This window comes from Macrotis lagotis, chromosome 1 (genome assembly GCF_037893015.1).
Source record: "Macrotis lagotis isolate mMagLag1 chromosome 1, bilby.v1.9.chrom.fasta, whole genome shotgun sequence".
Lineage (NCBI taxonomy): Eukaryota > Metazoa > Chordata > Mammalia > Peramelemorphia > Peramelidae > Macrotis > Macrotis lagotis.
Window position 1 is genome coordinate 80,322,466 of NC_133658.1, and position 72,089 is coordinate 80,394,554.

Here is a 72,089-nt window from a genome sequence, read left to right on the forward strand (position 1 = left end):
GAATGGGGATAACCTTGTCCATAGCTGGTCTAATATGGTTGGCCTGGTTCTCTGAACTGCTGAGAGGACCTGCATTCAACAAGGCTGATTATCTCACAATGTTGTTGTCAATATGTACACTGTTCTCCTGGTTCTGCTCCCTTCACTCAGCATCAGATCCTGTAATTTATTCCATGCTTCACTAAAGTCTGACCATTTATGGTTTCTTATAATGTTCTTTAATATCCATGTACCATAATTTGTTTAGACATTCCCCAATTGGACATACCCTCAGTTTCCAATACTTTGCCACTACAAAAAAGCTGCTATTAATATTTTGGAACATGTGGGACATTTCCCGTTTTTTATGATTTCTTCTGGATACAGGCCTAGAATTGGAATTGCCCTCGCAATTTCAAGGTGAACGAGCAGTTGGGCATAGTTTCATATTGCTCTCCAGAAAAGTTGTATCTGTTCACAACTCCAACATCAATGCATCAATGTTCCAATCCTTTCACAACCTATCCAGCATTGATCATTTTCCCTTTTTTCTAATCTTAGCTAATCTGATACATGTGAGGTGATACCTCATGATTGTTTTAATTTGCATTTCACTAATCATTTTTTCTATTATATTTATTTTATTTTTGTACAAATGATTTTTTTATACATTACTAAAATATTCTTATTTAAGAGTAAACATAGGGTGGCTAGGTGGCGCAGTGGATAGAGCACTGAATAGCGCACTGACCCTGGATTCAGGAGTTCCTGAGTTCAAATCTGGCCTCAGACACTTAATAATTACCTAGCTGTGTGGCCTTGGGCAAGCCACTTAACCCCATTTGCCTTGCAACAACTGAAAAAAAAAAGTAAACATAATACCCCCCTCTCCCCCAAAAACATAGACTCATGGGCAATAAAGTAAAGGAAAGAGGAAAAAATTAAAAATAAAATAAAAAAATAATAATGGGGCAACCAGGTGGCACAGAGGGTAGAGTACCAACCCTGGAGTCAGGAGCACCTGGGTTCAAATCTGGCCCCAGAAACCCAACAATCACCCAGCTGTGTGACTCTGGGCAGGCTACCCCAGCCTTGTTGCCCTGCAAAAAAATTTTAAAAATAAAATAATAATAATAATAATAATAATAATAATAATAATAATAATAATAATAATAATAGAGGAAGCCAGGTGGCACAGTGGACAGAGCACCGGCCCTGGAGCCAGGAGCACCTGGACTCAAATCTGGTCTCAGACACCCAACAGTCACCCAATGGTGCAGCCCTGGGCAAGTCACCCAACTCCATTTGCCCTGCAACCCCCCCCCAATAATAATAAGAAGAAATGTGCTTCATGTTCCAACACTTCCAGCTCTGTCACAGGTGGATCACATTCTTTATGATAAGTCCATCACAAAAGCTACTTCCATATTTTTCCACTGTTTCCATTGCTGATTACAACTCCCTCCATTCATACTTTCCCACTACCATACACTATATTTTCTCTCTCCTTTCACTCTGTCCCTCTTTTTAAATGTGTATAGGGTAGCTGAGTGGCTCAGTAGACTGATCACTGGCCCTGGGGCCAAGAGATCCAGAGCCCACATACCACCCCTAAGTCCCAGCAACTACCCAGCCCCATGGTCCCAGACAGGCCATCCAATCCAAGCCCCTTGCAAGAAGTAAAAAAGAAAATGTGTTATATCTGACAACTCTGCCCCATGGTCCACCCTCTCTTCCATCACTCACAGCCCCCCCATCCCCCTGTCCCCCTTCTCTCCTTACTCTAGATGTCTAAATCCCATTCAGTATATGTTGTTTCCTCTCCAAGCCACCTCTGAGGAGAGCGAAGGTTCCCTCATTCCCCCTTACCTTCCCCCCTTCCATATCATTGCAATAGCTCATTGTAATAAAAAAATCTTATTATATGAAATATCTTAGCCTATTCCACCTCTGCTTTCTCTTACTCCCATTACATTTCCCTTTTAGCCATTGACTCCATTTTTACAATTATTATATCTTCAAATTCAGCTCTCTACTGTGCTTCATCTATGAAAGCTCCTTCTACCTGCTCTATTAAATGAGAAGGTTCATATGAATATCATCAGTAGCATTTTAAGAATACATGTAGTTTATCATCATTGAGTCCCTCATATTTTACCCTTCTCCTCCACTCTCTATGCTTCACCTGAGTCCTGTATTTGAAGATCAAACTTTCTGTTCAGCTCTGACCATTTTAACAGGAACATTTGAAATTCCCCTGGTTCACTGAAAGTCCATCTTTTTTCCCTGGAAAAGGATGTTCAGTTTTGCTGGGTTGTTGATTCTCAGTTGCTTTCCGAGCTCTTATACCTTCTGGAATATTATATTCCAAGTCCTATGAGCCTTTAACGTAGTTGCTGCTAAGTCCTGCATGATCCTGACTGCAGCTCCACGATATATGAATTGTGTCCTTGTGACTGCTTATAATATTTTCTTTTTGACTTGGGAGTTCTGGAACTTGGCTATAATATTCCTTGGGGTTGGTTTTTTTGGATCTCTTTCCGGGGGAAATCAATGGATTTTCTCAATTTCTATTTTGCCCTCTGCTTCTAGGATATCTGGGCAATTTTCCTGTAGGAATTTGTTAAAACTGATGTCAAGGCTCTTGTCCTGATCATGACTTTCAGGTATCCCAATAATTTTTAAATTATCTTTCCTGAATCTGTTTTCCAGATAAGATGTTTTCAATAAGATGTTTCACATTTTCTTCTAATTTTTCATTCTTTTGTTTTTGAAGTATTGTGTCTTGTCTTCTCAAAAAATCAGTAGCTTCCTTTAGTTCCATGCTACATGTGAAGGATTTGTTTTATCTCTTTTGCCATCTGGCCAATTCTGCTTTTTAAAGCATTCTTCTCCTCAATAATTTTTGAACTTTTTTATCCATTTGACCTATGCTGGTTTTTAACATGTTATTTTCTTCAGCATTTTTTTGGATCTCCTTGACTAAGTTGCTGACTTCTTTTTCATGTTTTTCTTGATTCTCTCTCATTTCTTTTCCCAATTTTTATCTCCCTCACTTGATTTTCAAAATCTTTTTTTGAGCTCTGGTATAGTCTGAACTCAATTTCCATTCTTCTTCTTGAAGTCTTTAGATGCAGGAACTTGTACTTCCTCATCTTCAGATTGAGTAATTTGATCCTTCTTGGGATCATAAATAATGTATTTCTCAATGATGTTCCTCTTTTTTCTCTGTTTACTCATTTCCCCAACCTGTGCCTGGTTTTGGGGTGCTTCCTGAGCTTTGGGGTATTATTGAGATACACCCCCCAACAAGGATCTCTGTGTATGAGGCTCTGTCTTCCCTCCTGGTCTGTGAATGACTACCAGCGCACCCCTCTTCAATGGGGCTGAAGTGGGAGGTGGGCCCTGCTGTTCTATGGGGGTCCTAGACTGTGATCAGGATCTGAATGTGGTCAGAGCCCCAGAATCCTGTTCCAGGTATAAAGGGCAAATCTCAGAAGTCTCTCTCCACTGCCCTACCCTTGGTATGCTGAGCACTCAAGGCTCAGTTGCCTGGGGGCTCCTGCTTACTGGCTCCACCTGCTTCTGATTCCTGGATTTGGGTTGCTGTGGCCACACTGCTAGCCAAGTGCCCTGAGGGCTGGGCTTCATGTGTTTGCTCTGGCAGAGGTCCCCCGACTGATCTTCCAAGTTGTACTCCCCGGGGTATAGGTCAGGAAGCTACCCCTGCTGCTGTAAGCCAGTTCCCAGGCACCCTGGGACCTGGGAGGCTGAAGTCCTTCACTCTGGCGGGCCACCCCTCTAACCCTGTGGAGTGGAGTGAAGGCTTTCCACTGTTTTCCAGGTTACCTTGGGCTGCAGAATTGCCTCATTGGATCCCTCTGTGGGTTCTGTCTCTTGAAAATTTAGTTGGAGTCCTTACTTTATAAATTTTGAAATATTGAAGAGAGAGAGAGCACCTAAGAGAGGCTCTTCTCCTATAGCCATCTTGGCTCTGCCCCCCCCCACTAATACTTTTTTCATAAGATTATATATAGTTTTAATTTCTTCATTTGAAAACTGTCTATTCATATCCTCTGACTATTGGGAATTACTTGTAACCTTATAAATTTGATGCAATTCTCTATATATTTTAGAAATGAGACCTTTATCAGAATTCCTAGTTTTGAAGATTGTTTCCCAACTTTCTGCTTTCCTTCTAATTTTGACAGTGCTGATTTCATTAGTGCAAAAAATTTAATTTAATTTGGTCAGATTCATTCATTTTGCAATTTATAATGTACTCTAATTTTTGTTTGGTCATACATTTGTCCCCTTTCCATAGATCTGATTAAAAAAAAAAAGTATTTTTTTGGTCAATTAATTTATCATGTCACCATTTATGTCTAAATCCTGTACCTATTTTGACCTTCTTTTGAAATAGGGTGTGAGATATGGGTCTATGCCTACTTTTTGCCATACTGTTTTTCAAGTTTCCCAACAATTTGTCAAATAGTGTGTTCTTATCCCAGAAGCTGATTTCTTTGGATTTGTCAAACAATAGATTGCTGTACTCATTTGCTGAAGTTTCTTTTGAACCTATCCTAATCCACTGATCCATTACTCTATTTCTTTTATTTTTTTAAGCATTAAAAATTATTTATTTTTGAATTTTATAATTTTTCCCCTAATCTCACTTTGCTACCCCCACTCCCCACCCCGACAGAAGGCAGTCTGTTAGTCTTTACATTGTTTCCATGCTATATCTTGATCTAAGTTGAATGTGTTGAGACACACATAAAAAAATAAAATGTAAGAGATAGCAAAATTACATAAGATAATGTTGACTTTTTTAATTAAAGGTAATAGTCTTTTGCTGTATCTGCAAAATTCCTCCTTCCTCCCAAAACTTCCTCCCCCTTCCTAGATGCAGCTGGAACTGTGAGATAGTAAACTCTACTCATCCTAAGCCTGTGGGAAGCCCCTGGGTACGTGACTCCCTATGTCACAGGAAGCATGTTAAGACATAAAGCAAAACCCTGACCCTCTTCTGTCTTTTACTGGCCTCCTATCTATACCAGGCCACATGTTTATAATAGTCTGACAAGGAAATATATCTAACTGCTATCTCTGTTTCTGTACCCTGCTTGCTCACAGTACCCCCCCCAAAAGAAAATACTATAAAATCCTTGTTCTCTAGACACTCGGTGCTGTGTGATTTGAGATGTAACTCCACACAGTCAGGTAATAAACTCCATTCCCAAATTTCATAGTTTGGTCTCTGACTCATTTCTTGGGGTACAACATACATGTTTAGTAATGATATAGCTTCCTTACCAATGGTGCCTTTTAAGTTGTAGTTTCCTTTCTTGTCCCTTTTAATGAGAATGATTTTTTCCTTTTACTTTTTCTGAGATCAGGATTGCTACCCCTGATATTTTTACATCAACTGAGGCATAATATATTTTACTCCATCTTTTACCTTTACCCTACGTGTATCTTTCTGCATCAAGTGTGTTTCTTATAAACAATATATTGTAGGATTCTGGTTTTTAATCCACTCTGCTATCTATTTCCATTTTATGGGACAGTTCATCCCATTCACATTTACAATTAAGATTACTAATTCTGTATTTCCCTCTGTGCTATCTTTCTCCATTTATATTTTTCTCTTTCCTTTCCTCCTATTCCTCCTCACTAAAGTTTTACTCCCTTTCCCCTTTTTCTTTGAAAATATAACTTTCAGTTTATTTTCACTTAAACCTTCACCTTCCCTTTTTTCAGTCCTTCATCCCTTCCCTTTCCTTTTCCCTGTCCCCCCTTTCCTGTGGATTAGGATAGATTTTTAAACCCAAATTGGAATGTATTTTATTCCCTCTCTGGGCAAAATCTATTGAATAGAATTTACTCAATGTTCACACTCTCCCTTCTTTCCCTCTAAAATTATAAATTTTCATGCCTCTTCACCTGGTTTGTTTCTCAAGCACTAATAATCAGGTATCATCAATCATAGTTTGATTATTTGATTGCTTGATAAGCTCATATTACTATCAAAAATCATCACAAATTGATCGCTTGATAAGCAGCATTGTCTCAAATTACATCAAATTATAATTATAATCATTTTTTACCTTACCCCCTTTTCAAGTACCCTCCAAGGACACACAATCCTCCTCATGAGTCAAAGTATCATCCAAAGCCAAATCATTACTTGAACTATATGTGCCCCTCCCAGCAGGGCTATTTTCCACTCACACTTTATCCTACCCCCCCACCCCCAGGGTACCTAACCCCTTGTTAAGGGAAACAAGGATTAACTCAAACCCTGATTTAATTAACTATAAGAACCTTAAAGATCTCTAAAGACTGGGAGGCGATGGAGGTCTCATCTGAGAACTTTACACATGATTGTAAGTTAAAGAGACAGTGACTCAGGACCACCCAGTTAATGATGCCCTCACCAGCACAGCAGAATTAAAGGTGGTCAAAGGATAATGAAATACTTAAGTTTAAAGCTAACACCCCTGCTTTTCATCAGGATTTTTTGTCTCAAATATAGTGAAGTCATCTTGGACCTCTTCAGTGGAGAGACAAGACCCAACTATATCCATATCTTTTAAGTCCAATCTCTTCAATCATATTTGACTCTTTAATTATCCTGAGAAGTAAAGTTCTCAAGAATTAGAAGTGTTACATCTCCTTTCAGAGTTATATACAATTTGATGATCTTGACCGACATTTGTTTTGTCTTTTCCTTCCCCTTTTCATTTACCTTTTTATGCAACTTTCGAGTCATGTATTTGACAACTGAATTCTGTGTTCAGTTCTAGTCTTTGTGTCAGGAAATTCTGGAAGCTCTTTGAGCATCCATCTTTTTCCCTGGCAGTAAATGCTAAATTTTGGAGGGTACTAAATACTGGGTTGTAATCCCAGGTCCTTTGCCCTCTGATATATTGTATTTCAGGTCTTCTAGTAAGCCTAACTGTGTTTCCTTTGTATTTGAATTGCTTTCTTTTTGCTGCTTGCAATAGTCTCTCCTTTATTTGAGAGTTCTGGAATTTGGCTATAACAACCCTTAGAGTTTTTATCCTGGGGTCTCTTTCTGGAGGGGTTCTGTGTATTCTTTCAATGGTTATATTGTTTTCTTGTTCTAGCAAATTTGGACAGTTTCTCTAATAATTTCCTGCATGATGTTTTCCAGGTTCTTTTTTTCTTTAATCTAGACTTTCTAGTAGTCTGATGATTCATTAGATTGTCTCTCCTGGATCTATTTTCCAGGTAATTTGTTTTCTATAAAAGGTTCTTTATGTTTTCTTCAATTTTTTCAGCCTTTTCATTTTATTTGATGGACTCTTGTAGTCTTTCAGTCTTGTAGTCTCATTGGTTTCTATTTGTTCAATTCTAATTTTTAGAGTTTTATTTTCTTCAATTACCTTTTATGTTTCCTTTTTAAAGGTGTTGAAATCTCTGATCAACTTTTCATAATTTTCCAGCCTGACTCTCATTTCTTTTTTTTCCATTTTTCTTCTTCCTCTCTTCTTTGGTTTTTAAATTCTTTTCTATGAGCTTTTGGATTTGATTCCCATTCATAGATTGTTTTTGAGACTTTCCCTATGAGTGATTTTTCACAGATTTATTCTTCAGTCATAGCACTGTTATTATCTTTGTAAAGTAGTTTTCTATACTGAGCGCTCTTTTAGCTTTTTTGCTCAAGCTTGTTGTTTTAACTCTGCTCCCAGGGTATAGGGAATATAGCTTTTTTTTTTGGCTGGTACTGGGGTCTGATCCTTGGCTTCTTATTGGCCAAGATGGTGCCTATGCAGTCCAGGCCTTGCCTTTGAAGAGGTTTGCTTCCTCCTTTATGTCCAGGTTTTGACTTGGCAGTGGTATGTTCTAGATTCCGATCTGTCTTTTGCCCCAGTGTTCCCAGGGTTCTGACTTTGGTTGGAGTTGGGATCCTCCCTGCTGGCTTGCTATCTAGCTGTTGGGACCTCTGTGCTTGTTAAGCTGTTGGGATCTGGATTGTACTGTGGCTAAGAGCCTTCTGCTGGCTTTTCCACTCTTTTGCCTCCTAGACATTATTCCCCCTTCCCCCCAAAGAGACAGACCTTCAATGAAGATCCTCCATGATGGCTACAGTTGAAAACTTCTTTGAATCTTCTCCTTTTCTTGGTGGGATCCATAGCTTCATTTCTCTTTGGTAGGGAAAAGCTCCAGGACACATGTCAGTTTCACTTCACCATCTTGGCTCTTCCTAGTTGCTAAATTTTTAACTTTTCTAGTTGCATAGACTATTTCATTTTAGGTGACTTTATTATTATTTTACCTAAATTATTAAATTCTTTGAATAATTTCAGACTAGCTTTAATTTTGTTTATTCTTATTTAGTGAAGTTACCTAATAAAGCAATGTTATCTATTGCCTTCTTGAAATGGAAGAGAGTAGGGGCAGCTAGGTGGTGTAGTGGATAAAGCACCAGCCCTGGAGTCAGGAGTACCTGGGTTCAAATCAGGTCTCAGACACTTAATAATTACTTAGCTGGGTGGCCTGGGGCAAGCCACTTAACCCCATTTGCCTTGAAAAAAAAAACTAAAAAAAAAAGAAATGGAAGAGAGTAAATCAGGCATTTTTGTCTGTTTCCTAATAATCTTAGCCCTAGCTTCAAATTTCCTCCAAATCCCTATTTTAGCAGTTACAAAAATGTTTAAATGATAATTTAAATTCATTATAAACTTATTAAACTTTAGCTACAAATTTAGATTCTATTAGTTTATAATGCCATAAATTTCTACAAACTAGAAAAAAAATATTTCATTTTCATGTTTATCTTTATCTCTGCAATTGTGAAGGCAGAGAAAAAGATAGAAACTTGCAGATTTTCCTCTTAATTTCCATTGAAAAAAATCTAATCAAAGAATCAATGAAAGTTAGTCCCTGATTAATATTGCACATGTTTTAGGCATGAGAGTTAGTTAATTTTCCCCCATTCTTCTATTACCCTTTCTGGACCTCTTTACAGCAGTCTTTATGAGTGACTGAATGTTCCCCTTCAAAAATCTCCAAAGTTAATAAGACTTAGTGCACATTACAGAGCTTTTTGATGTCAGTCAGTCTGCTTCACTACCTGCCTAATTCAAGTTTTTCTCTCTATATGCAGGTCATCCAAATTGAATTCATGTAAGACTAATATTGGGTAAATGGTCTATCAGAGTCAATCAGTTAATCAGAATAAGACAAGATACAGTTATCGCATAAAGGGGTCTATAAAGCAAATAATATTTTGCCCAGATGTGAATGTCCCTTAGACACAGTCAAAACAACTTGACTGAATGTAAAGTCCAAAACTGGAATTTGGACGTAATCAATGAAAACATTTAATGAATAGATTTAAAATATCATGAGTACTATATTAAATTAAATTTTTGTTGTTGAAAAGTTTTCAGAACAACAACAAAAAGTTGGGAACTACTGCTCCAAAAGATACTTGCAATGGGACTACTTTGAGGCATTGAGTGATGATGATCATTAGAAATACAAAAGACAAAGTCACAAATAAACAGAGCACAATTCATTCTCAATTTGTCATATTCAAAAGACAAAAAGCCTCTTTCAGACTCACAAAATTAAATTCATCCATGCATCTTAAAAAGAAATTGTGCTCTGAGGGAATCCTCTAGTACAAAATTAAAAAATGATAATTTATTAAGTTACAGTTCTGGAGTACACAGAACTTGTCACATTAATCTGTCCTTGTTGAATAGCCACAGGTAAGTTATTTTTTCCAAGTCTAGGGGAATAAACTTCCTCTCAGTGAGAAACCATCAACAAAAGTATTATCAGAAGCATGAAAGCCAGTCAAGGCTTACCTTGCTCGGCCCTGTCTATTACCTACTTCAAGGACATCATTCTCTTCTAATCCTGAAGTGTAGGGATATCCAGGTGAGACTAGGGCAGCTATTTGGTACAGTGGGTAGAGTATCGGCTCTCCAGTCAGGAAGACCTGAGTTCAAATCTGGCCTCAGACACTAGCTGTGTGATGTTGAACAAATCACTTAACCCTCACTGCCTTGCATCCAGGGTCATTTCCAATTGTCCTGATTCATATCTGGCCACTGGACCCAGATGACTCTAGAGGAGAAAGTGAGGCTGATAATTTAGCACAACACCCCTTCACCCAAATTCACTTCTTGTGCTTGCCATGGCATTACCCCAATTGTCATGATCTTTTTATTTTTTCTTTTTTTGGAGTTGTATGGATTTTTTTAATTATAAAGATTTTATTTATTTTAAATTTTACAATTTCCCACCAATCTTACTTCCCTTCCCCCCCCCCCAGAGAAAGCAATTTGAGAGTCTTCACATTGTTTCCATTGATCCAATTGAATGTGATGAGAGAGAAATCATATCCTTAAGGAGGAAACAAAGTATAAGAGATAGCAAGATCAGACAATAAGATATCAGGTTGTTTTTTTTTTCCTAAATTAAAGGTAATAGTCCTTGGTCTTTGTTCAAACTCCACAGTTCTTTCTCTGGATTGTTGCACTGATGGAATGAACAAGTTCATCAAGGTTGATCATCGCCCCCTTGTTCCTGTTAGGGTGTACAATGTTTTTCTGGTTCTGCTCATCTCACTCAGCATCAGTTCATGCAAATCCCTCCAAGCTTCCCTGAATTACCATCCCTCCTGGTTTCTAATAGAACTACAATGTTCCATGCCATACATATACCACAGTTTGCTAAGCCATTCCCCAACTGAAGGACATTTACTTGATTTCCAATTCTTTGCTACCACAAACAGGGCTGCTATGAATATTTTTGTACAAGTGATGTTTTTATGTCATGGTCCTTTTCAAAAATGAAGGACAACATTATCCAGGTTAAGACTAGTACCTATCATGTGAGGGCTGTTGACCCCTTTTCAGGGATTTTCTACCTTTTGTGTCCACCTGATCCACCCAGTTTTCACCTGTGACTCTAAGAGGCTGAAGAATGCTCAAACAACCACATCCAAATAAATTGTTTTGACAGAGGGACTAAATCAGGTTGAGGATAAGAAGTAATTGAATAGACAAAAGGTCTTTTTATCAAATTTCTCTAATAATGACTTGGTGTTAAATATATAATAATAACTTGGTATAATATATAATAATGACTTGGTAGAAAAAAATGGATAAAATCTGTGTTTTGTGAGTTTAGGGAAAACATCTGCACAGAAACAGTTGTCTTAGATGTCAAAGAAATAGAGCCTGGAAGACTGTATAAATAGAGACCAGACTCAGTCTATATTCCATTCTGATTCAATATCAAGAAAGCCTCCTCCATTTTAGATCTCAGGTCCCACCTAGACATTCCAATGAGAGGAACAGACCTGATCTTGGGTACCCAAGATTTACTAGTTACATCATGGTTAAGACATTATATCTTCTCCCCAAATCACTTATTATTCTAGCCTTGCCTTTTGATTTATTGACCCCCCCCCCCCCAGTTAAACTGACCATGGAAAGAATTCTGGGAGTATTTTAGGATCTCTGGGTTTGGTAATTCCCCAACAGTATCTAAGATATTCAATTAATAAATATAAATTAGAATAATAGCCATTACCTAATACATAAGTGGTCAAAAGATATGAATAAACAGTTCTCAAAAGAAAAACTGCAAAGTATCCACATCCAAATGAAAGAATGCCACAAAACACAAATCACTAAGAGAAATGCAAATCTAAAAAACTCTGAGGTTTCATTTCACCCTCTGGAAATTGACAAAAATGAATAAAAGTGACAGATGTCAATCTTGTAACTGGGGAAGAGAGGCATACTGATATATTATTGTTGGAGCTGTGGAATGGTACAATGGAATTATGCAAATAAAGTGACTTAATGTCCATATCTTTTGGCCCAGAAACTCCATTACTGTAGTTATACCCCCCGCCAAAGAAGAATAAGAAAAAAGATGCTAAATATAGCAAAATATTTATAGTAGCACTTTTTGTTTTAACAAAGAATTGGAAACGGAGTATTTATCCATAAATTGTGGAATAGTTAAACTATGGTATATGAATGTAATGTAATATTACTGTGCTATACAAAATGATGAATATAGAATGCAATGTAGCAAGGAAAGATCTAAGTAAATTGCTACAGTGAGGTACTGCAGAGCCAAGAAAACAATGTGCACAATGATTGCAACAATATAAACGAAAAGATGACCACCCAAAAAATTCAAAAGTAAATGTTATGAAGTTAAAAAATTAAAAAAAAAGTTTGACTCAAAAGAAGAGACTTCAAAGGAACATCCCAATCCATCCCTTCATAGACACCTTCAAGGGAATAGGAAATCCATGAGTGTTGCACATTGAACAGGTTTTCAATTTTTTGTATAGTATTGATTGCTTGTACTGATTTTTAATCTTTTTTGCCTTTAAAATTATATGGGATGACTCAGAGGGGAAGAGAGAGAAATATAGGGGAAAGCTGTGATGATATTGAAAGACATTAATAAAAAAATTTTTTAAAAGAAATTACATGATTTATTACTGGAACTAGAGCTAAGTAATCCCTTCCTTCTTTAAGATAATACAAGCTTTCTGTATAATTTTCTATAATAATTTAAACATGTGACCTGAGAAAAAGTGTTAAGTTCTAATCATTAACTGAAAGGCATTCAGTCTTAAAGGGGATTAAGACTGTTTGCATTTGGTCATTTTCGTTTTCTGGTGCTTGTGAGAATAGTATTTATAACAGAAAAAAGCTATGTAACGTAAGTGTTCAAAAGAATCAGAAGCTGCAGTTGCCATGCATATTATCTTATCAAATAAGAAAATCTAAAATTAATTTTTTTAAGGTTTTTGTTAGGCAATGGGATGAAGTGGCTTACCCAAGGTCACATAGCTAGGTAATTATTAAGTGTCTGAGGCTGGATTTGAACTCAGATACTCCTGACTCCAGGGCCAGTGCTAAAATTAATTTCTATAGGCTATAACTCACTTTATGCTTATTAGTGCTCTCATTTTTAAACTGTAATTTTGAACAAAATTATTTGTGTATAGACAATGTTTTGGTTTGGGGTTGGGATTATATTTTGGATTTGTTTTCTTATCCAGATCCTAATCAAAAAAGAAATTATTTCCTGGTTCCAAGAATTCTGTTTCTCTGCTGTCACTTTCTGCTTAACTGATTTCCACTGATCTACTATACACTGTTAATTACCATCTGATCATTTCAAAGATGAATCAGTTCCTTGAACCTTTGGCCAACTTTTAATATAATTTTTTAGATAACTCTTCCTTTTTATACAAAGTAACTTTTCCTCCATATTGATTAGCATTCTTAGCTCTATTTATTGTGAAATTCAAAATTTTCTCCTGTTCAAAATGCCTATATTTTAGTCTTCAGGAGACTGATCACTGTTTTTTCTATTTGTTTATACTTTTGAGGCTGTGAATAATTATGGACATTGTGAAAAGTCACTTTTTGGGCAGCTAGGTGGCGCAGTGGATAAAGCACCAGCCCTGGAGTCAGGAGTACCTGGGTTTAAATCCAGTCTCATACACTTAATAATTACCTAGCTGTGTGGCCTTGGGCAAGTCACTTAACCCCATTTGCCTTGCGAACAACCTAAAAAAAAAGGTCACTTTTCAGATGATCCAGAAGTGCAAATCCCTAGTCTCACTCTGACTTACTTATGTTGTTAGAAGTTTTATTTGGCTCTGTAGAAATGTTTTCTACAAAAGCTGTTACATAACCATTAGATCACAATTATTTTGCAGATAGAATTACAGTATGGAATATATATAAAATTCTGATTAATGTGTGAACAGTTATCTACTTTTATGGGAATAACTGAACCTCTCTGTAGAAGTACCATAAGGCCTTCATTAGTGGGGCAAGCATCAGTGGAACCTACAGTAGTGAACTGTACTTTCATTTTTGAAATTTTACTTTAACAGCTTACACTAGGCTTCAGATAGAGATATTATTAATTTATATTCACAGTTGTTCTGTTGGGCCATGTTACTTTTTTTTAAACGTAAGAGTCATGTTGGGAAAATGAGATAACCTATCTTTATGATGATGTTGAAAGGGTTGTGGGTCTAAATTTATTAAATTTATTTCTATATCAGGGATATTTGATTCTATTTGGCACCATTTTATTTCTACCTTGTTTTCTACTGGGACATGAAATAAATAGATTTGCTTATATATGGGCATGCCCTCCTTAGACTTTCAATAAAGTTGAAGATCTTAAAGAGCAAAGACAGATGATGAGGTGTAAAAGGGGAAGTCATTGCAGATATAGATGAAGTATTCCTGTCTTGGTCTTTGCCTTTTATGTTCTTACTGAATTCTAACAGGAGCAAGCAGACCCTTACACTTACTGTATTCCTACATTTGTATTAATCAGAGTTCACAACTTGCTGAGTTTTGAGGCTCCAAGTAGCTCTAAAGAAGGAAACCTGAGATTGAAACATGATAGAAATCTTCTAGAGATCATGAGTCAGGTAGGAGGACCATAGATGATAAAGGAAGAAACAACTCACAGTTGTACTATCCAAGGGAGTCAACATGGGAAAGAAAAATGCAGGATCTTTGGGAATTTATAACGGTGGGATCTGGTTGGAGGGCCACAGATCTAAGGATAGGTCTGCAGTGGAGAAACTTGATAGTAGTAGAGGGGATAGATGGCCAAAGTACTGATTCTTGGGGGTCTCAGGGGTAGCCCTGGACATCTCCAGTCTTACTATTTTGCCAATCTTTCAAATGTTTCTAATTCTCTTCGGAAGAGATTTTCCCAGGAACAGGGTGTTAGGGAAGTGAAAATATTACATTACTTTCATTAGAACATCAAAAACATCATCAAATTTTATAAAATTGAATACATAAAGGCTCTGGGGAAATAGTTCCTTTATTAAATCATTGGTGAGATTTGCATATTTTTATACATTTAGAAAATAATACAGGAATTTATGAGTCACAACAATGATCATATATACATTTCAGTTCAACGTCTCCATTAAGACCAGTGTCCCAAAACTAATGAAAAGGAAAAAAGTCCCTTCCTATATCACAGTATCGAGACCATTAATTAATGTAATATAATCATGTCATCAATATTAGCAATTTGAAAATGCTTATACAAAAAGATGCAAAGCCAAGGCGGCAATGCAAGAATTAGAAGGTCCTTCAGATGCTCCTCTTTATGGATGATATTGTTTTTATTATGTCAAGTCTCAGAACAATCCAGTCTTTTAAATGAGATATATAATTCCGCAAGATTTTGGTCTAGTTATCCAAATAGGAAAAACCAAGTGGACAAAGAATATTATGCAGGCTGTAAAATAAAATTAGATAGACAATAATCTACAACAGACACTGCTAATGAACAATCACTGATAAACCAAATTACAACAGATTCTTGAAAAGAACAAAATCATTTAATTTGTTTGTTAATTTGTAGGTTTCATTTTTACAAATACCAAAGGTTTATATTTATAATACTAAGATTTTAATATTTTAAATTACAAACAGTTTTGATGGTTAACTTTTTAAATTTTTAAGTGATTAAAAAAAAATCAGGCCTCAGGACAGTAGGCAAGAATCCTCATGCAGAATTATAGTATTTAAAGGGAGCTCAGTGACCATCTAGTCCAGGTCATACATGAACCACAGTATTCTATACAAGTCATCATCCACTTGAAGTGTCATTTTTTGTCTTTTCTGTATTATTTAATACTATAGACCATCCTTTTCTGGATGGTTATCTTTTCTCTGAGTTATCTTGACAGTGTTCTTTCTTGGTTTGCTCTTTCTTAGTCTTCCTTGTTTAGTCTTCATCCATGATATGTTCACAAATCATGGATGCATTCAAGATTTTTCTCCTGACTTTTTTTCTTTCTACCTGGCCTCTGGGTGGTAGAATGGATAGAATGCTGACCCTGGAGTTAGGAAAATTTGAATTCACAATTGGTCCTCGAACACTAAGTAGCTGAGTGACCCTGGGAAAATTAATCTCAGCATCCTCATTTGTAAAATGAGAACAATAGCATCTCCTTCATAGGGTTATGATGAAGATAAAATGAGATATTTGAAAAGCATCTTGAAAATCATTAAGTGATATGTCATCATACCATCATCATTATTATTATTATTACCTACCATCTCTGCAATGGGTAACTCATGGCCTCCCATGAATCCAAATATAATCTCTAATTTTAAAACTCCTGTATTTATAGATCCAATCTATCTGTGGAGTTTTAGTCCCACATTACACATAAGGCTGTTAAAGCTGTCAGACAATTTAAGCTGTGTCTCACATTCAAGTCAAAAACAGAATTCATCTTTTCACCCAAACACAACTCTCTGGACTTCCCTATTTCTATACAAGGTACCAGCCTTCCAAATGCTCAAGTTCAGAATCTCAGTGACATTCTTTCATTCTTATTCATTCCACATTCTCAATTCTCAAATGTTACATTTGAATTATTTCCCCTTTCTCCACTCATCTACCTTTTCTCTACTCACACGGTTCATTCAAATAGACTTTTGGACTAGCCCTTTTGATTTCCTTGAATTAAGCCTTACCTAGCTACAACACATTCTCTAGTCACCAGAATGTTTTTCTTAACTGACAGGTCTAACCATATTAGCCCACTTCTCAAAAATTCCAGTGCATCCCTTAGGAAGATACTGAAAATCACCTGGCAGAAGATACCAGACTCTGTGGACCTTTCTTGAGCTAAACTGCCTAGCATTCCAACATTACTACAGAGAGAGCAACTACGATGGGCTGGATACATTGGAATACCAGACATATACTTGCTAAAAAAAACTATTTTATGGAGAACTCACACAGGGCAAGCACCCACAAGGGGGTTGGAAGAAGTGATACTGAGACATTTATGAAGGCGTCATTGAAGAACTTTAGAATTGATTGTACAGCATGGGAGACACTGGCACAGAACCACCCAGCATGGCATGGCCCTCATCAGTAAGAGTGCTGCTTCCTCTATGAGGAAGGTAGAATTGAAGCAGCTCAAAGGAAACATGACATCTCTAAGTTTAGAGTATACACCCCAGGTGTTCATAAGGACAATTTGTGCTCAACTGTGGTGGAGCATTCTGAGCTCTTATTGGTCTGATCAGCAACAGTAGGACACACTGTAATTTATCTCAAACATGGTGATGTCATTTTGGTCTTTTGGATAATGAAGGACAAGAACCATAGTTCTCCAAACCCTTTTTATACACTATCCAAACCATCCAAGAGGAAAGGAGAATTATCAATTGAAAAGGATCTGAGCTATTTCCCTAGGGTAGGTGGTGCCCTCTGAAGAGACAAGGGCCACAAAGACGTAGGGCAACCCTGTGCAAGAAGGAAGGGCAGGAGAAGAGCTGGTCAAAAGCATCCTCTCCTTATTGGATACATTTAAGAAGGCTGGATCCTAAAAACTACTGAACCAGAAATCTTTCTCCCATTTTAGACTGACATTGAATCATGAGCAACGTGGCTTATGGGAGGTGTCAATCTTATCAGGCAGAGACAAACTCTTTGCTCTGAGAAGTAGTAAAAGCCTTTTTGCTACTTAGGGTTAGGATAAGGTTAATGTTAATGGGGATTAGGTGGAAATGGATAGTAGCCTAAGGAGAGTTGTGCAAGAAGAGTTGCCTTCTCCTTATGAGGATCAAATGATTCCCCCCCCCCCCCCAGCACAATATAGCATAATAATCCCCTGTCCAGAGTGGCAACAGAACCATTCTCCAACATCTGCCATTCTCATTATGGCTTTGATTTTGTTGACTGCTTCATCAGAAAGCATATATCCATGATCAGTACTAACATACCCCATAATCCTTCCTATTATGGGAGACATTTGCAAAATTCCTTCATAGTTACCGATGATCTTCTGAGATCCTTTTATTGTCCTGTCCCATTTTCCTAAGACCATATACACTCTTGACAAATTCATGACCACCACTGACACCACCCAGGAAGCAGTGTATAATGATGATCTTATCTGATCTCAGTGCTCTTTTACCTGCCAACCATACTATCTGCAGCACAGCTCAAGAAGCCTTAATAGAATATCCATTCTCTAGAGTTAGTGAAATCTAGCTGCATATGCCTTGCTTTTATGAAGAACCAGCCATAGCTAAAATAGGGAAAATTGCTCAGGACCTAGATCCACATTAGTAGGGAACCATCAGGGTTCAGAGGCTACAACCTGTTTGTGAAGTGCACTAAAATTCATTCTACCTTTACAAGAGAAATTTTTAATATACCATTCTGGTTTAATGATACGAAGTTTCTGAGCTTTGCCCATCTTTTTAGAAGGGTCTTTTTATATAACCCAACTCATGATAACCACCTATGAACAGAATGTTGATATGACTGAGCAGCAGCAACTAGAGCCCAGGCAAGCAAATTTTCAAAAGTGGTATACAGAACGGACACTTTGGGGAACTTTCATATATTTTCAAAAAGTGTCTACCAAAGCCTATTTAATCATGTCTTTAAGAATAGGGACTTCCAAAAGCATGGGTCCTCACAGGGTCCTAAGAGTCTAAGGAAGAAATTGCTGTACAGCTTGCTTTAGGTCTTTCAAGACAGAAGTTGTTCTGGGTTTCACTTGAAAGAGATGAGTTTGCAGGTAGCTCAGTAAAAGGAGAATGTCAGGGTAAAGGGTAAGAGGAAATCTCCAAGAATCTAATAAACCAGCTTATTATTGACATTTTCATTTCTTTGCTGAATCAAGTATGATTTGTAACCCCATTAACTGATTATACTGTATTCTAAAATGTATCATTTTAATCTATATTATGTGGAACAAAACTTATATAATAAAATACTAGCATAAGAAATATAATTTCTCTATACTAAACTGAGTTAACTGTTAAAACATCCTCCACAAACAAAGACAATGTGAACAATCTATTTTTGCCCAGACCTAAGTGTGACTGGGGGGAACCCTCCTCCCCAAACTTACTGTAATCTTGATCCCATAGGCTCCAGGACAATAAATCACCTTTGATGATTTCAAGGAACTTTTTTCATTTTACTCTCACAACCAATTTATAAAGTTGATACTATTATTTCCATTTTACACATGAGAAAACTGAGGCTGAGAGAAGTTAAATAACTTGCCCAAAGTCATACAGTGTGAACTCAAGTCTTTCTGACTGCATGTTTCATATTCTAGCTACTCTGCAGCTAGCTTGACTAACATTGTGGGGAAGCAAGTCTAGGCAGCTTGACCCAGTGTCCTGAATCATTTGGATTCTCCCCATTCACCATGGTTTTCGAAATTCTAATGAGTTTTGATTCTGCATTTTCTTGGGCTTTATTGCCCAACACTTTCGCCTCATATGGGCTATCTCATATAGGTTCTCATCTAGCTTGATCAATCTTATGACATCAATTCAGTGGTGGACATCGACACCCTCGGGTAAAAAACCTCTTTCAAGTCCCTGCCCACCAAAATGCGGTCAGATGAAGGGGTCATAAAACTCAAGAGTTTTAGGGAAAGATGGTGAAGACATACTGGACTCCTTCCCAAGTGAAAACCAACTGCTCCTGAATGGTAACCATGAAAAGAAAAAACTACTATGTTGGGGAGGTTGATAATTTTATTCGAATCATCCTGGAACTAGGCTGCCTGACCTACCACAATGGCAAGTCAGGAACTATTACAGTGAGGTGAAAATGACCATTTGGTTTAGCTCTCTATTATACACTAGAAATCAGGTGCCATCCACCTTTCTCATGGGTTACACAGGGCTGTTGGTAAAGTAATTGTGCTTCATCCCCAGCATTAGGAAATCTTGACTACTCCCTCTACCCTACCCCGCAGTGGAAGGGGTAATATTTAATATTAATGACATGATATGCAACTGCCAAAGTTTCTATTTGGCCATACTCACTAGTTCAGTTACTGCTTCCTAAAAGCTTGATGTCTTCCGTTGGTGGTTTACCTGTGGAAACTGGGATGAATCTCTAGATCTTCCTTGGTTTTACTTATGCAGCAACTTATGTCCAAATGGATTTGGAGTTTTAAGAGATTCATCAGATACAAGTGGAGTTCAAGGGTCTTTACTCCCTGTGTAATGTTTCTTGAAATAGTTTTATCAGCATCTCCAAAAGCTGGCAATCTGCTTTCTTATCAACTCTTTTAGGAATCACACTCAAAAGATCTCTGAGAGAAAGAATATCACCTTTTACTTACCTGGTAGAAAGGTAGGCTTTGTGCTTCCTTCCCATTCTCAAAACGCCTATTTTCAATGACTGCACTTATATATCCTGATCATTTTCCTGTCAAATTTTAGCTACTGATCTCCAATTTCCTTAATGACTGTGGGGAGGGAGAACTACAGTCATCTGGGTGGGGAAATATTCTCACTTAAACGCAAAATCTAATTAATTGCCCCAACTCATGATCATACAGCATGACAAGTTAATGAAGAGAGGAATGTAGTTCCAATTTACCACATCTCTTTCACCTAGGATCTCCTCTTACTTTCCCCTCAAAGTGAGAGAACTGGGAATTAACTTTTATGGGGTAAGTAATGAATTACTACCCATCAAAGACACCTCAAAAAAGGACAAAGGAAGTTTCCATCTGTAACAACTGATTTAATTGGCTTAGGAAAAGTAAATCTTCTTACAACTTGCCAAACTCATAGGACTAATGTGGACACCTTCACTCTTATCATCTCATTAGTTTGCTGTTTACTATTCTTGCATAACCTTCCCAGTTCTTTGATGGTGAATATTCTCCTACCCTACATTTCTCTATGGAATAAAAGGTTTTTTGGGGGGAAGGAGAAAGAGTAATAGAATCACATGAATTTTTAACCTACAATTTTCAAGTTTCATCTTCATTTCCATTCTCAAATCATACAACATTGATCTCAGAAGGATAGAGAAATTTTCCAATAAACCTTCTTGATTAAAAACCCTACTTCTCACAGGGTCAGCTAGGTGGCACAGTGGATAGAGTACCAATCCTGGAGTCAGGTAGACCTGAATTCAAATCCCACATCACACACTCATACCTATCTAGTTATGTGATCTTGAGCAAATCACTTAACCCCAATGCCTTGCAAAACAAAAAAAACTAAACAAAACAAAACAAAACCATACTTCTCACATTTGCCTATAAGATCCTTTCTAAAGTCTGTCTCTGCTACCAGCTGAATCACTTTTTCCACTTGCACCACTGATTAGTAGCTTCAGCAACTGCTTGTCTCACTGCAGTCTTTAGAAATAGGGAATTCTCTTTCTATGCAATGTGCTGATTCAGTTCAAATGCAACTTTTTTGCTGAGGTCTCAAATTCTCTAAGGCAGTTCAAAACAATGAGGGAAGGGTGGTCCAGAAAATGAATATTTGGAGTAAGTCTTTTCTTGCACTCAATTTACTACTGACTAATGCTAAAAGCTATGAGTTGAGTTGGATTCAAACTGGTAGTATTACTTCAATTTTGAAATGAAAAATGATACTCCTAAGTATCTTTTGTCAATTGAGGTAGCTGACAAAAGAACATTTAAGTAGTCATAGCTTAAAAAGGATACTTAATAAGAATGCATCAGTTGTTTGGGCATTCTTCATCTCTTTAGAGAAATAAGCCAGGTCAGTAGACAAAGATGTGCTAACTCCAGGGACCTTGGGAGTCTGAAGAACCAGAGTTTATATAAATGTACTTTTTTATGCTGTTAGCTGAACATAAAGCCAGTTTAAGATGGTTTATATCCAGCAGGAAGCTATTTCAATAAACTGATCCATTTGGACCTCAGTTCCCTGGGCCAATCAAGTTTTAGGGACATTTTCCTTACCTTTTAAGGGAAGAACTAGCTTAATCTACTTGGGAACAAAAATCCTAGTAGATCTTAATCTTGTCACACTGCTTTACTTGCTCTCCCTCAGACATCCCCCATAATGCCCTCTTCTAAACATTTCTTCTTCTTGTTCCTGATTTTTGTCATGACTCAGGTCAACTGAATAGCATGAAGGCTTTCTCAAGGTATTTATTTTCACAAGTTTCTATTTTCATGAAGATATTTTCTAGTATGAGAACTTCAATGTTGAATAAAGTTTGTTTTCATGGAAGGCTTTCCTCCAATCATTATACTACATTCTTGAGGCTTCTCTCCAGGGTGAGGTTTCTGATGTTTGCTAAGATATATATTGTTGAGGAATGTCTTTCCACAGCTAATTTCAATTATAAAATATCACTTTTCTATGCAAACTCTGATATTGAATAAATGGAGATTCAGCAAAAATTCTTTCCCTATTCATAGGGTTTATTAGGCTTCTCTCCATTATGTCTTCTGATTTTGATTTAGGTATGGAATGTCAATCAAAACTTTCCCACAATCATTATATTAAAAAAGCTTCCCTCTAGCATGAATTCCCTAATGTTCCACAGAGTATGTACAGGAAGGTTTTTTACCCTTCATATGCTTTCTCCTCTGTAGGAATTCTGATGTTATGCCAATCTTTCCACATATCATTTATGCTTGTAGTTTTTACTCTAATATAAATTCTTTGATATTCAGTAAAGTCATGAGCTCCAACAGCTTTTTCAATAAATACATTTTAAGGTGCTACTTTATTATGAATTTCTAATATACAGGCCATTAAAAGAGGCAGTGGAAAACCTTCCCACATTCATAAGGATATTTTTTAGTAGGACATCTTGAGCTAAGTTGTACTCTGATACAGGTCTTCCCTGAATAGTTCAAAAATCCTCTTCCTAGTGTGAATCCCCTAATGCTGAATGAACTCTGACTTTAGGGTGTCTTGCAATTGTTACAATCATTATTTGATATGCAGTTAAGTATGAGCTCCAGGGGACAACTTTTCCCACATTTATTACATTTATAATGTTTCTTCCCCAATTGAAGTCTCTGATGTAGTGAGATGTTCTTTGATACAGAAGGTCTTTCCAGAATAGTTAATTAGATGTATGACTTTTCTCTAAGATTAATTCTCTGATGTCAGTTAACTCTGACTCCAGTTGTAGGTCTTTCTACAATTATTACATTGACATGCTTCTCTTTAGTATGAATTTATCTGATGGTAATTCTGAAGTATAGTGGAAGATTTTCCCACATTCATTTAAAAGGTTCTTTCTCAGTGCAATATCTCTGTATAGCAAGGTAAATTTTGATATAAAAGGACTTCCCAAAATAATTACCTTCATAAGTCTTCTGTTCAGGAGGCCTTCTCTGTTGTATAATTAAATATTAACTCCTATGGAAGGCCTGCTGACTGAATTCTTTGATGTATTTTCTCTCCTGGATGAAGTCTCTAATATTAAGTTAACCATGAACTCTAGGTGTAGGTCTTTTCACAGTCAGTATAGGTTTATTGCTTCTCTCCAGTATTGAGTTCTTTGATGTAGAAATAATTGTATACTCTTGTGGAAAACTTTCCCACATTCATGACTTTCCTAAGGCTCCATTATGAAGTTTCTGATGTATAATAAGATGTTCTTTGTTGCGGAAGGCTTTCCCACAAAAGTTACATTTATAAGGTCTCTCTCCTGTATGAATTCTGTTATGTCGATTTAAATGTGAACTTTGGCGAAAGGTTTTTGCACAGTGTTTACATTTATAAGGCTTCTCTCCAGTATGAATCCTCTGATGTAAAGTTAACTCTGAATTCCTATTATAAGCCTTCCCACAATCCTTACATATATAAGGCTTCTCTCCAGTATGAATTCTTTGATGTAGAGTTAATTCTGAACTTCGGTGGAAGGCTTTCTCACAATCTTTACATTTGTAAGGCTTCTCTCCTGTATGAATTCTTCGATGAAGTGTTAACTGTGAACTCTGGTGGAAAGCCTTTCCACAATAGTTACACTTGTAAGGTTTCTCTCCAGTATGAATTCTTTGATGTCGAGTTAATTGTGAACTTCGATGGAAGGCCTTCTCACAATAGTTACATTCATAAGGCTTCTCTCCAGTATGAATTCTCTGATGTGGGATTAACTCTGAACTTTGGTAAAAGCCCTTCCCACAATCCTTACACTTGTAAGGCTTTTCTCCAGTATGAATTCTCTGATGTCGAGTTAAATGTGAACTCTGGCGGAAGGCCTTCCCACAATAATTACACTCATAAGGCTTTTCTCCAGTGTGAATTCTCTGATGCCTAGTTAACTGAGAACTCTGATGGAAGACCTTCCCACAATAGTTACATTCATAAGGATTCTCTCCCATATGAATTCTCTGATGTAGCATAAAGTCTGAATCTTGGCCATAGATACTCATATAATTGTTATATTTATAATACTTCTCTGAGGCATGAATTCTGTGATGTAGATTTAGCTCTGTACTATGGCGAAATTTCTTCTCACACTCATTACACTTGTAAGGCTTCTCTCCAGTATGAATTCTCTGATGAACAGTTAACTGTGATCTCCTGCAGAAGGCCTTTCCACAGTCATTACACTTGTAAGGCTTCTCTCCAGTATGAATTCTCTGATGTGCAGTTAATTGTGATCTCCAATGGAAGGCCCTCCCACAATAATTACATTCATAAGACTTTTCTTTATTACGCATCTTCTGACGCTTTTTAAGAACCTGGCTATAGGATAATTCTACTGGACATACATGATATTCACACGGTTTCTCCCCAGTATGAAGTCTTTCATGTTGGTTAGATTGTGTGTACAAGCATAAGGATTTTCCACAGTTATTAGGTTTCTCTCCAGTGTGTAGGGTCTGATGTTGGGTAAGAAATGAGTTGGAATGGAAGACTTTCCCATAATCATTATCTTCATAAGGCTTTTTTCTACTATGAATTGTCTGACATTCAACAAGGTGTGTGCTCCAGATGGCCTCTATATATTCATGACTTTTATGGAGATTTTCTCCAGTAGGAATTCTGTGATGAGAAATAATTGATGAATTGTGGTTTTAGGTTTACTTACATGCATTACATTCAACCTAATAGGTTTCTAAGTTAATGAAAGGATGAATTATGAACTGAATGAATTTTATGTTCATTTTTGTTTCCTTAAGCCCAAATAATGTATAAAGTTCTATGAAAGTATATTTATGGAGATATTTTCATATATGGCCACCAACTAAAGTAAATGGATCAGATTTAGTCAGAAAATTCCACCATATGTTGAGTTTTCCTTTGAATGTTTTTTACTTACCTTGAATGTATCACCTCTTGATTCTTCTGCAGTCCTTCCAATTTTACATAATATTCCCAGGATTCTCCCAATTTAGAAATATAGACATCATTCCTTCTTAATTTTTCATGAATTGGTAAACTGGTTTCAGACCTAGTTTCCCAATCTAAAATAAAAAAATGTAATTATTTTCTATTAAATCCAAAAGTATAACAAATCCATCCTTCTGACTTCTTTACCATGAAAAACTGTCTACATTTATTTTTTAATATACTATAGGTTTTTGTTCAATTTTTACCAAGAATTTTATATTTATCTAATTCTTTCTCTACTTTCTCTCACCCTGAAATTGGTATAGATTTTATTTGTTTGGTAAAAGAAATTTAACATGAAGACTTTCTCTATTACTGGAAACATTTATTTTCAAAAACTATACATTGCTTTTAAATACATAAACACGCATTTCTAAAATGATCAGGACCAGAGTGTTTGTTAAGCTATGATTTTGCTTTGCCTCTGGAGGTTCAATTGTTATTTATTCAGTTTCCCTTGAGGTTAAAATCTCTATCTTTCACATATTTTCTGACTATAAGTTTTTTTTAAATTTGGATTTTTTTATATTCGAGTTTTAAAGAACTATCTAAATCTTATGGTAATCTCTAAGTCTTTTGAGAACAGTTTTTTCATATCCTTTAACCATTGCTGATATTTGTCTTTTGTTTTCAGAGAAAACCTTGACATCAGGGAAGTGAAGACATGACAAGCACATGAATTGGATTTGACTTAGAGGATGCTGAGCTAAATCACCAACCTCACTTTCTCCTTTGAGTTAGAGGTTGCTCAGCTAAGTCATCAACCTCATTTCTTCCTCCAGAATCATCTGGGTCCAGAGACCAGATATGAATCAGGACAACTGGAGATTACCCTGGATGCAAGGCAATCAGGGCTAAGTAACTTGGTCAAGATCACACTGCTAGTAAGCATCAAGTATCTGAGGCTGGATTTGAATACCTGCCCTCCAGGGGCAGCTATATGGTGCAGGGGATAGAGCACCAGTCCTGGAGTCAGGAAGATCTGAGTTCAAATTCAGACTCAGATACTTAATAATCAGCTAGCTGTGTGACCTTGGGCAAGTCACTTAATCCTACTACCTTGAAAAAACAAAAACAAAAAATTAATGAATATCTGCCCTCCAGACTCCAAGGGCAGAGCTCCAACACTGTGCCACCTATCTGCCCTCTAATCTATGAGGGAAAGCATTTGGTATTATTTATTTATGTAGGTTCCCCATATATTTTAGATAGTATGCCATTATGAGAGCTTATAAAATACAAGTGTAATCCTATATAAGAATATCCCTTCTTATCCTAATAGCTATGAATATTAGTGTTAATATTTTTCAATTTCATGGAGCTGAAATGCTCTATTGTATAGTTTCAAATTGTCTAAATCTGTTCTTTCTTATCCAGTCATCACTGTGAAATGTACCTGGTTTAATTTTTTAAAATTTTGTTGTAAAGTATGATCTGTAATATTAGGCTGTATATTAATTCTCTGTATGATGTTGGTCTAATTCCAGCTCAATTACTTCTAAGTTTTCAAGTTGTTAAATTGTGAGTTCTTTCTCAGATAATATTTTTTTAGGCTTATCTAAATTTTTTTTTTTAGGTTTTGGCAGGATATGATTTCTCTCTCAGCACATTCAATTTGGATCAGTGTATACCATGGAAACAATGTAAAGACTGGCAAATTGCCTTCTGTGGGGGGTGGGGGAGGGAAGTAAGATTGGGAGAAAAATTGCAAAACTCAAAATAAATAAAATCTTTTAAAAAAAAATTATTAAGTGGCTGAAGCCAGATTTGAACCCAGGTACTCCTGACTCCAGGGCCGGTGCTCTATCCACTGCACAACCTAGCTGCCCCATTTTTAGGCTTATCTAACACTAAATTGTTAAGGACAGATATTCCTGATCAATTCTTATCTAATCTTTCCCACTGAAATGTTTCTATTAAGTTTTAAAAACTACTAAATGAGCTTGCTAATTACTTCTCTATAGCATAAGAGGTGATGAAAATATCTTCCCATTCTTTCCCTTTTCATTCCTGCTTTAAACAAAAATCTCTATAAATTTTGGAACATTTGGTCCTTTAAAAAAAAGTTTTATATAGCAACTTGGGTCACTTAGGTGACACAGTGAATAGAGTACTGGACCTGGAGTTATGACAACTAATTTTCCTGAGTTCAAATCTAGTCTTAAAACATTTACCAATTTTGAGTTACCCTGGGCAAGTCAGTTAACCATGTCTGCCTCAGTTCCTCATCTATAAAATGAGGGGCGGCTAGGTGGTGCAGTGGATAGAGCACCGACCCTGGAGTCAGGAGTACCTGGGTTCAAATCTGGTCTCAGACACTTAATAATTACCTAGCTGTGTGGCCTTGGGCAAGCCACTTAACCCCATTGCCTAAAAAAACAAAAACAAAAAAAAAACAGAGAGACAAGTGGGAAAATTTTACAAGAAACAATATTATAAACTGTTTCTACTTGTAATTGAAAAAAAATTTTTAAATAAACTTTAAAAAATTTAAAAATCTCATCCCTCTACACATTTCCTTGATTCTATTTTATCTGTTTTTATTAAAGATTGCCTGTATAATCATCTAATCTCTCTCATTGAATATCTCCTTACTACTGAATTCTTCCACATGAATTTGATACAGACACTGAGTAAACTAAAACAAGAAAAAATACACAATAAATTAAATGAAAATGAAAATGTAAAACATAATAACAAAGTAATAAAAAATGAAGGCCACAAAATTACAATGAATGAGCTTGACCTTAAAATAAAAATACAGGCAACAATCTCTCCTCTACATTTTCATAAGGGACCCCTCCTCCCACTCCCATAGCTAGAAGACAATGAATTTAGAATAAAACTTCACATGTTTTAATGTATTGTTACAGTTTCCTGAGCTATTTATTTAAAAAAAATATTTTCACTCTAAGTTATGATTCTCTCTGATATGAGAAGATATATTGCAAAAGGCAGTTGAGAGAAAAATGAAATATCATTAAATATTTTTGAAGCATTATTTAAATTATTAAATATAAGAAGCATGAAAAAATGAAAAAAGAAAATTTAAACATACTAAAATGCATACATACCATTTAAAATTAGGACTGAATATTAATTGTTATGCACAAACATCAGAAGTTTTCTGAATATGTTTAAGGATATAGAAATGATGACTTCCTTTCTCCTTTAACATTCAACATAAGCCCACAAGAGTTAAAGCAATAGAAGAGAAAAGATATTAATTAAGATAAGTAATTTTATACTGGTTACAATGGAAAAAACCCCCACTATTTATGGAGTTAATAAGACCTGGGTTCAAAACCTGTTACAAACATCCTGTACATAAGCTTGGACATGTTATATAACCTCTTTGAGCCGCAGTTTCCTTAGCTCTAAATTGAGAGGATTATATTATACAGTTTCTGAGGATACTTCCAGTTTTAAATCTATGAATCTATGATCTGTGGTCCTATATCATCAGTAAAGTAGCAGGGAGAGAAAATATATTCTATGTTGTAGCCACAACATACTGCTGGCAAAGTAGTCTTAATTATGAAAACAATAAGTAAAACTGTTAAAAAAAAAAAACACTTCCAAATACCTATGATCATGATGAACTACTGCTGATTTTACTATATTGGCATTAAGTGGGAACAAATTTCCCTAGCAAAAAACCCCCCAAAAGTGCATATTTTAATATTATTTATAATGTATTATTTTACATTGATATTGAGTTAAAGAACAAAGAATAATAAAAACATGGTTCTTAATCTATTAACTAATAAAGTAAAAAGGACATTAAAGTAAATAAGCTAGGAAGGGTATCAAAACCACACAAACTCAATTTGTGTAATATTATATTCAGGTCTCAAAAATCTATGTGACAAAAAGGAAATAAAAATAGACTGTTTTTAGATGAGTCATAATCCCTGATCTAACTGCAACCTGTAATATGAAAAAGGTCAATTAAACTTGATGTAAAACTAGATTATATTTGGGTGTGGGGTGGAAGATTATAAACAAAAATAATGTGAAATGATTGAAGTGAGGGAGTGCTAAGTGTTGAAATGAATCATAAAAGGTCCCATAAAAGAGGTATATGTGAACTGTAATTTGCAGCATCAAGGGTTCCAAAAAGAAGAGATGGAGAAAAGACATAGAGGCAGAAGGGACAGTGGTATAATGGAAATGAATTTGGAGTCAAAGAACCTAGGTTCAGATCTCACCTGTGACTTAGTAAATGTATTAGATCTTGAGCAATTGACAATCTCTCTGGATCTCAGTTTCCTTATCTTAAAATAAACAGGATGGGCTGGATGACCTGGAAGATTCCCTCCACTAAGTAATGAAACAAGTCCAAAAAAGTAGGTAGGAATCAGATGGTAGGAAGCTTTCACTGTCAGTATCTATTTTATCTGGGAGATAATGTAAGATAAACATCCTTAAACTGAAGAAAAGAACAGCTGGGTGGAAGGGCAGATAGAGCACCAGTGTTGATACTTACTAGTAGTATAACTCTGGCAACTTACTTAACCCCAATGCCCCACAAAAAAAAAAAAAAAAAAAAACCTGAAGCAATACAAAAATGGAGCAACTGGATCAGAAAGTAGTGGATTTGCCTTCACAGGTCTTCCAGAAAAAGCTGGATCATCATATCAGATATACTGTAGAGGTATTTTTTTTTTGGTCATGGGTTAGGCTAGATGGTCAATGAGTTCCATTTTCACTTGGAAATTTTCTAATAAGGGGGTCATTGAAGGTTTTTTTTAGTAAGGTTGAGAGGGGGGAATGATCTGCCAAATTCTGTGCTTCAGAAAATCAAGTCAAGTGAACAAGCACTTATTCAGCACCCATGATGAGCCACTGTGCTAAGGGACAGATATAAAGGAAGGCAGAAACAATGGCCACCTTCAAATAGTTCCTCACCTAATGGGGGATACACCATGTAAACTCTTGTGTGAAAACAAGCTATAGATGGAAATGAATGGGAGAGAATCTCAGAAGAAAGGTTCTAAGATTAAAGACTGTAAAACTTTAGCTGAGACATGAAAGGAGGAAAATCAGAAAGAAGGAACTATAAGTCAGTGAAAATTCCCAGTCAGAAAATAGAACATTATTTAGGAAGAACAGCAAGTGGGGCCAAGTCATGGAATATGTGAAGAAGTACCAAATCTAAGATCAAGGAGGTAGGAAGAAGCTAGGCACGAAGGACTTTAAAATCAAAACAGAAGATTTTGTATTTGATCCTACAGATAAAGAGGGAGTCCTTGGATTTTAATGACCAGGGGGTGATAAGGTTAGACTTAGACTTTAGGAAGATCAATTTGACAACTGAGTGGGAGAAGGAATAGAGTATGGATAGTCTTGAGGAAGGAGGCAGGGGAGGGAGAGCAGACTACCACAATAATCTAGGCATAAAGTGATGAGGGCTTGCACCAAGGAGATAGCACTGCCAGAAGGATGTCAAGGATAACAATTTGGCAGTAGTATAGAGAACAGTATCTTCCAGAGAGACAAATAGACAAGAAGTGATGAAGGTAGGTAGAGGCTGTGAGAGTAGAGACAAAAGGAGACATAAGAAAAATTCTGTAGAAACAGGAGCAATAATACTTGATAAGTGAATGGATAAAAGAGTTGAAGGAAAAAGAAGAGTCAAGAATATCTCTGTTTTTGCAAAGCTTGATTACTGGCAAGACAGATAGCATGAATAAAGAATTTTGGGAGAAATATAAGCAGTTCCATTTTGCATATATTGAGTTTGGATATGTTGAGATTTCTGTAATCAAATCTAAGCTTACAGACTGGGGAAGAGAAACTGAGTGGAGACATATCATATTATATCCTTTAATGAGTTCCATGTGTACCAATAATCTATGTATTTTTCAAATATTTAAATATCATAAAAATGATTCTCTCTCCCTTTTATTTGTAATATACCACAAAAGATCCATGCTTTTGACTCTTAGGAAATGGCAAAATAGACTATGAATTAATTACTTCTTCTTCTTATTATTATTATACCATTAAGTATAAAAAATAGAAAAGTATATTTTTAGGATATGGACAATGAGGGAATTTATTTTGCTTGATTATATTTATTTGCTATAAGTATTTCCCTCAGTCCTTATAAAGGAATGAGGAAGTAAGGAAAGAAAACAGATTTTTGCTTATGAAAAAAATTAAAATTTATAAAAAAAAAAGATTGACTAAGAGAAATAAGGTAAAATAAATGATTGTTGGTGATTAAATGGCCTGAAGGAAAAATGGGAGAGGAAGATCTCTGACTGAAGGAAACTAGCAAACTAACTCAAAGAAAGCAATTTGAGAATATATACTCTAAAGAAAGTTATATTAAAACAAACCCTAAATCTAAAAAAAAAACATTTAGAAGAAAAAAAAGGAAAAAAGGATATGGCAGAAAATACGATGTTTGTATAACTGTTTTATTTTCTCCACAGCAGTTTCTCCTGCCCTGGAGGCCAGCTTTCCAGAATCATTCATCTCTAGACAAAGCTACATTTCTGAGATGCTGGCTTCCACCATTTCCCAAAACCTTTTATATAACCTACCCCTCTCTAATACATGCTTTTCAGAATCCCATCTGTATTTTCTTCCCTCCATTAAAATGTAAACTCTTTGAAAATGCCGCTTGTTTTTTAAATTGAATATGTATCCTCAGAACTTAAAAAAGAGTCTAATACACAATAAACACAATAATTGTTATAAATAATGTGTTCAAGTTGGTGTTGTTGGTGTTATTCATTCATGTCCAACATTTAGTTAATGACATCATGACTCCATGGCCCAGGCATGCCAATGAAGTCCATAGGGTTTTCTTGGCAAAGATCCTGGAGTGGTTGACCATTTCCATCTCAACTGGCTTAAGGCAAAGAGGTAACTGATTTTCCCAGGGTCATACAGCTAATGTCTGAAGATGGATTTTAAATCAGGACTTCAACTTCAGGACCAGTGTTCTACCCACTGATCCACCAAGAGCTGTTACCAAGTTAGTATACATATTTTGAAAAAAAAGTGATCAAGGTAGATTTTTTAGGACATGGACAAGGAGGGAATTTGTTTTGCTTGTTTATGATTAATTTGCTGTAAGAGTTTTCCTTTACCCTCAAAGGGGAATGAGGAAGTCAGGAAAGAAAGCAGACTTTTGCTTATCAAAGAAAATTAAATAAAATTTATTTTTAAAAAAGGCTAAGAGAATTAAGGATAAAAAAATTGTTGGGGATTAAGTGGCCTGAAGGAAAAATGGAAAGGGAAGTTCTTTGACTGAAGGAAACTTTCTCAACAGATATCAGGAAAATGGCTTATTGATAGTTCTTCCTCTCAGAGCTCAGCTCTGCTCAAGAGATGCAGAGGCCTTTAAGGAGAACTCTAAAACTGATTTACTCCCCCTGAAAGACCAAATAAGTTGTATTCATGAAGATTCCCATTTGCCTGATTTTCAATGACTCACCTGAACTGATAGTTCTTGGTGCTTCTCTGTCATGCATCCAAGGTGTTTTCCCTTCTTCCAAGTGGAAGATCACATCTGGTTTCCATACTGTAAGTCCTGCTTATTGGGAAATAGAAAAGTGTTGAGGACAAAAGTCCTTCTCTCTAATTTCTATTTGAGGTAAAGAAGCATGTTAAAAATCCCCAAAAGGGGTCCAGAGGACCTCTGATGTATCATCTTCACTGTTTTCTTTAGATAAGCGGGGTTCCCCCCCAGACATAGGGGATTTCCTATCACAAATAAAAAAGTACATTTGATTCATTTCCACCAAGAGTATAAAACTTTCTTATCCTCAGGCATATACAATGGAACTTTAGGAGAGAATATCTGATCCGAAGGCAAGAGAATGGGAAGGGTACAACTTCAATAGTAACACACAAGCACCCTACTTCCAGTTATATACAATAAGGACCTTTTACCTGAGACTAAAGAGCAAAAGAAAAGCATTGATGACCACAACAGAATTAGCAAATAGGTCTTTTTTTTTTGGTCAAACAATAACTCTTAAATGTTTATCGTGTAGAAAATGCTAATTTACTAAAAGAATGGAAAAAGACTCCACTATGGAAAGAATCAGAAAGAGATAGCTCTCCTTACCCAGGAAGACAAGGTTTCTATAGTTCTCCAGCATCACATCCCTATACAACTCCTTCTGGGAAGGGTTCAGGTTTTCCCACTCCTCCTGGGTAAAGTTCACAGCCACATCCTTGAATGTCACCAATTCTTGTTGGACCTTCAAGGAATCATAAATTTGGTAGGAATTTTAAAGAGTTGTTCTTGAAGGTTAATGTTCAAAGCCAAAAATAAATTGAGTTATCAATGATGCAGCTTTTACTGTGGGCAAACAACTATATAAGCTCACATGTATATTGCATGTACATTTTCTATAAAAAACAATTGAAATATTTCAAGTATTGTCATTTTATGGATTAGAAAAGTGAATCTAAGAAAGGCTAAGTCACATACCTATAATCAAACATCCATAATCTCTTTAAGTGAACATATGTGAACCAGATGTATCTCTCAAATGCTCAATTCATAATTTGCTATCAAAAATCTACAATACACAATAGTAACATTAGTTATGATAATCCAAATATTACTGATTTCAATTAGAAGCAACAGTACAATCTTCCTCTACTAGTAATCAAATATAATTTCCTTTGGATAATATTCACCAGTGCCATTTTCTCCTTTTTTGCAATATTTCAGACTAATTCAAACATGCTTACTATAGCTATCCCCTAGATGATTCATTACCATTTAACACAAGCAGTCTACATTTGTTTAGCAATTCGTTTTGAAAACTGTCTTATAAAAATGATCTTTTTTTTTAGGTTTTTGTAAGGCAAATGGGGTTAAGTGCCTTGCCCCAAGGTCACATAGCTAGGTAATTATTAAGTGTCTGAGGCTGAATTTGAACTGAGATACTCCTGACTCCAGGGCTGGTGCTCTATCCACTATGCCACCTAGCTGCCCCCAAAATGATCTCTTTTAGACCTTGCAAAGATATGCAATTTATAGATGAGAAAACTGAGAAGCAAACAGGTTAGCTGACTTGAAAAAAGGTCACATACTATTAAGGAAGACTTGTAATCCAAATCTTCCTGGATCCACATGTAACACCAATCACTGCACCAAAATGCTCCTCAAACAATTTAATTTTAAGAAATCTTGTAGCTTTAACACTAGAATTCCACAGACAGGCATTCTCACAAAATTAACTTTTAACAAATACTTTGAGTTATATCATTACAATTGCTTTGCAGTTATTTTAGTTTCTACAGTTATCCTCTGGGACACACTTAACCACAGAAATAAGAGACAAAATAATTCTACCTTAATTTTTCCCCCCCTGCTTTCCTATAAGAAAAAAGTCAGTAAGATTAATACTAATATAGAAAAAGAAGACAAGAGACCACTAGATTCTATACTATATTCCTTCTCTACCCAAAATATTTAAAATAAAAACTGAAGCATCTGAGTATTGCTTAATTAATTGATGTTGGGAAGTAAATGCTTTCAGTATTCCCATCTGTCAAATGGAAAAATAATGCTTGCACTCTGTAAATTTTCTGGGAAGAAAGTACTTAGGAGGCTGGTTTCAATATCTACTAATTTTACAATTTTTTTTAAACATTCACACTTATCCAGCTCAGAAATGAGCAGGGTATTTGAATAAGTGGCATTTAGATTGAGAAGAAAAAGGATCAGTTGCATAGTTGGATGGGGGTGGCAGCACGGTATAGAGCAGGAAAACAGCCTGAGAAGTCAGAAGATCTGTAACAAAATGCTGGTTCTTTTACTTACTACAGGTGTGACCTCAGATATGGAGCAGGAGGACTCTGTGGATCAAATGCTAGAGTCAGTTAACATCAGAGCCCAAACCTTACTTCTTACTAACCCTTCTGTAAAATGAGGCTAGCATTTGAAGTACTCATAGGCAGGTTCTGGTAAGGTTTAAAAGAGCCGATGAAAGGATTTTGTAAATCTTAACATACGACATCATTATTACTTCAGGTTGCAGAGCTTTTTAATAAATCTCTAAAACGAGGGAATGATGACTACGGTCCTCTGGAGCTCGGAATGCTACCCTGTGCTAAGGCTATCTAAGGGCCTTGGGCGCCGGCGGGCCTCGCTCCTCGGGGCCGCGCAGCCCCGAGCGGACTCACTTTGCAGGCCGGCGCCGGCGGCAGCAGCACGGGGGCCATGGCGCCTCCTGCGGAAGGACGCGGGAGCTGGGGCAGGCCCGGGCCCGGAGGCGCCCCTCAGCCCGCCCGCGCCCCGGCGGGCGCGCTCTGGCCGGGCAGGCCCCGGGGCCTGGACCGGCAGGAGGGGCGGCGGCAGGCCGCGCAGGCCGGGCCGCGGGCGGCGGCCTCCTTCCGCGCGGACGGGGCGCGGGCGAGGCCGGCGCCGGAAGGGGCCCGCCCAGGCACCCGCCGGGAGAAGGGCCGGGCCGCTAGGGTCCCCCCGGCCGGGGGGCTCCGCGCAGGCCCCGAGCCCCGGGGCAGCTCAGCGCGCCAGGACGGGCGGAGGCGGGGAGACTCCGGGATGGTCGGGCCGAGGGCCCACGGCCGGAGGGGCCTCAAGGCCCAGGCCCGAGCCAGGAGCAACGGAGCGGACACAAAGCAAGCCCATGAGGTCAGACTGCCCGAGTGACAGCGGAGCGGAACCGGAAGGCACGACGGAGCCCCTTCCGCCCGCCCCTTCCGGCCATCCTTCCTCCACGGTCTCTTCAACCCCGGTTTCCGCGGCAACCGCCCTGGAAGGCCCTGGCCCACCCTGATGGAAGCTGGGTCCCCGGGGGGCGGGATTTCCGGAAGTGGAGGCGGAGGCCCGAAGAGATTTGTGCGCATGCCTAGCACAGAAGAGGGCCACTCTTGGGAAGCGCCCGAGACTTTGCTCTCTCCGTGTCTCGCGAGAGTTTGCTTGTTTAAAGCCTCCTTTCCGGGCGAGGCCCGGTGCCAGCCGCGGGGCGCCTCCGGGCCACGCCGATGCCCGGTGTCCGCCCGAGCTGTTCCCAGGACGCGGCTGAACCGCGTCCTTTAGCGACAACATCCCCCTTCCCTGCCCAAGGGAGATATATACATATACATATACATATACACACACATATATATATATATATATATATATATATATATATATACCCACTCCCACGACTTAAAACAGATCCCAGCGTGTGGAGGAACTGTTGGTGCTGCTCATGGAATTGGGGTTAAGTAGCTTGCCCAAGGCCACACAGCTAGGTCATGATTAAGTGTCTGAGGCTGAATTTGAACTCAGATACTCCTGACTCCAGCGCCGGTGCTCTATCCACTATGCCACCTAGCTGCCCCAAAAATGATCTCTTTTAGACCTTGCGAAGATATGCAATTTATAGATGAGAAAACTGAGAAGCAAACAGGTTAACTGACTTGAAAAAAGGTCACATAGTATTAAGGAAGACTTGTAATCCAAATCTTACTTAATCCAAATCCATTTAACTCATGGAGACCTGCAATCCACAGAATGCCCAGGGGGCCTTTAAAAAAATTGGAAAAGGGCGCACTGCATAGAGCACCGGCCCTGGAGCCAGGAAGACCTGGGTTCAAATCCAGCCTCAGACACTTAATCATGACCTAGCTGTGTGGCCTTGGGCAAGCCACTTAACCCCATTGCCTTGCAAAAGCCCCCCCCCAATTTTTTTTTAATTGGAAAGGGCTGGGATGTTTATAGAGAATGGATTATCACGTGGCTCTAACAGGCCACCAGACCAATGGACTCTGCCAGAGAGGAGTAAGGGCTTTCTTACATTCTATTGGGTGGAAAAGTCACAAGTTAAAGTACATAAAATATATATATACAAAGTTATGAAAGGGGATACTAGTAAATAGGAGATCAGTACTGACTTCTTAGAGATGGCGCATGAGCTGAACCTAGAAGGAAGCCAGAACATAAATTCAAGTATACAAAAAATCAAAAAGATTAATCAGAAAACAGTAAACCTCCACTGTATTACTTAAAATATTTGTGTTCTGGCAGCTAGGTGGTACAGTGGATAAAGCACCAGCCCTGGAGTCAGGAGTACTTGGGTTCAAATCCGATCTCAGACACTTAATAATTACCTAGCTGTGTGGCCTTGGGCAAGCCACTTAACCCCATTGGCTAGCAAAAACCTAAAAAAAAAATTTGTGTTCATATAGAATCCAAAATTACAGAAATGGAGATTTTCTACTTTATCTCGATCATATAAACATACATAAATTATAAAACAAGTTTACAATTTTCTGCATGGCTATCATGGATGTATATGTTATATATTATATGGACTCACACAAATACTTCTATAGTAAGGAGTCATAATTTTTATGTGATTTTTATATATCATGTTCTATATATATATATTTGTCCACATTTGTACATTTTTGAATGTGTATGTATATGTCTATATACATATGTATGTGTATGCATGAATCTGGACAAATGATTGACTTTAGAATCAGGAAGACATAGTTTCATAAATCTATAACAGGTAGAGTCATTTAATCTAAGTCCCTCCTTTTATAGATAGAAAACTGAGAGATTAAGTGATCTAATTTCTCAAAATACATATGTAGTAAGCAGCATAATATGATTTTTGCATGAGGTTGTATATATTATACATCATACCTATAAAATTTAAACAGTTAACAAATACGTTTTTAGTTTTTTTATTCCTTTCTCAACTGCCTTCATGTTATCCTAGATTTTTTTGCTGTTATGTTCAAATAGATCTCTGATACCATTGATTCTGGAGTTCTTTCCATGGAAGCACATCAGCCTGACCATCCTATTATATTCTAGTTCATGTCCTTCTATATAATTAACATACTTCCTCATGTTCTCCTGACATTGCAAGCATATCCATGGAATGTTGTAACCATCTCTTTTCTCATATGTAACCAGTTCATTTTCTTTTTCTTTCATAAATTCATAAGATTCTTTGAGAACCCCCTTTATTTTGTTAAATTTTATATGTATAATGTCTAGATTATATGTACAACCACCTGCACATAATATATATGTAAACATTACATACACCATAAATGCTTATTATATTGCATAGATGTGACATCTACAATACAGAATATTTAGTATAGTAGTATAGTATTCTGTAGATGAAATTCAGTTTTATGCAGTTGATATGGTATTTGCTGCCTGATAACTACAGGAAAGATGACAGAAGCAGAACAGAGGTCTGTATAGAATATTTGATCAAACATCACAGCCCTAATTCAAGTGTTGTATTTTCTCCCTCTACATTCTTGGTTTTCCTACTTATAGTAACTAACCTCTTAGTATAAAAATGCCATTTCATTACTGCTAAGGGGGGGGGGGGCTAACAAATTGTTGAATTTATCACCTCAACCCTTCCCAACCTAAGTCTACAGCTGTCCCTCAACTCAACATCTTGTCCTGGTCCAACTGGCCTCTTATGGCATCTTGGTTTATACCTGCCTCTCTTTAACTGGCCAGAATGGGAGAGAGGATGTCTTCCCTCCCTGTGGCCAAAAGGGAGGAATGCCAGGATCCCCATGCTCACACCACCACTCTCTTTTTATTATTAGAAGACACCCCCCTTTTCCAGAGTTAAGGCCCAGAAAGCAAACTGTGTCCTGAGGGTGGCATAGTAATAATCCTTTGCAGCTCACCCTCTGGATGATCTTAACCAAAGAAAACCTCAGAACTGTTTCACCCCAACTCTAGATGGTCTCTGACCTCAGACAAGCATCTAGAGTACCCATGTTCTAGTCATGAAGTCTTATTATGAATCAAACTTGTCTCATTGTTGCTATTACTCCTCTATTGTCTGGGCTGCAATCACTGGTACGATTATTGAGATTGGTCCACACGGTGCAAAAAAAAAAAAAACCCTCCAGAAACAATAGGAAAGGCTTTCACACCCCCCCCCCACAACAACAGAGCCTGCACCAGTACAAGGTAACTCCCCAATATGATCAGAGATGACTCAGGGATACTAGACACCAACAAGGCTCTATGTCCATAGATAACAAAGAGTGTCTTTCCAGAGAAAACTCTGTCCTAGGCTCAGGGGATCTCAGGTTTTCTGTCCCAAGACTCCAGAAAGAATTTTGAAGCTCCAGGGCTCTGTCTCAAAAAGGTAGGGAGGAACTTAATCATAGGAATTGGAGATCATGGGGCTAGATCCTCTCTTCATTTTTAAAATGTCAAAATCATTCTTAACATCTAAGGTGTCCAAAAATAGAAAGTGGGCACAATTTGACCTGTAGTTCAAATGAATCTCCTATTTTAATTCTTTCATGTCTCCTTGTTTTCTAAGTATTGAATTGGGACACCAATATGCATTAGGTCCAGTTTGGGACAAGATGAAATTCCTAAAAAAAAAAAAAAAAAAAATTGGTTTAGAGGCAATTAGATAGCAAAGTGGTTAGAGTGCCCTGGAGTCAGGAGGTCCTGAATTCAAATTCAATCTGAGACGCTATATGACCCTGGCAAATCACAACCCCAATTGCTTGGAGGGTTTGGGCACAGAATAGTTTGTTAACTAGCTACCAACCACATCCAGATCTTTATAACCAACATCTGTCAGGGTCTTTTGTCCTGACTTTTGGGTGGAGCTGTACCTAAGTAGTATCAGGCTTTGGATATAGGTTTCCTCCATTATTCTACCTTATTGGCCTGGAAAGAATAATTTACAGTATTCAAAGAGTTTGGGAAAGCACTGAAAGATATCTAGACAAAGAAGGCTGCCCATAAAAAGAGTTCTGGGGATGATGGAAGGTGATATTGAGATTGTTTCCATCTTATTTTAAGCAAAAGTGATTAAGGTTAGGATACTTCCTCCTATAAGGAGTTTTTGATGTGAGTCTTTAAATATGGGGTGGAAAAGATGATCAATCCTTTTCTTGCTAAGATGACAACTTGATCAGGTGTTAGATTTCCCCACTACCATAGACCTACAGCAAAACAATCAAGTTTCCAAAAGACCAAGTAATTTTATGAGAAACTACAGTAAACAAATTCTTCCACTACAAAACTGCAAAAAAAAAAACCCTCCAGAAACAATAGGAAAGGCTTTCAACCCCCACCCCCCAACAGCAGAGCATGCACCAGTACAAGGTAACTCCCCAGTATGATCAGAGATGACTCAGGGATACTAGAAGCCAACAAGACTCTGTGTCCATAGATAACAAAGAGTGTCTTTCCAGAGAAAACTCTGTCCTAGGCTCAGGGGATCGATTTCAGGTCTTCTGTTCCAAGACTCCAGAAAGAATTTTGAAGCTCCGAGTTCCTGGATCACCTCTGTGGGGCTTGGCGCTGCTTGCGGGCCTCTGCATTAGGAAGAAACTCCAAACCAACTAAGAAGAAAAGAAAAAACATTATTTCGAAGACCTGTTTTACAGGTATTTTGTCAGTTTTCAAGACCTTACTCTGAAGGAAGTACCAGTTTAATTCTTGAACAATCTCTTAATCATGTCCAGTTACTTGGAAGAGTGGGTCAAGATCCTGTTCTAAGACAGTCAGAAGGGAAAAAATCTATGGCCACAAATGAAATGTGGCGATCAGGGGAAAGTGAGACATCTCAGCAGAGATGTCAGTCAAAGGACCACATGGCACAGGATATCAGTCTTCAGGCCAGGCCTGAGGAATCTGGCCTATCAATATGTAAAACAAGGGGCTCGAGTTTTTGTGGAAGGGAAAATAGACTATGGTGAATATATGGATAAAAACAATGTGAGACGACAAACCACAACAATAACAACTGAAAATATCATATTTCTGAGCGACTAATGTAAAAGGGGAGTAAAATAGAAGACTCCAGGATCATGTTGGGACAGCATCATTTTGAAATCATGTATAATCTTTGAAGTTTCTTTTGACAAGAATTAAAATACACACACATACACACACACACACACACACACACACACACACACATATACAAAATGAAAAAAAAAATTTTGAGGCTCCAGGGCCATCTCAAAAATGTAGGGAGGAACTTAAATCATAGGAATTGAAGATCAGTCCAGGAATCCAGATTGAGAGTGACCAAACAGAGCCACTGACCCCAACCAAACGCCCAAGGGCAGAGAAGCCTTGACACAGAGCTAGAATGTGGCTAATGTGGAAATATTTTGCATGACTTCGTATGTATAATGGATATTACATTTTTTGCCTTCTCAATGGATAGCAGAAGTGAAGGGAGAGAATTTGGAACTGAAAATAAACTATAAAGAACCGAGTTTTCAGTAGAACTTGACTTGCTCTTGGTTAAAGGGATCATTGGTTCCTACCTAGCACAAAAGAGCATTGTGGTATTATGTCTAGATTAACAATGAACTCTTTCCGTTTTAGTGAAGAAACCTAGGTCCCACTCAAAAGGGATAAATTTGCTGCTAAGTCAGAAAAAAGGAGGTCATTAGGGTACTATAGGAGAGGGGATATCCCAAAGTTCAATAATATTTGATTAATAATAGCTAGTAATGGTACTTTAAAGATTGAAGAGCAGTCTGCATGCCTAACAAACTTGTTAGATAGATGTTATCCCCTTATTACAGATGAGGAATCTAAGACAAAAAAGTAAATGACTTACCTAGGGTCACACATACCTAGTGTCTGAGGCAAGATTTGAACTCAGGTCTTCTTGGCCTAGGTCTAGTTAATACTCTATCCACTGTGCTCCCTGCCTACAACAGAATGTGGGAAAGTATTAGTAGCTTATTCATACTATGCCTGGAATCATTTGGTTTCCTATTTACCTTAGTTTTTGCACTCAATTGCACAGCTTAAACCCAACATCTTCCTAGCTTTGATTGTCCACTTTTTCTCTCATGGGTTATCAACTGATCTAGGGTCTCATCTGGCCCAGTTAACAGGTTATCAGTGCAATGGTGGACACCAATACCCTCAGGAGACTTTTTCAGGTCTCTGCTTCCTGGAATGTGAGGTTACATACTGCTCATTCCCAAGTGAAAACTGTTTTTAACTAGTCTTAGCCACTGCAGTAGATGGGGGGGGGAAATGTTGGGAAGATTGATAATCCTATACTGGTCATCCTGGAGATAAGGTATTTGATGCAATACATTGATGTGGTCTGAAACAGAAGATTGGGTATGACCACTTGTTTACTATAAATCACCAGGTTCCATCTGCCTTCCTCATGTGCCACAAAGGAATGTTGGCAAAGCAAAATACTCTATCTCCATCATTAGAAAGGAAATCTCTTTGACCTGACCCAATATATGATAGTATTTGAAGTTAATGATAGGGTGGTTTGAGCAACTACAAGGGTTTTCATTTGGCCTTACCTGCAGTAACCACAAGGATCAATGCAGTGTCCTTTTTCTTTCAGTCATTTTTTTCCAGTGTTTGACTCTTTCTGACTCCATTTGGGATTTTCTTGGTAAAGATACTAGAATGGTTTGTCATTTCCTTCTCCATAGTGAATTTTTTTTTTAGCCCACAGCAACTTACATTTAACAGAGATATCTATGGACACTAGACACAATTAAATGCCCAGGGACTGAAAGAAGGCTGAGATTGTACATCAAGGCAGGAAGCACCAGGGCAAAAAGGGATCCCAGGGATGTCTAAACTAGTATAGGGTGTAACAGGGGTCATTTGGCAACTCTGTCTTCCACTATCCAATTCCAGGTCACAAATCTAGGGAAGAGAGGAATGTCATGAAACATGAACCCTAAGCTATGTTTTGAGCAAGTACAAATTCTTGAAATAAAATGTGGCTATGTGACTTTGATCTCAGGAGCAGAATGAATTTGAGATTCCAGATTCTAATCCAGTGTGGAAGTCTGCTGTAGAACCAGGGCAGGACTTCCAAGATCAAAAGGGAATGAACCCACAGTTCAGTCACTCTAAATTTCCAAAGGCTCCAAATAAGCTAATACTGGATGAATTTAGAAGAAAACTACTCCCAACAAGGATAAATCAATTAACTCAAATTTGGGTCAGGAACTTTAAGAGTCAAGAAGACTGGAAGGAGGAATCAAATTCTGGAAGCAGAGATAGATCCAAGTTAGTTCCTTAGTAGCTTAGGTCTAATATTGGAATTAAATGAGACACTTAGATCATTCAACAGTTAACAATAGATCATTCAACAGTTAACAAAATGTTTAATTAGCCATAACATAGAAAGGATGCTCAGAAAGAATGGAGTTGTTTTATAAAAACAAGACATCCTATATCTTCATTTGGAAATAAGTCAGGTCAGGAGAAGGTATGGTGCCTCCACTGGTCCTGGGGAGTCTGAAGATCCAACTGCTATATAAAAATGGACATTTTTTATGTTTTTAGAGGGGAAGAAAACAGTGCCTACTATATGCTGAGAACTGTGCTAAGTACCTTATTAACTCATTTTATTCCCAAAATTACCCTGAGATAGGTTCTATTGTTGTCTTCCTCTTACAAAGGTGAATGACTTGTCCAAGATGACACTGTCCTCCTTTACATGGGTTGAGACCTAAATGGAATTATTTTAAAGGCTAAACAGTTTTAGCCTTAGCCATCTTTGCCAATCAAGTCTTAGGGACAGCTTTCCTGTCTTTCAGGGAAAAATACTAGCCTAATCTATTTGGGAAAGGGGTGGGAGAACCTTGGTTGATACAGAACCTACCACACTGGCCCACTTACTTGACACTTCTCCTTTGAACCAATCACACCTGGAATGGCTTTTAATAAATCTCTTCCTCTTGTTATCCCTGAACACTAAATAAAGGGAAAACTCAACTCAGCTAAATTAGGTACTTTGGCTGAAAGCTTTCTCATATTAATCTGCATTTACAAGATTCTATCTTTAAGAAGTTTTTCTCCAACGTGAAAAGTTCAATGTTGGAGTTTTCATAGGTCTTCCAACAATGATTTCATTGCATTCATGGGGCTTCTCTCTAGGGTATTGCTTCTGATGTTTGCTAAGGTGTGGGAGTGCTATTAAGGAATTCCTTTCCACAGTCATTTCATTTTAAAACATCACTTTTCATTATGTAGTGTTTGATGATGAATAAACTCTGAATTTTGTTTCATTATATTTATAAGGCTTCTCTCCATTATAAATATCCTAATACTGATTAAAGGATGAACTCCAATGGTAGGCCTTCTCACAACTTTATAAGGCATTTCTCCCATATGAATCCTGAAGGCCAGTAAGATTTTGCTATCTGGGAAGATCCTTCCATATCATTATCATTTAGAATGTTTCACTACCATATAAATTCTCAGATGTGATTACATTGAGAGCCAAGAAAAAGCCTTTAGGCAATCATTTCATTTGTAGTTTTTCTCCAGTATGAAGTCTTTGATGTTCAATGAACTGTGGGTTCCTCAACTTTTTTCAATAAATACATTTGTAAAGTTCCTCTTCACTATGAATTTTCTGATATATAAGGCTTTTCCCAGGAAAAATCTGATGCCTGGTAAAAGTACATTTTGATATGATCACCAATCCATAATAGTTAGCTTCATAGAGTTGCTTTCAAAAGTGGGTTCTCTGATGCTGAGTTAATGCTGAATTTTGGTTGAAGGCCTTCCCACAATCACATTTGTAAGAATTCTCTCCAGTATGACTTCTCTGATGTCAAGTCAATTCTGAATTCTGATTGTATGCCTTCCCACAATCATTGCATTTATAAGGCTTCTCTCCAGTATGAATTCTTTGATGTTGAGTTAATTCTGAACTCTGGGGGAAGGCCTTTCCACAACTATTACATTTGTAAGGCTTCTCTTCAGTGTGACTTCTCTGGTGTACAGTTAACTGTGAACTCCAGTGGAAGCCCTTCCCACATTCATAACATTTATAAGGTTTTTCCCCATAGTGAAGTCTTTGATGTAGAGTAAGGTGTACTTTGACATTGAAGGCTTTTCCACAATCTTTGCATTCATAAGGCTTTTCTCCAGTATGAATCCTCTGGTGTCAAATTAAATGTGAACTCCCATGAAAGGCTTTTCCACAATCTTTACATTCATAAGGCTTCTCAGCAGTATGGATTCTCTGATGTTGAATTAACCCTGAACTCCAGTAGTAGGCCTTTCCACAATCATTACATTTGTAAGACTTCTCTCCAGTGTGAATCTTCTGATGTCGAGTTAGCTCTGAATTCCGGTGAGAGGCCTTCCCACAATGGTTACATTTGTAGGGCTTCTCTCCATTATGAATTCTCAGATGTACAGTTAACTCTGAATTCTGATGGAAGGCCTTCACACAATCATTACATTTAAAAGGTTTCTCTCCTGTAGGAATTTTCTTATGAGCAGTTAATTTAGAACTATGGCAAAAGGCCTTCCCACAATTACTGCATTTGTAAGGCTTCTCTCCTGTATCAATTCTCTGATGTATAGTTAACTCTGAACTCTGATGGCAGGCCTTTCCAATCATTACATTTAAAAGGCTTCTCTCCAGTGTGAATTCTATGATGTAATGTTAACTATGAACTCTGGTGGAAGGCCTTCCCACAATCTTTACATTCTTAAGGCTTTATTCCAGTATGAATTCTCTGATGTTGAATTAATTTTTAACTTCAATAGAAAACGTTCCCACAATCATTACATTTAAAAGGCTTTACTCCAGTATGAATTGTCTGATGTTGAGTTAATCCTGAACTCTGGTGGAAGGCCTTTCCACAATCTTTACATTCATAAGGCTTTACTCCAGTATGAATTCTCTGATGTTGAGTTAACCTTGAACTTCAGTGGAAGGCTTTCTCACAATCATTACATTTGTAAGGTTTCTCACCAGTATGAATTCTCTAATGTTTAATTAACTCTGAACTCTGGTGGAAGGCCTTCCCACAATCTTTACATTCATAAGGCTTCTCTCCAGTATGAATTCTCTGATGTTGAGTTAACCTTGAACTTCAGTGGAAGGCTTTCTCACAATAATTACATTTAAAAGGCTTCTCTCCAGTGTGAATTCTCTGATGTAGAATTAACTGTGAACTTTTTCGGAAAGTCTTCCCACAGATATTACATTTATTGGAAGGCTCCTCTCCAGAATGAATTCTATGATGCCCACTTAACTGTGAACTCCTGCTAAAGACTTTCCTGCAAATTTTACATTTGAAAGGCTCCTCTCCAGTATGAATTCTCTGATGTACAGTTAACTGTAAACTCTGGCAGAAAGCCTTTCCACAAATATTACATTTGTAAGGCTCCTTTAAAGTAAGAATTTGCTGTTGATCAGATAAGTGTAAGCTCCTGCTCAAGGTCTTTTCACAATCATGATGTTCGTAAGATTTTTCTCTCCTATTATTTTTCTGATGGTAATTAATATATTTATTAGAGGGGAATGCTGTTCCAAATATATGATATTCATAAGGCATCTCTCTGGTATATAGGCTCTGATGTTGGGTAAATTGTGAGCAGCAGCAGGAAGCATTTTCACATTTGTTAGGTTTCTTTCCAGTAAGCAGGGTCTGCTGTTCAGTAAGGTATAAACTGGAATAGAAAGAATTGACATAATTACTATCTTAATAAGAGTTCCCTTTATTATCAATGATATGATATTCAACAAGATCAAATAATCTTTATGTGTACAAGACTTTTATGGAGATTTTCTCCGAAAAAGAACTTTGTGATGAGAAATAGTGAATGAATTTTTGATTGCAGGTTTACCTAAATGTATTTTATTCTCAAAGTTTCTATCCCATAAATATTCCAAATAACTGAAAAGATCTAATTATGAATGGAACACGTTTTTCATATTCAATATGTTCTATTTTAATTTGCTTAAGCCTAAAAATTGTCTATCAATATCAAATTTAAGAATATATTTTCTAGATAAATCTAAAATAAATAGATTGGATTTAACCAGAAAATTTCTTTAACTTTTTTTACTTGCCAAGAATATTTCTCTGCATTTTTATGATGTAGTTCCTGCAATCTAGCATAATATTCCCAAGATGTTTCCCTTTTAGAGTCAGAGAAACCATCCTTTCTGAATCTTCCTTAAACTGTGTCCTTGATTTCAGGTCTAATTTCCAAATCTGAAAGAAATGAAAATGTAATATTCCCTTCTGAATTTGAAAGCAAAGTAGAATAAATCCTGTCCTCTACATAAAGTAATTCTTAATTCTCCATTAAAAAATTACCAACATATTATTTTTAATGGTAGTATTAGTCCTACTAAAAATTTATATAACATTCCTACATCTAGATTTACAGAACTAAAGTACTTTTTCTACTTTATCTCTTTCTAGATCAGTATGAGGAACCTATGTGTTTGGTAAGTTTATTACAGAGCCTCTTTCCCTACTCTGGGAGACTTTATTTACAATTTTCTTTTAAACACAAGAATATTCACTTAATATGATCATCACCACGATGTCAGTTAAGTTTTGGTTTTGTTTAACCTTTGAAGTACAATTATGACTTGTTCAATTTTCCTTTGGATTAAGATTTCTAAACTTTCTTATTTTTCTTTTGTTTTTTTTATTTTATTGGAGATTTGCAAAAATGTTTCTTATATTCTCTTTAATGATCCCAACTTTGAGGAAAGGCTTTGGTTTTATACAATTGTATTAGTTCTCTGTACCTTAGATAGCATGCCATTATCAAAGGTATTAATCAGAAGTGATACATATCCCTTCTTATCCTAATTGCTGATTGTTAATATTAATATTAATTATAATTTTTTTTTGCTCCCTGTCCTCATTACTCTGAAAGTTATTTTGGTCTGTGTATTTTTTTATTTTGTTTAAAAGTGTGATCAGTAAGGTTATTTTGAACTTCTCTGTAGTATTTTGTAGATTTTGTCTAAAACTAATTCTAGCCCATTTTCTTTCAAATGCTCTTAGTTCTTGACATATTATTAAGTTTTTCCTCAGTTAATTTTTGTTCTAGACTTACCTAACCCTGGATTATCGAATATTACTGTTTTCTGATCCATTCTTACCTAGTCTTTTTCCACTGAAATGATTTTCTAGTTTTTAATAAGCACCAAATGATAACTTCTAGGATTACTGAAAAATTAAAGTAGATAATAATTGTAAAATGCTTAAGTACAGTGTCTCTCACATAGCAAGCACTAAATAATTGTTAGGTATCCTTTGACCCAGTAATACCACTACTGGGTCTATACCCTGAGGAGATGAGGAAAAAGGGTAAAAACATTACTTGTACAAAAATATTTATAGCAGCCCTGTTTGTGGTGGCAAAGAATTGGAAATCCAGTAAATGTCCTTCAATTGGGGAATGGCTTAGCAAACTGTGGTATATGTATGTCATGGAACACTATTGTTCTATTAGAAACCAGGAGGGACGGGATTTCAGGGAAACCTGGAGGGATTTGCATGAACTGATGCTGACTGAGATGAGCAGAACCAGAAAAACACTGTACACCCTAACAGCAACATGTGAGTGATGTTCAAGCTTGAAGGACTTGCTCATTCCAACAGTGCAACAATCGGGAACAATTTTGGGCTGTCTGCAAAGGAGAGTACCATCTGTATCCAGATAAGGAGCTGTGGAGTTTGAACAAAGTACAAGGACTATTCCCTTTAATTTAGAAAAAAAAAAACAGATAGCTTATTGTCTGATCTTGTTACCTCTTAGACTTCTCTTTAAGGATATGATTTCTCTTTCATCAAACCCAATTTGGATCAAGGTATAACATGGAAACAAAGTAAAGACTGACAGAGTGCATTCTGTGGGGGGGGGGGGAGGGGGGGAGGGAAGCAAGATTGGGGGAAAAATGTAAAACTCAAATAATATCTCTAATAAAAAATAAATTTAAATTAAAAAAATAATTGTTAGGTATCATTGTAATCATCAGTTTGTCAATAAATAGGAATAATTTTAACACTTTTTCATCTATTTTTACTTTTAATTTCTTACTCTTTTTTTGATTTCTATCACTAGCAAGTAACAACATACAAAAAAGTAGTCTTTTTCCTTTGATTTAATGGGAAACCTTTTAGCATTTCTCCATTGAACAAAAGTGCTTTTGATCTTGGACATAAGACTTCTTAAATTCATTCTATGCTTTGGTTTGTGTTTTTTTTAGGAATAATCAGTATTATACTTTGTCAAAGAAATTAATTACCTCCACTGATATAATTCTGGCTTGAATGCTTCTGTTTCCAATAAGATTCATTAGTTTGTTTTCTAAATATTGAATCATTTTTGCATCCCTGGAACAAATATAATTTGACTTCAATGAATAATTTTTGGTTATAGTATCATGGTCTTTTTGTCAGGATAAAAATTTTTTGATTCAGTTTTCATTAGTAATATACGGTCTATAATCTTCTTTCTGTATCTTATCCTCTCCTGGTTTAGGTATTGATAATATAGTTGTCTCAATAAGAGGAGTTTGGTAGGGTGTATATAAAAAAAAATGATAACTCGGGGGGTGGCTAGGTGGCACAGTGGATAGAGCACCGGCCTTGGAGTCAGGAGTACCTGGGTTCAAATCCGACCTCAGATACTTAATAATTACCTAGCTGTGTGGCCTTGGGCAAGCCACTTAATCCCATTGCCTTGAAAAATCTAAAAAAAAATGATGACTTTATAGAAAATGGGAAGACATAGTAACAGGAAAAACTATACTATAAATCAACTATAAATGGAAATACAATAACAAAATAATCATAGAGGTCATGAAATTATATTGACTAAGGTTGGCTCCAAAGGAAAAAATACAAGACAGAATAAACGTTCTCCAGTCTTTGTAGAGGTCAAATTATGAGTTTGAAAGATTGCATCGGGTTACAGATTTTTTTGATGTTTAGTTTTGCTTTTACAAAATTATAAAAGTAGGTATTTGAAACTAAGATGAGACATTAATTATATTGGATAAACATTGGAATATTTCACTGCAAAGTCAAGGTGAAAGCAAGGCTGCCTAATTTTCCATTATGGAACATACCACTAGAAGAGCCAGAGCAATAATAATAGTAGTAGATGGTACAAATATTACATTATCTCAAAACAAGTCTGGTAGGTAGAAGTGGATGTTATTATCTTCATTTTCCTGATAAGGGAACTGAGACAGATCATTTTCCTGATAAGGAAACTGAAACAAAGTGAGGTGAGGTAATTTGTCCAAAGCCAAGCAGTTAACCACTTTATGATCTAAACTCAATTAATTCTGACTCTGGGTCCAGCATACTTATCTCCTTCACCACTTAGCTAACTCAATAAATCTAAAGAAAGGAATTAATCAAGTTACTTAATTTCATATTCTGGGTAGATTGGTATGGCAGAAAGAAAACTGGCTCAGGAATTAGAGAATCTGGATATAGACTTTGCCTCTGAAAATTACCATTCATGTGATATGCACAAGACACTCAACCTCTGTGTCCCAATTGCTAATAAGTAAAATGAAGGGGTTAGCTTAGATGGCCTCTAAGGATCTCTATGTCTGATATTCAGTGACTAACCTGAATAGATACTCTTTGGTGCTTCTCTGTCCTGCATCCAAGGTGCTTCCCCTTCTTCCAACTGAAAAATCATTTCTGCTTTCCAAACTGTAAGTCCTATTCATTGGAATGGGAAAAAGTTGAGGAGATAAGTCCATATTCTATCCTCAATCATTATCAAGGGTAAAGGGACATGCAAGGTATGTGCAAAGGGTAGTAGAAAACACATCTAAAGAATACTCTACATTGTTGTCCAGAAATGTATAGAGAAAAAACAAAATTTGCCAACACAAAAAAATTACATTTGCCCCAAACCCATTAAGAGAATGAAACTTTCTCATCCTTAATCACCTGCACTAGAACTTTAGGGAAGAATCTTTGACCTGAATGGACAGATAATAGAAAAAAAAAACAGACTGAGATGTAACGCAAATAGTTTCCATCTATACACAGTAAAGATCTTTCACATGGGACTAAAGATTAGCACTGAACTGTACATGCCAATATAAACTCTCAAATATTTACCATGTAGAAAATGTTGATTTATTAAGTGAAGTGACAAAGGATCCACTATGGAAACAATCAGTCAGAGGATAACTCGCCTTACCCAAGAAGACAAGGTTCCTATAGTTCTCCAGCATCACATTCCTGTACAGTTCTTTCTGAGAAGGGTGCAGATTTCCCCACTCTTCCTGGGTAAAATACACAGCCACATCCTTGAATGTCACTGAATTTTTTTGGGCTTCCTGGGGGTGGTAAATATAGTAGAAATTTTAAAGGGTAATTCTTGATATTTAGGGTTCCAAGTCAAATTCACATCCAATACAATCTATGTATATTTCACTGTGCACAAAAAACAAAAGCAACTCATAAGCTCATTGCACATTGGATTTATGAAGTACTTTTCCCACAAAATTTCCAAAAATTCCAGGATACAAATTTATTATCTTCATTTCACACAGATAACACCAATTCTAAAAAAAAGACTAAATGATACTTGCCATCATCTCATTATATGAGCACATTTCCCTCAAATGTCCAATTTATATTTTCGATATTAATATCATTTTATAATTAAAAATCCAACACTAATATCAATATTACTGATTTCCAATTAGAAGTAACAACATAATCCCTTTCCAGTAATGATCAAATATAATTTCTACTGGATAACATTATCCCATTTCTTCCTTTTTGCACCATTTCAGGTTAATTCAAAAGTTTACCAAAGCATTACTAAGATGATGTATTCTAATATTAATAATTGATATTTCTATAGTAAATCAGGCAATAAACTCCCTTACAGACATTATCTCATTTTAACACTGCAAAGATCCTGTGTACTTTTCCCCAATTTACAAATAAAGTGAGATGCAAGGACATTAAGTGCCCTGAAAGTGGCCTGATTATGTTGAGAAGTAGGATTGCAAACCTAGGTCTTCCTGCACTCATGTCCAACCACTTCAACATACTGCCTCCCAAAAAAATTAACTTCAAGACATCTTGAGTATCATACTTTTCAATACTATGAAAAGATATTCTAACACTTGTCTTTTGATAATAAAAATAAAAAAAATATTACTTGCATTGTTACAATTGTCTGGAAGCCCTCGGATAAATTACCCTCCAGGTCAATATAATCAAAGAAACATAAACCAATTGAGCCTTAACTTTTTTCTCTTTCTTTTCCACAACACAAACTTTTCTGTTGAAACCAGTAAGATTGATTCCTATATTTCCTAAAAAAGCAAAAAAGATTAATATGTAGAAAAAATTCAGCAATGATTTGATCTTATATTTCTTCTCTGTATATGCAGAATATTTAAGATTGGGAATTTAAATATATATATATATATATATATATATATAGTTGTTCTTTTTTGAATCTTACCTAGCTAAATGATCCTGAGCTATTTAACTCCCCTCCTTGGCAATTTCCTCCTTCCAAATAGGTAAATATTGTTTATAGTATGTACACATTTCTAAGATCAAAGTGCTTCGCAGAGACTGATTTAAATATTTTATATTATTGTATTATTTGTATTTTATCCCTCACAACCTAGAATTAAACGGCTTGCATGAGTATGTGGAGCAGATAGTAGCAAATTAGAAAGCACATCCTATGGAGGCTGGCAGCATGGTACAGAGAAGGGAAAGCCCTGGAAACCAAAAGATCTGTAGGGAATCCTGGTTCAGCTACATGACCTCAGACATCGAGCATTGATATTGTGGATCAAATGTTGAAAGGGAGTCAGGAAGACCTGGGATGAAACTTCATCTCTTAGCAGTTGTAGCATCTATAAAAATAAAGATTGCACCTCTAGTTCCTCCAGAGTGTTGTGAGGCACAAAATTTTTTTTAAACTTAAAAATACTATGTAACTAATAACTAATAGTGCCTCTCTCTGGGGCTGTTTTCCTCGTCTCTAAACTGATGGGACTGGAATACAGGACGACCCTGCAGCTTTAAATTCTCCCTTCTAAAGATCACTGATCTCCAAAAAGTGAATATTCCAGAAACCCAAACTCAGGAGCAAGACCTCATTCCTCGGGGCCGCGCATCCCGGCCCGGGCCCGGGGACGCCCCTCCGCCCACCCGCGCCCGGCGGACCCCGCAGTCGGGCAGATGGCTCCCCAGGAGCGGGGGGCAGCAGCGGGGACCCGAGGCCGGAGGGGCGCCGGCTCCCAGGCCCAGGGCTGGGAAGACAGAGCAGACACTGAGCACCTCCATGGGAACCGGAAGTGACGAGCCCCTTGCCTCCCGCCCCTTCCGTCCATTCTCCCTCAGCTGTCGCCGCAACCGCGGGAAGCCACTCTTTGGAGCCTGTGGACGTTTCCGTGGCAACCGCTAGAGAAGGCCCCGCCCACCCTGGCGGAACCGGGGTCTTGAGGCCGGGATTTCCGGAAGTGGCGTCAGAGGTTTATGCGCATGCCTAAAACAGAAGAGGGCTATTGTCTCAGACAATCAGATACTGTCATAGCTCCAACCATAATTGATACCCACTGGCTAACAGGTGGCGTTATTCCCAAGACCCACTGGGCAGCTTCAGGGAAACCAAGGTCTTTGGGTTCTTGGAGTAGCATTGTTTGTTGAAGATGGAAGGTCTGAGAGGAAAGAATAGTTCAGTGGAACCATGTAGTTGCCTCTGAGCTAACTTAGTTTTTTTTTAATTTATTTTTTTATTCTCATTTTGTACAAATGTTTTTTTACATTAATAAATATACTTGTTTACAAGTAAACAAAATATCCCTCCCCCCATGAATATAGATAGACTTGCTTGGGCAAAAAAAGTAAAGGGGAGAGAAAAAAATTAAAGTTAAAAAAATAATAGTAATAATTGTAGGTATGGCCAGGTGGCACAATGAACGAAGCACCAGCTCTGGAGCCACGAGCACTTGAGGCCATATCCAGCCTCGTAAACCCAATAATCACCCAGCCATGTGACATGTAAGCCACCCGATCCCCATTGCCCTGCAAAAACCAAAAAGAAGAAAAAAAAAGACCCAAAATAAAATAAAATAGTAATAATAGTGGGGTGGCTGGGTGGCAGACAGAGCATTGGCCCTTGAGCCAGGAGCAGCTGGGTCCGAATCCGGTCCCAGACACCCAAAGATCACCCTGCTATGTGGCCCCAGGCAGGCCACCCAGCCCCACTTGCCCTGCACCCTCCCCCAAATAATAATAACAAAAAATGTGTTTCAGTCTTTGTTCCAACACCATCAACTCTGTTGTGGGTGGATCACATTCTTTATATAAGTCCATCACAAAAGTTACTTCCATATTTTTCCAACATTGCCATTGCTGATCGCAACTCCCTCTTTTCTTATTTCTCCACTACCATGTACTATATTTTCTCTCTCCTTTCACTCTGACTCTGCTGTAGGGTCGCTGAGTGGTGCAGCAGACAGATCCCTGGTCCTGGGACCAAGAAGCCCTGAGCCCCCATACCACCCCTTAGGCCCAGAATCTACCTGGCCCCATGGTCCTGGGCAGGCCTTCCAATCCCACCCCCTTGCAAGAAGTAAAAAAGAAAATGTGTTATATCTGACCACTGTCCCCCCATGGTCCATCCTCTCCTCCTTTATTTACATCCCCACCCCTTCCCCCTGCTCCCCCCTCCTTCTTACTCCAGATGTCTATACCCCATTGAGTATATATGCTGTTTCCTCTTCTAGCCATCTCTGATGAGAGCAAAGGTTCCCTCATTCCCCCTTGCCTCCCCCCTTTCATATCATTGCAATAGCTCATTGTAATGAAAAAATCTTATTATGTGAAATATCTTGGACTATTCCCCCTCTCCTTTTTCTTTCTCCCATTCCATTTCCCTTTTTTTCCTATTGACTCCATTTTTACACCATATTTTATCTTCGAATTCAGCTTTCTCCTGTGCTTCAACTATAAAGCTCCCTCTACCTGCTCTATTAACTGAGATGGTTCATATGAATATTATCAGTATCATTTCTCTATACATGCAGTTCATCCTCAGTAAGTCCCTCATATTTCCCCCCTCTCCTCCAATCTCCATGCTTCACCTGAGTCCTGTATCTGAAGATCAAACCTTCTGTTCAGCTCTGGCCATTCCAAAAGGAACCTTTGAAATTCCCCTGGTTCATTGAAAGTCCATCTTTTTCCCTGGAAGAGGACATTCAGCCTTGCTGGGTAGTTCATTCTTGGCTGCATTCTAAGCTCTCTTGCCTTCTAGTATATTGTATTCCAAGCCCTACGAGCTTACAATGTAGTTGCTGCTAAGTCCTGTGTGATCCTGACTGCAGCTCCATGATATTTGAACTGTTTCCTTCTGGCTGCTTGTAATATTTTCTCTTTGACTTGGGAGTTCTGGAACTTGGATATAATATTCCTGTGGGTTGTTTTTTTGGGATCTCTTTCTCAGGGGGATCGGTGGATTCTCTCCATTTCTATTTTGCCCTCTGCTTCTAGAATATCAGGGCAATTTTCCTGTAGTAATTCTTTGAAAATGATATCCAGGCTCTTTTCCTGATCATGACTTTCAGGTATTCCAATAATTTTCAAATTATCTTTCCTAAGTCTGTTTTCCATATCAGTTGTTTTTTCAATGAGATATTTCACATTTTCTTCTAATTTTTCATTTTTTTGGTTTTGAAGTATTGATTCCTGATTTCTGGTAAATTCATCAATCTCCCTGAATTCTATTCTTTGTCTGAAGGATTTGTTCTCCTCAGAGAGTTTTCTTATCTCTTTTTTCCATCTGGCCAATTTTGCTTTTTAAAGCATTCTTCTCCTCAATAGCCTCTGGGAGGCTGAAGTTCTTTCGCTCTGGCGGGCCACCCCTCTGGCGGGCCGCCCCTCCGACCCGGGGAGCAGAGCCTTTCTGCTCTTTGCCAGGTTACCTGGAGTAGGAGAACTGCCTCACTGGGTCCCTTTGTGAGTTCTGTCTCTCGAAAGTTTAGTTAGAGTCCTTAGTTTATGAGTTTTTATCAGAGAGCTCCTAAGACTTGATCCCTTCATGTCGCCATCTTGGCACCGCCCCCCTGAGCTAACTTAGTTTTACCTAAAATATCTCAATACGTTCAGGCTAACAGTGACCAGTGTTTTTTGTTTTGTTTTATTTTTGCCTTTGCAAGGCAATGAGGTTAAGTGACTTGCACAAGGTCAAATGGCTAGGTAATTATTAAGTGTCTAAGGCCAGATTTGAACACTCTGGTCCTCCTGACTACAGGGCTGGTGCTCTATCTACTGCATCACCTAGCCTCCCTGTGACCAGTGTTTTTTGCTCTGAGTTGTGAGTGAATTATTATATAGATGCTTTATGTATAAACCTCTTATTTTCTTAATTTCTTCTTAATTGATTTTCACATCAGCATATGTTTAAACTAGATAAATAAACCAATTAAAATACTTTTAGAAAGATCTTATACATATAAATACTGTTGCCATAATAATTTTTTACATTCTTTTATTATTCTTTATTATTTGGAGTTCAGGAATACTTCTCTCGTTTAGGATGTTTTTTGGTTGGCCTAAGTTTCTTTCATGGGATGTCAATAATTAAATGAAGGCCCTTAGACATTCCTGAGATAAGCCAAAGGGGAGGACAAAGGAAATTTTTACACCTATATTTTGGTTGTTTTCCAAAGTGATTTATGTTAATGATCTCATCCAACTTGGACCCTTTGGCATATAAATCTTCCCTCTTGATAACTCATTGTAAATTCTCCAAATGTAACCTTATAGGGTAAATTTAACAAGCCCAGTCTTGAAAAGTAATTCCTATAAATTCATTTTTGTAAAATTTTGCTTTATCTCTGGTCAATGTGTGAGACTGTATCATTTACAAAAGTTCTAGAAAGAAAATCATTTTTCTATCTCTCTGGCATAATTAAAAACTTTATAAGCTTAATCAAACCCTAAATGAGGTTCAGAGTTATTTTTCTGAGCTCTAAACCTGTGCTTAACCATAATAAAACCTGGGTTTAACTTCTGGAATCTCTACACGATGATAATGTTATTCAGCAGCAATTACCTAACACAAGAACTCACTGAGAATATTTTTCACATATTAATATCTATGAATTCTTTAAGATTGTTACTTATTGTTAACCAATAGTTATTGCAAGATTAAAAGCAACTATATTCCTGCTCTAAACTTATAAACAATATAACTCCCTATGTGGGATGGAACCATAATTTGATTTCCTCCAAGTTTTACGTTCAGGTAGAAGGATTTTTCTTTTTCTTTTTTTAATTTCAATTTTATTTTTTTCCAGTTATGTACAAAAACAAGTTTCATCATTCACTTTCAAACCTTTGAATTCTGAACTCTTTCCGTTCCTCTCACTGTCATCCCCTTCATTGAGAAAGCTAGTTATGTGATATGGGTTAAAAATGTGTAGTCATGAAAAACATTACCACAGTAGTCATGTTACAAAAGTAAACATAACCTACCTCCCCCCTAAAAAAAAAAAAGAGAGAAACCATAAGAAAAATAAAGTTTTTTTTTAAAAAAAAGTATACTTACATCTGTATTCAGACACCATCAGTTCTGTCTTTGTGATGGATAGTATTCTTTATCATAAGTTAGAAGGATTTTTCTTAGTATTTCACCATTCAAGAGAAATACTAAAAGCTCCTCAAAGGTGCCTTCTGGAAACTACTCTTGATGCATGTGACTGGAAAATTTGAGAAGATATTCTTATGAAAGTAATGTCTATGTTCTCTTGACTCAGTTTCCCATTGTTCTATTTCCTTTCTAAATAGGAATGGCTGATTTTAAACTTAGAAATTTGAGTTATATAGAACTCTGCTACAAGAGTTTTTTTTTTTTAATTTTATCTTACATCAAACGGAGTTAAAGAATTATCCCTTTGGCATAGAAGTGATAGGTCAGTTTATAACTTCAGGCTTAGGATAAAGGAAATTAAATAGTCTTGATTTTCTATGGAGGTGCCCTTTCTTTCATACCAATTTTTTTTCTGACTGGCAAAGGAACTGCAAATGTTTTCTAGTATGTGTTTTTGTTACAATCAACAAAGATCTTTGAACTGCATAATAGAAGACCCTTTCTTTAATTTTGTCAATCTGGATTTCTGACCATTATTTCTCTCAATCTATTCTGAATGAGTGGGTAAAATCAGTTTGTAAACTTGCTATCTCCTTGCTTACTGGTTCATTAGAGATGTATTCATATAGGTCTATCCAATATCACATTTTTTCCTAGATGATATAAGAATGATATATATCCTCAATTATCAGAATATATATCTATATATACCTATATATATATATGTGTGTGTGTGTACATTATATATTACAACATATATGTGTATGCATATATTATGTATTACAACATATACACAAATATATATTCTGATATTTGAGGATATATATCATTCTCATATCATCTAGAAAAAAATGTGATACTGTACAGACCTAATTTTACACATGAGTTCCTAGGGATCCTAGTATAAAGGTGTGATGTGATAAAGATGAAAAAGTTTACTTTCAGTGGAACCAGCATTATTACATTTGTTACATTTGAGAACTAGAAAATAAGTAATTGATTTCAGTGTTTCATTAGAGAATGGAATATATTTAAAACTTCTTGTGACACCTATATTATATTAGATTTAAAACTTGTGCTGTTCTGATAGTGAAAAATTCAAATAATCTCATTGATCCTCAGTAGTATATTTTTTATTTTATCCTGGAAATAATAAACTTTTCAGGTTTTTTTTTTTAATATTCAGAGGTGCTTAACCAATCAGATGCCTAAGTACACAGGCTTTGGATAAGTTTGAGATACATTTTAGTATGTATCTTTGGGTATGTTTTAGTGATCATTGATAAAGTCTCACGATGGATTGAAGCCATCACATATAGAACTGATTTTAATTGTCAAAAAACGTTTTTGTTTCTCTACCTGTGGATACATACATTATATATGTATAGATTTGGAAATGAGAAGTAAAATACTTGATTCTCAGGATGACCAGAAATGAAACCCTTTTTCAAACCACTCAGTAAGTTTTTACAGTCCACATAATGTTGAAGATGGTGGAAAGAAGTCAGAACTTTTAATATAGTCACATAATCTTAAAGCACTAAGCTTTAAGAAAAAGTTTTGTATCAATTTGTTGAAGATCAGACAGTACAATGTTATGAATCAAGTTGTCTATAATATTTCAGTATGAAAGCTTGTTGGAGGATAAAGTTTGTATTGTGGTCTAATTGCTTGGTTAATAGGCCAATTTTCAAATTAGGAGGGTTAAAATGAAAAAGAATGGTTTTAATAATGTAGCTAAATATATATTTTTGCTTTAGTTACAGAATATCATCAAAAAGAAATATTTTATATTGTATTTTATATTGTGACAGAATAATTTTTTGTTTGAAGTCTCTCTCTAGTAATATCTAGAGATAGAAGGACTTATTTTACAAAACCAGATCAGTCCTTTAGCCTATGGATAGTGTTATCTAAATCATATACAGTGTTCAAGTACAGAAAGAAAAAACAAATAGTATATAAATACTGAAATCCTCTAAATTTTCAGATGAATTATAGGTCACCTAATTTGATGTATATAAGATTACTCTTAAATTTTGATCTGACTTTCATTACATAAAGCTAATTCCTGACAGCCCTTGTAAAAAGATTTTTCTCAGATCCTACTAAATTATGTTACAATTTATTTCTAGCAGGTTTAAGCATTTTTAGCTACTAAATCTCTAGCAACGACTTAAAACCTGGGAAGTAGATCTAGGGGAAGGAACACCTTTCCAAAACTGCCCTAATAAGGCCCATTAAAAAATGATATCCCACAGGGGTGGCTAGGTGGTGCAGTGGATAGAGCACCAGCCCTGGAGTCAGGAGGACCTGAGCTCAAATCCAGCCTCAGACACTTAAAAAAAAATTACCTAGCTGTGTGGCCTTGGGCAAGTCACTTAACCCCATTGCCTCTTGTAAAAAAAACTAAACTAAAAAAAACCCAAATAATATCCCAATTAATATAGCAACATATTAATGCATGTGCCTGATTTTGAATGATTTGAACTAAATACTTTATGAACAAAGGTTTAGGATATAGCCATTTAGATTTCCATAGGAAAATGGTTTCCAGAAGCAGACAACTTCATGAGGTAGATTTAAAAAAGAAAATCTGTTGTTTAAATGGACATTAATGGAATGGTGCACACATGTTACACACATGTGACCAAACGTTTGGTATTTCCCCAGTATCTAGAGAAGATAAAAAATATAGGGCAATTTGACTGGGACTTAATTTGGCTTTGGTTCCCAGGAACAGGGTGGATTTAGTATATTTTGAAAATCCCATGTTGTGTAATGTGAAAAATTGTTACTGTATTTTTTTTTCTTTGCCACCAAATTCAATACTTTCCCAATATACATGATGATGATGATGTTTATCCTTTGTTCTAGAAGACCATGACATCAAGGAGGTGATGCCATGACAAGCATGTGAATTGGACTAGAATGAGGGGCTGCTGTGCTGTCAACCAGTCTCACTTTCTTCTCCAGAGCCATCTGGGTCCAGCGGCCAGATATGATTCAGGATGACTGGAGATGGTCTTGGATGTGAGGCAATCAGGATTAAGTGACTTTCCCAAGGTCATACAGTTAGTAACTGTCAAATGTCTGAGGTCAAATTTGAACTCAGTCCTCCTGACTCCAGGGTCAACGCCCTTTCCACTGCACCTCCTAGCTACACAATATGTGTATCTGCATGTGGAAATGCTTGTCAGAAAAATGATATTAAGGCATCCAGAGAGAAAATTGTTAAGATGCACGAGTATATATTTTTAAGTAAATACATTATGCACATTTATTACCAAAAGTTGAGACTATGGTTAGAAAATTTTTCTACGTTGGCTTAGGATCATTTTATTGAAACTCCAATCTCATTAGCTGGAGTCTCAAAAATCAAACTGAGACATTAATTACAGTAGGCCTACTATCTGCTTAGTTTCTACTTTGTCTTATCAAAAATTTTTAATTTCCTTCTTGTTTTTCACCTTTTGTTCCTCCAGATGAATTCTGTTATTAATTCTTGTAGCTCTATAAAGGAAACCTTTAATTTAGGTTATATCATTTTTATTATAATTACTTGGTCTACCCATGAGCAATTAATATTTCTCCAAACTATTTAGATCTGAATTATTTGCTAAATGTATAAAGTTTTCTAAATGTGTTCACAGAGTTCCTATGTCTTTATCAAGTAGACGGCTAAGTTTTTTTTATATTGTGTTTTTTAAAATGGAATTTCTTTTTTAACTTTCTCCTGGGCTTTGTTGAAAATTTACAGAAATATTGATTTGTGGGGGTCTACTTTATATTCTGAAACTTAATTGAAATTTTGATTTTTTTTTTAGTTGACTCTCTAGGATTTATCTATTTTATTGTTATTTTATTGTTTTATTATTTTATTGTTCCTTCAATAAAAAGCCAGTTTTAGGGGTGGCTAGGTGGCGCAGTGGATAGAGCACGGGCCCTGGAGTCAGGAGTATCTGAGTTCAAATCCGGCCTCACACACTTAATAATTACCTAGCTGTGTGGCCTTGGGCAAGCCACTTAACCCCATTTGCCTGGCAAAAAACCTAAAAAAAAAATCATGGTTTTTGTTTTTTTTCACTGTCTATACTTATTCCTTCAATTTATATTTCTTATCTTATTGTTACAGCTAGCATTTCTATTATAATATTGAATAGTGATGGTTATAATACAAATCCTCACCTTCTAAAAAAGAGCTTCTAGCTTATCCCCATTTTAAGTAACATTTGTTCTTGATTTTAAATAGATAACATGCATCATTTTTGTTTCCCAATATATTTCTTAAAACAGGAATAGGTGTTGCAAATACCCATTTTGTCAAAATTTTTCTATATCTACTGAATTAATCATATGGCTTATTCTTTTTAATTAATAGTCAATTATGCTTATAGCTTTCTAATATGAAACCATTTTTGAATTCCTGGTATAAATCTAACCTGGATTATAGTGTACGATGTTTGTGGTATTGTTGTAATATCCTAATATTTTATCTTTTTTGTACAATGATCATTAGGGAAATTGTTCTGATTCTTTTTCTATTTTCACTTGCAAACTCATCTGCTCCCGTGATTTGTTCCTTAGAGAGTACATTTATGACGTGTTTTTTTTTAAGGCAACCATTTAAGAATTTTATTGATATATAGCTGTGCAAAATAGCTCTTAATTTTTTTTGGCTTTGGTTGTGAACTAATCTTTTTCATTTTTGATATTGGCATTTTGACTTTCTTCAATTTTTAAAAAATATGCCAGTTTTCATTTTTACTTTTGATTTTGGTCTTCTTACCTTTGATTTTCAAGATGTCTATTTTGGTGTTAATTTGAGATTTTTAATTTGTTATTTTCTAGTATTCCTGAGTGCATTTTATGGGGAAAGACTATGGGATTAACCAAATAACTGGTCCAGAAATCTGTAAACTAAAGCAAAATTTGTTAAATTCATCAGGTAAGGTGGGTCTCCCATTTAAGAAGAGTCATACCATTCAGGGAGAGAACAGTGTTTTTATGTCACTGAATAGGAATGAGGATAAATATGCTTTTAGTACTCTGGGACAGATCTTGCTTTTTGTTTGTCCATTGAATTCAGAAAAATTATGGTTAAACTAGTTCTCAGAACTGGGGTGCAAAATAAGACATGTTTAAAATATTCTGGGCTGCTTGCAATTTTAAGTAGGAAGCAGATCAGGGGGCATAGTACCAGAGGAATTAAAAGGTGACAGGATGGCGGGATCAGGATCTATACATGTTTTATTTGTTTTTTTATTTTATTTAAGGCGATGGGATTAAATGACTTGCCCAAGGTCACACAGCTAGGCAATTATTAAGTGTCTGAGGCCAGATTTGAACTCAGGTACTCAACTCCAAGGCTGGTGCTCTATTTACTGCACCACCCCAGGATCTATACATGAATAATTAATTTGCTTTTTCATTTTATTGATATCTATTACATATATAGATATAAAAAGCAGTACTTTGACTGAAAATCTACAAGTTTTGAGATGTCTCACTGTTGTAATTATACTTAATGAAATTATTATTTCTATAATTTCTTCTTTTATTTATAAATTCTTTAGGAGTAAGTTGGTTTCCAAATTATTACCTATGCTCCAAAGATCTTTTATTGAATGTATTATGATCTGAAAAGGGTACATTGATTGTTTCTACTTTTTGCACTTGTACAATTTTTAAGCTGTAATATGTGATCAGTTTTTGAAGAGGCCATGCTCAAATGTGTAATAGTTACACTACTTTCTTTTTACATATAATCTCCAGAGGTCTATGAAATCCATTTTATCTGAAATGGTTTTCATTTCCTTTATTATTTTAAGGTTATACTTATCTTGGTCTGAATGGAATAAATTGAGGTATTACCTTATTTTAGATTTATTGCTTCTATAACTAATTTTATCTTTTTCTGTGAGAATTTGTATGCTATGTCATTTGGTAAATATATGTTCAGTATTGATATTAATTCATTGCCTCCATGATTATGTTTTTATTTAGTTCTTGTTCTTTGAGATAATTGCCACCTCTACCTTTTAACTTGAGCAGAATGAAAGATTCTACTCAAGCCCTTTATTTTAACTCTACATGTATCTTTCTGTTCCAAATGTATTTCTAGCAAACTATATATTGTTAGATTCTGGTTTCTAACTCATTATGTTGCCCTCTTCCATTTTATTTCAGTACTAAAATATTTTATGAGTTCATCCCATTCACATACAATTTATGATAGCTGCATATTTCTTTTCCTCCCTCTGTGTACGTATATTCATTTCTCCTTGAACTAGATGTGAATGAAGTTCAAGTGTTGCTATCTCTCCTCACTGTATAAACTTATTTTCCCCATTCTTCATCTTCCTTCCTCTCCCAATGTATTCCTCTTTCCCAACCTCTTCTTATTTTTGAAATCAATCTATCATGATAAATATACCAAGGATCTCTGGCTATCTAAATTCCTTCTTAAGACTCCTGGGAATGAAAAAGTTCTGAGGGATAACATGAATCATCCATGTGTGTGTGAGAATTTAAACAGTTAACCTTGTTTAGTCTTCAAAAATTTTTTGTTTTATCTTTTTATGCTTCCTGAGTTCTGTGTTTAAATATCACATTTTCTACACAGGAATAACTGAAAGTCTTCTATTTCATTAAATGTCCATATTCCCCACTCTGTGGTATTATTCTTAAATATAATCTTGGATTCTATGACTTTTGAAATATGAAAGGTCTCTGTTCCTTTATATGGTGGCTGCTAAATCTTGTATGATCCTGGTACCCCACCATATTTCCTGTTACAGAAATATAGTTACATATTAATTTGGGGGGGGAAATAATCAGGGTTAAGAATTACCTCATAAATGAAACACTCTAAAAATTCTAAAATAAAAACTAAAAGCATTTATTAAGAATCTGCTATGTGCTAGGCAATGGGAAGACAAAAAAACAAAATGGAATAGTCTCTGCCTTAGAGCTTACATTCTATTAGGAGGGAATGTGTACATGAAATAAAACTAAATTCAAGACCTATAATGAATTTTTGGAGGAAGCTACTAGGGACTAGAAGGAAATCAATCTTGACTTTCAGAAGATGGCATCTGAACTGAAAGTAAAAGGAAGTCAGAAGACAAATTTAGATACACAAAAGACACAATGGAGAAAATGGTAAACCTTTATTTACAGTACTTTAAAGTATATATACATATATTTAACATAAATATATATACATACATATATTACATATGCATATAACTATATATTTCTTTTATTAGAAAGAATTCTGAATTTGGGATAAGGGAAACCTGAGTTCTATTCCTATCCTAGACACTTATTATCTTTGTGATCCATGGGAAGTCATTTAACTTTTATTAACTTCATTTTCCTCATCTAAAAAATGGAAATAACAGCACCTCCATTACAAGTTTGTTCTAAGAACAAAGGGAAGTAATTATATATAGAGAGTACATTGCAAACCTTAAGTGATTTAAAATGTTCACTTCTAAAAATATTCAATCTATAATATAGAATATATAATACAGATGTATAAAAACATATATATGTAATGTAAATATGTATAAAATATTTATATTGTAGATGATAAATATAATAAAATTGTATTATTGTTTATCTTATACTCCCCTTTTCCACATATATATATTCAGATTTTTTTACTATTACTCTCAAATACTCAGAGCTTTGATCTTATCAATTCTTCATCAGTTCTGCCAATCATGCAGACTGCAAACTACCCATGACTACCACATTCTGTGAAACTCTAGTCCATGTCCTACTGAGATTGTACAGGAAGTCCTTCCAATGTTCCAGTAAAAACAATACTCAGCCCCTCCTACAGAATTAGCACAATTAGGGAAGAAGCCCCAGGACAAGAGGCAAAGTTAAATATTTAAAACTAATTCCTTTTGGGCTAGATATTTTTTAATCCCTGGCAGTAAGAAAAATGGCCTCCTTACCCATCCAATCTACATAAAACTGGTGTTCTTCCTAACCCTCTATTAAGTTTTTGTTTATATAGCATGTTATGCAATATAAAAGGTTTAAGATCTTATCTATCTTATTTGACTCTCCCTAGAACACTAGAAGATTTCCAAGAGGGTTTAAGGTCATTCAGTCAATAATCAATAATTTATCAAGTGCCTAGTATATACCAGGCCCTGTGACAAGCCCTGAGAATAAAAACAGGAAAAAGATCCTCGGGCTTACAATCTAACAAAGGAAGACAACACACAAAAAGAGAAATGAATATGGAGAGTTATGGTGGGGAAGTCAAAGAAGTCCAAAATAAGTACTACCAGGAAAGTCAAAGTTGTAAAAAATGAATCCTGCCAGAGAAGTCAAAAAAAGGCCAAACATCTGGGTGGGAAATATCTGTCCTTAAATGGAGGAGTTTATGGCTCCACTCTCCAGTCAAAGGGATAGTGATGAAGTGTGATTAATTGAATCTTGAAAGATGGCGAGATTCACAAATGATGAGTTTACTTGAGGTATGGTGAAAAGCCAAATTAGTCTAAAACGAGGTATCTCCTGAGGATACAGTAAGTCATGATGTTTGCCCTTCACTCTCCAAGAAGACAGTGACATCATGACAAGCATGTGAATTGGATTTGAAGGGGGGGGGCTGTGCTAAGTCATCAGCCTCACTTTCTCCTCCAGAGCCATCTGTGATCAGATAAGAATCAGTGACCAGATATGAATCAGGATTACTGGAGAGGAATTGGAACATGAGGCAATCAGGGTTAAGTGACTTACCCAAGGTCACACAGAAAGTGTCAAGGGTCTGAGGCCTATTTCAAACTCAGATCCTCCTGACTTCAAGGCCAGTACTCTATCCACTATACCAACTGACACTGGAAGGCAGTTTTGAGTGGGCCCATGTGGCTTCTCCTTCTTTGTTTGTCCCTGCTTGCTGCTTCTAGCTTTCTCACAATCGTCTCCTTGAATGCAGAAAAAGCATTCTGATTTTAAATCAAGGGTTCTCTCCACTCCAGTTAGTTGGTGGGTGTTATCAAGCTTTCTATTTCTAGATGGCTAGTGTCACAGCCTTGCCATGATCAGAATATACTGAACTACTAGACCATTATTCTCTTACTAGGTAAGATAACTTAGTCCATACAGAGCTTATCCACATGGATTACCTAAATGTAGATATGCAACTCATGGATATGTGAAGATTTATTCTTTAAATCCTTTCCCAAAAGTGACCGCAATTATTCTTTTGAGAGGAAGGGGAAATGGTGTATGATTAGGCACTTGCTCCTTCCCTCACCTATTTTCAAGAAGGGTACCTGGTTAAAAATTATACCAACCTCAGGGTGGCTAGGTGGTGCAGGTGATAGAGCACCGGCCCTGGAGTCAGGAGTACCTGGGTTCAAATCTGGACTCAGACACTTAATAATTACCTAGCTGTGTGGACCTGGGCAAGCCACTTAACCCCAGTGCCTTGCAAAAAAATTAAGAAAATAAAATAAAATTATACCAACCTCTCCTCTCAGAAAGTATCATTTAATTTACTCTTGTCAACTTAGTAGTTTCCCATCAAACATTGGTTACAAAAGGATCATCACAAATGCAAAGTATAAAATGGAGAATGGCAAAACAAATTATAGTACATCAATGTGATGTGAATATAATAAAGTTATAGAGATCAAGCAGGACTCAAAAGAAAAGATATGAAAAGACAGTTCCAATTTACCACTTTATTTTTTTTTTTAGGTTTTTGCAAGGCAAATGGGGTTAAGTGGCTTGCCCAAGGCCACACTGCTAGGTAATTATTAAGTGTCTGAGACCTGATTTGAACCCAGGTACTCCTGACTCCAGGGCCGGTGCTTTATCCACTTCACCACCTAGCCGCCCCAAATTTACCACTTTATGGAGGTGTGAGGGCCACACACTTTTTCAATGTATCAAACAGTTGTTCATTTTTTTTTCCTGTGACATTTTTTTTTAACATGGTCGATGTATGGGTTTGCTTTGCTTGATTCTGCTTATTTGTAACAATGAAGGATCCCCCTCTCCTTTATTGGAAGGGGTGGTGAAATTGTGAGAGAAGGAATGTCAAAAATGCAAAAAAGAAAAAAAAAGGAAAAAAGAAAGAAAAAAAGGCAGATTATGGATTTTTTTAAGCCTATAAAAGAACAGAGGTTCAGGAGGCATAAAACAAAGACAGCTTTAGGGGAAAAAAAGCCAGGTTTGATATTAATTTTAATTTTCTATAAAAAAGCAAGCTATATTTAATAAAACTTCATGATTTCCTATACAACCCTCTTTTTCCGTATTAAAACAATATTCAAGTTGATGATTGTCAAGTTAAGGATATAACAAAGAAAATAATTTAAAAATTGAATTAAAAACAGAGTGAGTGCTTTAATTGTGAGTGAAATGAGATCTTAGCTTAGCGAAAAATAAGTGAGGCCCCAATCTCACCCAGAGAGATCCACTTTGCAGTCTCTAGAGAGAGAGAAGCTAGAAATATACCCTATACCAAGAAAACAACTCTATAAGTCTGCCACATCTCTCTTTACATGTCTCTCCCAAAGTCTCTCTGGCACTACATGTTTCTCTTCCAGGAATTCTGGATGCATACAGCATCCTGATCAGTATTCTTTTCCAGAACCTGGAATCACATCTCCTGCCATATATGCATCAATATACAAAATGCCTCAGGCTTGGGTTATAGTCAGGTTCAATATTCATTTTTACAATCTTCCTGGCAAATTTACAAGATAATTTTCTTATTATAGATCATGTTTTACTTATTTAGTACAAAACCCACAGGTATGAAAATTAGAATGAAATTTAACCATAAAATTAAAGCTGTAAATTATCTCATGTCCATTTTTACAATATGGCTACTTTTCAGCATATCTTTATTCAATGGGATGTTAATCTTATATTCACATATCAGCTAGACTAAATGTATCTATCAAGTCCTTTCTAATTTAAAATTCTACAGCTCTGTGGCTAAGTTCTCTCCTACCCTAGCTTTCATTTATTCTTAAAAGTAATGAATAATTCATCAAATTAGCCTCCAGGTTCTTTTCATTGGTCCCAGAGGACAGGAACTGTGAGATGAAGGTAAGCCACTGCTGCTGCTGATTAATACCAACTCGGGACAACATAATGCCATAGAGTACCATGGTGTCATTAGGATGTTATTGTCCTAAAAGAAGTTGATATAAAAGGTGGCAGTGTGACAGCATTAAGAATATTTGATTTGTTTTAAGAGGATTTGGGTTTAAATTCAGTCCTGATTTTTTTTTTATCTTGTTTAGCAATGAAGTTTGGTTTTTCACATTCTAAAAATGGAATTCCTAAATGCACTAATATATAAAAACTTTTTGTTTTATCTCTTGGGCATAAGTTTCTTTATCTGTAAAATAAGTGTTAAAGATTACTTCTAATGCAAAATCTGTGATGTACTTAAGATCCACTTAACATCTTATATTCCACATTCAATACCAAGACCAACCTTGCTAAATTGTCAATGGAACAATGTCTTAACATTTTCCTAAAGTATCTCAATCTAGACTTAGCTATAAATATTGGAGAGTGTACCAAGATTCACCCAGAAATCATAGGATTTCACTTATAAAACAACCTTTGCAGAAAAAAAGGTATCTAAATAATTGAAGAAAATATTAACTCAGCAGTAAGTAAAGCCACTATAATAAAAATGACAATGAATATTGCATAAAGCAAGAAAAAAAAAGAATTTTTATATGGAGGAACAAAAAGTCAAGAAACCTCAATAATAATGAAAGAAGTAGAAAAGTTGCTCTTATCAGATTTCAAAGTTTACTACAATACAAAGCAATAAAAATTGTATTTCTTATTGGCTAAAAAAAGGAAGTCAGATTTATTAATAGCTTTTATATAATGCTTATTTATGTACTAGCCACTATGTTAAATGCTTTACAAACATTATTTCATTTGGTTCAGGTTCATTTTACAGATGAAGAAACTGAAGTAAACAGAGGTTGTGATCCCCAATATCAGCTTAAATGCTTACTATGACAAGGTGGCTAAGTCCATTTCCTTATAGATAACTGATTCTTGGCAATTTTTTCTCTTGAGTTATACAAGAAATATGAAGTCACCCACATTATATAAGGAATATTATATAATGAACAGCATCTTCTTCAGGTATGAGAATTGCACGAGTTTAGATAGTACACAGAAGGGTCTAGATATAGATATCCTGTGCTGACTGTCTGTAGTTTATATTCAATTAGTCATGTCCAGGCTAAGGACCTAAAAAATGGAGACTGCCAGAGAGTTTCTAGGAGTTTCAAAATTTAGATGAAAAATATTTAATTTGCATTCATCATGTGTCAGGTGTATATGTGCTAGCAATAAAAAGGAAGTTTTAAAAATACTCCCTCTTTTCAAAAAATGCACATTCTAATGAGGGGTACAGAAAACAAATAATTATATAAAGAGTAGATGGATGAAAATAATGTAAAGACTAACAGACTGCTTTCTGCTGGGGGTGGGGGGAGGGAAGCAAGAATTGGGGAAAAAAATTGTAAAACCCAAAATAAAATCTTTCTAAAAAAGAGTAGATGTAGATAATCTCAGAGGAAAAGGCTATAATATTTAAAGGAGTATGGAGGGGCAGGGAAAGCCTAAAGAAAGTGGGATGAGTTGAGAATTGAAGGAAATCAAAGAAATTAGGAGTTTAGGGTGAGAAAGGAAGAATATATTCTAGACATAGGTGACAGCCAGGACAAAAATCAGAAGTTGCAGTTTGTGAAGAACAAAAAGCAAGCCAGTGTAGCTGGATTGCAAAGGGAATTGGGAACAAGAAAAGATAGAAGAAGCCAGTTTATAAAGAGGTTTAATTGCCCAAGGACTTCATAAGTGAAAGAGTGTATCTTTGAGGTAAGAAAGAATCACATTGCCTAGGTAATGTGGGTTCACCTTCACTGTAGGAAAATAATTTTGACATCTAAGTGGAGGATGAAATGGGGATAAACTTGCAGAAAGAAGATCAATTAGTAAGCTAATTACAATTGTCCAGTAGAGTGGAATACGGGGCTTACATTAGACTGATGACAAGTTTGCCAGGAAGACTGTAAAAATGAATATCAAATCCTTTCTGATTTTTAAAATTCTATAGCTCTGTGGCTAAGTTCTCTCCAACCCTAGCTTTCATTGATCTGAAAAAGTAATAAATAATTCATCAAATTAGCTTCCTGATCCCTTTAGTTGGTACCAGAGGACAGTAACTGTGTGATGAAAGTAAGACATATTAGACAGATTTGTTGGCAGAAATGATAAGATTGGGTAATGAGAAGTTAGTTTATGTGAGATTATTATATATAGCTTTAATACTCACTACATAAATTTCTGACTTATTGGTCCATGCCCACCTAATACCCTTCCATTAACTTAAATCATACAGTGAAAGACCTGTTAAAATGTATTTAACATATGAAAAGGTAATTCATTTTTCTTCCTATGTGTGTTAGAATATTTCCCAAAAGATTCAATATATATATTTTTTTATTCTTCAAGAGAGTTAACAGTGGCAACCATTTTAGGAAGCCTTAACTGTTTAATTTAAAAGATGAAAGAGGAAGAGAAACAAGATCCTTATGTTTCCTTTAAATTTAAGCTAAAATTCCATCTTCATTTCCCACCTAGTTAATCTGGATTTCATGATCTCTACATACACATTATTCTGCAAACTTAAATCATTCAAACTGAAGAGGACGGGGATGGACATCTGAGAACTCCTCTTAAAACTACTGAGGAGAAAAACCTAGAGAATTCACCTCTTTATTTCCCACTAGGCTGATTTGCTGCACTTCATGACCTCCAGAAATCTAATCTGCAAGATGAATTCAATTCTTACTCATACCTCTTCAGGTTGCAGAGGATAAAGCAACTGGCCTAGAATCAGGAAGACCTGAGTTCAAATCCAGCCTCAGATACATCCTGTGTTAACCTGAAGTAAGCCACTTATTTTTGCTTCCTTTCTCTCATCTACAAGATGGGAGTCATAATAGCTTCCTACCTCCCAGAGCTGTTGTGAGGATCTCATGAGATATTATCTGTAAAGTGCTCAGGACAAGGTCAGGTACAAAGTTGGCATTTCATAAAAGTTAGCAACTTTTGGACTAACATTTCTCACAGATCTATAGGACTTCATCATGCCCCTTGCTCAGGGTACTCTGTCCCTTTTTAGTTTCTCTTTGTGCCATTTCCCCCATCTGCTCAGGAGCTTCTTGAGAACAAGGATTCAACCACTGCCTTTCTTTTGCATCTCCAGTGTTAAGCAACATCTGAGGTTTAATAAATGTCAAGTGTCCAACAGATGGACTTGATCCAGATTCAGGTAACTTTATAGATGTTTTGGCTTTATCCCCATGTCATTCAATGAGTGGAAGATTTTTAACTGAATGACCCGTGAATGTGATTCTTATGTAGATACATTATAATCATTAGGACAGAAAAATAATGATCCCAAAGAAAATAATACTGTG

The 72,089-nt window shown here is 36.4% G+C and overlaps 1 protein-coding gene, 1 long non-coding RNA gene and 2 pseudogenes across 5 annotated transcripts; 1 reads left to right on the plus strand and 3 right to left on the minus strand.

Moving 5' to 3' along the window:
- Positions 1-13,918: 13,918 nt before the first annotated feature.
- On the minus strand, positions 13,919-35,428 carry LOC141500325 (uncharacterized). Of its 4 annotated transcripts, XM_074203447.1 has the most exons (6): positions 35,349-35,363; positions 33,643-33,733; positions 33,274-33,409; positions 32,638-32,736; positions 25,114-25,258; positions 13,919-24,836 (listed from the first exon to the last, which is right to left on the minus strand). In XM_074203447.1, the coding sequence occupies exons 3-6, from the start codon at positions 33,305-33,307 to the stop codon at positions 23,390-23,392; spliced, it is 1,725 nt and encodes a 574-aa protein (XP_074059548.1). In that variant the 5' UTR covers positions 33,308-33,409; positions 33,643-33,733; positions 35,349-35,363; the 3' UTR covers positions 13,919-23,389. The 4 variants fall into 4 exon arrangements, with proteins under 4 accessions (XP_074059548.1, XP_074059530.1, XP_074059520.1 ...); XM_074203429.1 differs by lacking the exon at positions 33,643-33,733 and having other exon boundaries at positions 32,638-32,733; positions 35,349-35,428; XM_074203419.1 differs by lacking the exon at positions 33,643-33,733 and having other exon boundaries at positions 35,349-35,428.
- A 4,657-nt stretch (positions 35,429-40,085) lies between these two features.
- Positions 40,086-42,828, minus strand: LOC141500424 (uncharacterized). The gene is made up of 3 exons (XR_012471923.1): positions 42,489-42,828; positions 41,790-41,867; positions 40,086-40,538 (listed from the first exon to the last, which is right to left on the minus strand). It is a non-coding gene; the product is annotated as an uncharacterized LOC141500424 (long non-coding RNA).
- On the plus strand, positions 40,563-40,971 carry LOC141493089 (single-stranded DNA-binding protein, mitochondrial pseudogene; annotated as a pseudogene).
- Positions 42,829-43,548: 720 nt separating the features above from the next.
- Positions 43,549-50,919, minus strand: LOC141500319 (uncharacterized; annotated as a pseudogene).
- Between the last annotated feature and the right edge of the window lie 21,170 nt (positions 50,920-72,089).

Excerpts from the sequence above, each read along its gene's own strand:
- LOC141500325 (XM_074203419.1), bottom strand. The coding sequence starts at position 35,387 with ATGGCCCCCGTGCTGCTGCCGCCGGCGCCGGCCTGCAAA. Across the intron at positions 25,259-32,637 it reads ACCAAGAACTATCAGTTCAG|ATTGGGAAACTAGGTCTGAA; the intron begins GTGAGTCATTGA and ends TTTTTATTTTAG. Across the intron at positions 24,837-25,113 it reads CAAGAGGTGATACATTCAAG|AATTCCTACTGGAGAAAATC; the intron begins GTAAGTAAAAAA and ends TTCTCATCACAG.